Source organism: Falco peregrinus, chromosome 5, assembly GCF_023634155.1.
Source record: "Falco peregrinus isolate bFalPer1 chromosome 5, bFalPer1.pri, whole genome shotgun sequence".
NCBI classification, from domain to species: Eukaryota; Metazoa; Chordata; class Aves; order Falconiformes; family Falconidae; genus Falco; species Falco peregrinus.
The window spans coordinates 61076445-61147307 of record NC_073725.1 but is presented as its reverse complement, the minus strand read 5'-3'; the positions used below and the strand labels follow the sequence as shown (position 1 = coordinate 61147307).

General features: G+C 44.3%; 1 protein-coding gene and 2 long non-coding RNA genes across 10 annotated transcripts; 2 read left to right on the top strand and 1 right to left on the bottom strand.

The window, feature by feature from the left end:
• Window positions 1-3392: 3392 nt before the first annotated feature.
• LOC129784550 (uncharacterized) lies at window positions 3393-4181 on the bottom strand. Its single transcript, XR_008747407.1, has 2 exons — window positions 4046-4181; window positions 3393-3639 (listed from the first exon to the last, which is right to left on the bottom strand). It is a non-coding gene; the product is annotated as an uncharacterized LOC129784550 (long non-coding RNA).
• Window positions 4182-4215: 34 nt separating this feature from the next.
• On the top strand, window positions 4216-26578 carry SEC22C (SEC22 homolog C, vesicle trafficking protein). 8 transcript variants are annotated; one of them, XM_055805646.1, is made up of 9 exons: window positions 4216-4288; window positions 7386-7405; window positions 9496-9549; window positions 10160-10369; window positions 12535-12698; window positions 14453-14656; window positions 20318-20436; window positions 21068-21133; window positions 22848-26578. In XM_055805646.1, exons 4-9 carry the CDS (start codon window positions 10188-10190, stop codon window positions 23046-23048), a joined length of 936 nt encoding a protein of 311 aa, XP_055661621.1. In that variant the 5' UTR covers window positions 4216-4288; window positions 7386-7405; window positions 9496-9549; window positions 10160-10187; the 3' UTR covers window positions 23049-26578. The 8 variants fall into 8 exon arrangements, with proteins under 8 accessions (XP_055661621.1, XP_055661625.1, XP_055661619.1 ...); XM_055805645.1 differs by lacking the exons at window positions 4216-4288; window positions 7386-7405 and adding exons at window positions 5606-6537; window positions 9252-9349; XM_055805650.1 differs by lacking the exon at window positions 7386-7405 and having other exon boundaries at window positions 4223-4288; window positions 14453-14635.
• Window positions 26579-37474: 10896 nt separating this feature from the next.
• LOC114012118 (uncharacterized) lies at window positions 37475-43908 on the top strand. The gene is made up of 5 exons (XR_003554395.2): window positions 37475-37615; window positions 38577-38736; window positions 39186-39723; window positions 41691-41882; window positions 43518-43908. It is a non-coding gene; the product is annotated as an uncharacterized LOC114012118 (long non-coding RNA).
• The last annotated feature ends 26955 nt before the right edge of the window (window positions 43909-70863 follow it).

The window sequence follows — 70863 nt, the reverse complement described above, 5'->3', positions numbered from 1 at the left end:
TGTAGTTACCTGTTCCCACCTGCAACATTCTTTTCCCACCGCAATCTTCCTGTTATATTTTTGCTTTACTTCAGATAAGCTGAGAGCGATGTGCATTTTTGTCCAGCCAGCTGGACTATGTCTATGAGACCTTTTTCAGCTAGCCAGTTATCCACAAATCTCCTCAAACATATTTTCACTGCGGCTGTGATTATGGACATGTGTAAAATTGAGCATGCCGGGAAGTTTTTAATCTTACACATACTTTCCCATTTTGCAAATAGTTCGGATTCACTATTTGCACATCCAAGATATAAAACAGTAGTTTAGCTCCACTATTCATACGCACACAAGGTGTATCCACATACCATAAATAAGTGGTTGTGAAAGGCATTAAGACTGTAATTGCCTTCAGGTTAGGTATACCTTTCTTTTTAAGCAGAGCTGTGTGCTATCAGTTGAGTAATTCACAATTGTTTACCTTGGAACCAGTATTGTGGCCTTGTAAAACCAGGATTTGTGTCCAGCACTCTTGCTCACTCAGGAAGTATTGGTGAAGCTCTAACAAGCAATTATATCTATTTTGTTTCTAACAGCACTGTCAAATGCCAACTTGTATTCATCCAGAAAACTGTCAAGGGTTTTGCATGTCAGTGTGTTTTCTATTTTAATTTAAAACTCTTAGTGAACGTTTTAGTATTTGCTGTACTCTGTTCTTTCCCAGTCATGGCTATAATCATTAAATCCTAAGAAAATCCCCAAGGCAAGGAATCTAATAAAGCAGCCCTTTTTATTGTGGCTGGCCTGATAATTCAAACAGAAGGTCACTCAAAAAACCACGCTTTTCTGAATGCTGTGGGGAAATGAGTGGATGGGTACCCTGCCTCTAACTACCACACCACAGCAATAAGAAGTGAATTTGCGTTTAATGCAAGAGATGAAAGTGTAAAAACTCACTCAGTGAAATAACAGCAAGTTATTTTCACAGCAAGGCACTGCTCATGTTGGCTGGTACTTCAACAGCTTCCTGGGGATTTAGGGACTACTGCACGATTTTGATAATCCACTTGGCTGGGCTGCCTGACCCTGAATGTGGCATGTCTAGTGCATGCTAACCCCACTCCATATTACCTTGTGGAAGGAAACCTTAAAGTATATTCAATTTACCTGTTTTGTCACCTCTTATGAATGTGACCATCCTCATCACCTTGCATTCAGCATCAGTAAACTGGACTAGTCATACAGCAAATTAGGAGCTGCTCTGATTTCAGACTGTGCCCTGGGTTTAGTTGTTTTGTTTGGTTTGGGGTTTTTAATATTTTATTTAAATGTCTAAAAAATATCTTTGTTACTTCAAGCATGAAGTAGAAAAAACTGAATAGTCTCAGTAGTGGTAAGTAGTCTTCTGTCTGGTTTGGTTTTGCTGACCATTGCTATCCCCACCTCTCAGCCAGTAGGTAAACCAGCTCTTCAACAACTGAGGTTTTCGTGCATTGTCAGTGTAGTGGTTAACATAGGAAGATTCTTCAAATACTTTAGTATTCAGTGGTGGATGGTTAATTTTGCTTTCTTTTGCCCCAAATACTGAGTCAATGCTTTACTCCACAGTTTTGTCATTGACATGAGGATGTGCTGCTTTAAAATGGAAACAAAGATTGGCTTCAAATTCCCTGGCAAAGCTTCTCATGCAGGATACAGATCATCTCAGCTTATCTGGTTCAAGCCTGTCTGCATGTAACACTGTTTTCTTTAGAAGTTCAGTATTGTTCCTGTGTGCTTCATTGTTCTCATTTCTTACAGTCAGACTTGTGACAAAAGAAAAATAATTTCTTTTCTCTTCAGCACCAGTGGGTAGATCACTGCTGATGTAGATGGAAATGTTTTTTTTCTTACAATTGTTTGGACTCAACCTTCAAGCTTCTTGTCCCTGATCCACTGTTTACTGCAAAGAGGAACAATATTGGGTGACTGGTAGCAGACTGGTGGAGCAACTGGGAAGATATGGAGCATTTGGTGATATGTGCAGCCTTAGTGACAGAGTGGCACTACTTCAGCATTTTTACTCGTTGGGCTCCTCGTTTTCTCTGACAGCAAGTGCTGGGAAAGAACCACAGTGGCTCTGCTGACAAGAAATTGCAAGGCGTTGCCTGGAGGAACCCTTACCTCCCAATCTTCTGGCCACTCCTGCACTACAGCTCGGTGTAATCAGTAGGATGGAGCCCTGCAGAGCACTGGCTGTCACTCATTGGGATGCTGCTAAGCTACAAGGGCATAAGGAGTTCACTTCTGAACATACAATGAATTTGTAGATCAACCCTCCAGTCTCCATAAAGGACAGGAACCTTCCATTTTGTACTGCAATGGGAGAAGTGGGTAGCAGGAAGGTTTTTGTCACAAGGGGCATAATCAAACATAACCTCTGCTGTGCAGTGCTAACCATGTGACACAACTGCTATCTGCTTATCCCTCCCGGGCCAGCAGCAGTTTAGTCACTGCCTGAGTCATATCCCTGCACAGTCTTCTGGCCACACGTGTATCTTGAATATTGAAGAGCTGGAAAAGCAGGGAGCGGCGGCTGTAGCATCCCCTGCTTTCAAAGGATGGCTCTTTTGGGCTAACAAATCCTTACACAGTTATACTTCAGCAAGTTCCTCAAAAGAACTCACTAAACAAGCAAACAGATTGTGACACCCTAAGATCCCGAACTTGGCTGGTCTCTGCCTACAAATTAAATGCAGCTGCTGTTAACAGAGGATAACAGCGATGTTTCAGAATTTTTGTCAGTCACAGGGAGAAGAATGCTGGCTTTGGCAGCAGGGCTTCCTCTAACACACCTGGCAGTAGGGTTGCAGCCCTACTGGGTAGTTGGTGCTACCCACTGCACTGCAGACTCGCTTGGTCATCAGCTTCCCAACAAAGGTTTAAAAACTGGAGGCAAAACCCTACAGAACTACACACCTGTTTCTTTTAGTGGTGCTAGTAAATAGAGAGATGATCCCTTTAATGGCAGAGTGAATGAGATAAAGATCCACCATGCTACAGGAAGTGGGCAAGCAATGCTCTGCATGGAGGAAAGGAAAGGAAATAAATGTGTGTTTGAAATTAAGCTGATCTATTCCTGTTCCCCCAAAACCCAAACACATTTATCTTTTCCCCCTAAAGCAGGGTATTTTATTTTACCAACAGGAAGGATCCAAAGCAGCAATCCTCAGCAGGGATGAAATCAGATTGTGAAACCAGCTAGACCTGCACCAGCATGATGAAATGTTTTGATGAGGAGTGGAAGCTGTTACAGTAACAGCAGCACATTGATGGTTATTCACTGCACATGGTGCCAAGCAGTGCTGCTATTGCTTAGAAATAGCAACAACTTGATTACATGCAGATAATGTCCCCACATCAAGTCCTGTGAATTCAGAGGTCCCATGTTCAGTAACTGATTAATTAAAAAAAGTAATGGTTTTCTTCGGCTGTTTTTTCACATGAACGTCCCGTGAGAAGGCAGTTTGTGGTGTGTTACTGCCACAACGCCCACAATGAGGTGAGGCACAGGTATCACTCCAGATGCAAAGCTTCCTGTTTTTTTTCTATGCCTGGCAGCACCAGAAGGAAGGATGAAGGTAATCTACTTTGAATCCCAGTTCATCCTCTGCAGCAGCCCTTAATTAAAAAGAAAAATCCATCTGTCACCTAGGCTGCACAGCGGTAGGGTTCCTCTAGAAGCACCAGCATGAGAGCTGAGCTACAGGGCTCAGTTTTGTTTCAAGCGACGCCCCCGGCAGAGCCTGGTAAGCCTGCTTCGTGTTCGACCGGGGGTCCGGCCTGTCACTGCACCCCTGGGAACCCCCGCCGCCCCCCACCCCGCCGGCCGCGGCACAGGCCCGGGGCGGCTCCCGCGGCCCCGGCTGGACACGGCCCTGGGGGCTCCTGCGGGCCCTGCCACGGCCCCGACCGCGGGGGCTGCGGGCCGCGGCGCCCAGGGACCCCCAGCGCGGCACCGCAGCCCCGCGGCCTACTCTACCCGCCACCGGCAGCCAAGGCCCAAGCAAGCCTGGCCCGCCGCTACCTGGCGGCGCCGGCGGCTCCCGGAGCCTCGGCCCCCGCCGTGCCGCGCCGCTCGCCCCGGCGGTGTAACGGGTCTCGGGCTCCCGGCCGGCCGCGGAACCAGCCTCCCGCGTCCCGGCGTGCCCCGCGCCGCGGACACTCTACCCGCCGTCTCTGTGGGCGGAAGGGGGCGGGCTGGGGGGGTGTTGTGGTGCCGCCGCCGTTCGGTGGGAGAGGTCCGGAGCCGCGGCGAGGGGCGGGGAAGGTGAGTGGTGCAGGGGGCCTGGGGGCGGCTCCCCCCTTCTTCCTCCTCCGTCCTCTTCTGGGTCCCCGCGGGCGGGGCGGGGCTGAGCTGCGCCGCTCCGCGGTGCGTGTGTTGTGCTTGAGGGGGTGTGAGGGAAGGGGTGGGCCCTGAGGGGGGGAGCAGGGGTAATGTGGGCCCTGCGGGGGTGAGGGGGGAGGGGTGGGCCCCGAGGGTGTGGGGACCTCTGGCAGGGAAGTAAGGTTTGGGGTGCTGGAGGGGCGTGTGGGGAGGTGGTGAAGGGGAGTTAAGGGCTTTGGGTGTGTGTGGGGATGGGGTGGGGGTGAGCCGAGGTGGGCTCAAGATCTTGCCCTGTGTAGGATTTGGGGGTTCCTTGGAGCGCTTGAGGGGTGTAGGGGGAGGAGGACTTGGGACTGTGACGAGGGTTTGTGTTATGCCGGGGATGTCTGGAGGTGGGCTGGGATAATGTGAGGGTTTGGGACCTGTGGGATGGGAGTAAGATTTGGGAGTGTCTGGATGCTTGAGAGGTGTATGGGGAGACTTTTCAGTGGGAACGAGTGCCCTGATGAGGGGGGCAGCTTTCAAGGTGTCTGAGTTTATTGAAGAGTGTGGGAAGGGGGTACTTTTTGGGGGTTTTGGGAATCTTAATGTGGGGGAGAAGAGCAGTGAATAGAGTTTAGTTATGTATAAGGGGGTGAGTGGAACAGGATGGATGTGGGAAGGGTCCTTAATTTTGTGGGCTGGTCAAGGTACAGAGATGAGCTGCTGGGTGTTAGGAGACTTAAGGATACAGGTTGGGGGGGGGTGTGTGTATTTGGGAGCAGATAGGATTGCTGATATTTCTGAGAGGTTAATGTAGGGGGAGAGCTTCAGAACCTTACAGAGTTTTTATGGTGCAGTGTGGGCAAGGATGAGGACAACTGTCCTTTGAGCCAGTGCAGTTCATGGGGGACCTGGGTGTTGGAGTTTGAGTTTTGTGTAACACGTGTTATTTCTGGTAATTCATAGGGGTGTGTGTAAACAGGAGATTTGTGATGGTAAGAGTTTTCTACATGCTTCCCTTTGGGGACAAGAATAAAACCTGTAGGATTTGTAGCAACTTACAGGCTCTTGATATCCACAAATACTGTTTTAAAAGTTGAGATAGCATCATGCTTTCAAATTGCTTTTATTCACTGCTGTATCTGGAGAGTGGCTCCTGTTGCCCTGGAGGTCTGTGATATCTGTAGCTCGGGTAGTGCTGCTGTGAGCATCGAGGGAGAGCAATTGGGAAGAAGCAGATGGATGCTGTTACCTTAGAAGGTGGGAAGTTTAACAGCATTTCAGCTCTCCTTTTTTTATAAATGTGAGAAGAGCATAAAATCCACTTCGTGATCCTGCAGAGAAGTAGTAATTCTCCCTTATGAACCATGTCTCAGTTCCTTTGCTTGTTGGTTGAGACTGATACCAGCACGTGAACTGCAGCTCTGTTAAATGTATTGTGTTTGATGGAGTCAATCGGAATCTCTTTTGTGTTCTGGCATCCCACCTGTAGCTGTCTGTGACTCCCTCTGAAGCTTACCCACTAGAGGAAAGGTGCATTGGATGCAGTGGTTATGATCATGTGTCAAGCTGTCACGTGTCCAAAGAAACTTCACAGATTGCTTCAAGAGCTTCCTGGACTATGGTAACATTCACTAAAGCTTTTGCCCTTCCTTCAGCAGGAAGATTAGAAATTGAGAAAATAGTTAAGTTGTTGGGTTAGAAGCTGGCCTGTATGCCACCTGTAGAAAGAAGGGAAATGTGACTCTGAACAGGGAGAGAAGATGAATACTTGAGAGAGATCCTGGTAACAAGACATTCCTTGTTAGTGTTATGCCATTCTTAGATGGAAACTTTCTGCTTTTGATGGTTAGATAAAATAATTTCTTAAACAACAGTATTTCTGAAATAATTCCCCTCATGAACTATGTACTGGTTGGCATTTTCATAGTCTTTTGAGTAGATTGTTTTCATAGTACAGATAATGAAGTAGGAGTTTGCCTAGCATTCAGAGAGGTGTGGCGCTTGAGACTTGGGTGTGATCTTATATGGAGGAGCTTGTGTAAGTATAGTAAAGCATAAGATTAAGGCTGCTTTAATAATTCCTGCGTAGTTGCTGGAGGGTGTTGGCCGCTACTTAGGAAGCGAGGGATGGAGGAACTGCGCTTTGGGTAGCTTCTTAGAGGCCTACTGTGGGAATACCGTGAAGACTCTTGTTTGTTGTAAGACTTGTGAATATGTCCTGTTCATGAGAGTGTTACACTAAACAGTTTTCTGAAGTGTTGTTGGTTGTACAGGTGATTCAAATAATGAAAAAAGCAGGTTTTGTTTACTTCAGTCATAAATTATAACATGTTTTTCTGAAACAGTTACACAAAACATTCCTCAAGGTTTTGCCTGCTTTGTGCCAGTAAAATAGCTGGCCTGACATGATGTTATTAATTCTGAATACAGTAAGATTTGATATCTGCTTAATCAAAAGGCAAGTACATTGTCAAAGTTCGGGACCAGGTTCAAAGGCCTGCCACGTAAAGTCAGTTGCAGATACTTTGGGCTGCTAATCATGTACAGATAGAGACTGGAGGAGGAAAGGGTAGGTCAGTCAAATAGTAAGATCATAGATTTACTTGGTTATGTGCACACCTTGATCAGTCCAGTAAGTTGTGATAGTAAGTGTTTACTTAACATGTGGCATGGCAAAACTGGCTTGCAAGTAATTAAAGTTTCAAGGGAAGTGACAGTAGTAACTGTTATTTGCCATGGGCACAAAACACCTTCTGATATGCAAGTAAGAAGAGGCTTGGGGAAAAGTAAAAAGAAAACCTCATTGAGGTACAGTGCCAGAGTAGGCGTGCGGGGGGAATGTGGAAAAGGAAAGGAGAAAGCTGGGTGAATCTGAGTGGTAGGTGGTTGGTGACAGGAGTTCCATAGGGGACAGGTGAACCAGCTGCATGAATTTACTTTTAGGCTTTGCCCTCTTCCATGGGGTGATGTTGGCTCTCACCTCTTTTAGCTAAACCTGTGCTACATTGCAAATAAACCCCCAAATTATGAAAAGCTTGTGTATTTTTTTTTTCAGCTCCTCAGAAGTCTTTACAGGTACTGTTCTGAAATCTCATACTTTTTTCCTGTGTTGGGGGGTAGGGTGTTACCTATGCAAACAGTCCTTTAGACCATGTCAATGGGAGCTCTATAAGAAGCAGAACCAGTGCATGTATTTCTGGTTGTTTTGCCCTGTGGTTGTGCTCATTTGCTCTCTGTTAAGATTTGAGCCACTGCATCAGCCTTTCCCTCTGTTGGGGATGTAACTTTCTTTTATACACGCTTGCCTTTTTTTCACAAAACCAAAAGGCATGTAAGATACCTATTCCACTAGCACTTGCAGCTTGTCTGGGTAAGCCTCATTTCATTTCCGTAGGCAGCAAACCTAGAAATTCGCAGGCAGGTAGATTTGAAAAAAAATAAATCAAGCCTTTTGGATGAATACAGCAGTGATAGTCTGGTAGTACGTTACAGCAGGTGTATTCTCCAAAGAAGGAGCATTGACTCATTTCTGCAGTCAAGTCTGGCATTCAATTTGGAAGTCTGCCTGATGATGACTGATACCAGATCTTTCACAGGAGAACAGACAATCCCTCTGATGGGCAGGTGGTATTTAGTGAAAGCCTTATACCCTGAAGCGTGAAGGTTTGTATGTCTTGGGAAGTTGTATACCTTTCTATATGCAGCTGGTTAACTATCGGTGATGTTATCCCTAGTGATGACTATATACATATTTGTTTTTTTAATCTTAAGCTCCTGCTATTAATGGCATAGTGAATTGGATAATTTCGTAGGCCAAATACATTTTAGAAAGCATCTTTAGTTTCTAAGTTTAGTGCCTTTCTATTGTCCTGGTCAAATTCTGGCTGTTTCTGAAAGGTAAATGAGAGCTCAATACATATTGCCTCTGTGGTGTTTGTCAAGTTGGATATTTTGGAGTTATGCCAACCATTGACCATAAAACTGTGCTGTTCTGAGCAACTGTACTTACCAGTTGACTGTGTTAATGTTTCTGAGTTGGCAGTTTCCTTTTTTTGTTTTCATTTCACTTCTATGTTAAAGTTTAAGCAGCTTTCTGGGCTGTTTCTTTCATGTCTGCTGGCACAACACATGGAAGATTGATATGATGTCTCAAGTAGACATGTAGTAATCTTGATTATTGTTGAAATGCTTTTTGATGCATGCGAAAATGAAGTTAGCTTAGTTTGATTTTGCCACTCAAATGACTGCTGGACAAGAAATGCGAGGTATAGTGGAAGAAAACCCTAACATCTAATTCTTCTTTAATCTCCATTTAAAAAGTTCAAAATAGCATTTTTCAAGTGATGTGTAATCTTCTGTGGTTTTAATTTGCTTTTCTAGGGAAACAAATTATGTAGAATTATGCTTTCTGTGAATTCCTCTGACAATTGTTAGTTGCTTTAACATGCTGGCAAATTGCAGCCACCTTTCATAGAGGGATAGTTCCTATAGCTAAGTGGAAATGATTCCTGTGGAGCAGAAATGAGACCCTGTTAGTGCTGCTTCTGTGTAAGAACTCAACCTTTATCAGACATTAAAACAGCTCTACTGGCAGGAGAGTTTATGAATGCCTGAATTAGAAAAGGCTTTGCTCTTTTACTTTCTTAGACAGGAAAAACACTTGATGATGAGACACGTTTCAAAGAAACTTTGAGCATCATAATGAATTCTTTGATACAGGGCTGTTTAAAGCAGTCATTCCCTCTATCAAAAGTTTGGATTCACAGTGTGATTTCATTTTTTGTTTGTTTGTTTTTCTAATGCTTCACTTTTATAGTTTGCCTGAAGCAGAGTAAATGCCTGTTTTTCTTTTTTCTTTTTCCCCTTGACTTGTTTATAATAATCACTTAAAGTCTGCTGATGTAGAGCTGTTCTTTTACAGGAAGCTAGGATAACTTAAAAACAATGATCGGGGCATCAGAAATATTTTGGGTATCATTTCATAGTGTCTTTGGATGCATCTAGGAATTGATACATTGGGTAAGCAAATGAGTTGGTTTTTTCCTTGAGGCAAAATACTTTCTAGGATATGTTTACCCACTGCATGGGAGATGTGACATTGTAAATATGTGTGTGTATATATATGTCATTAGTTTTCTAAAATGTTTATTGTGGTTGTCTTTCAGAGAATATGTGAGCTGCTGCATTAGTCTTCTAACATCTTGCTCTGGATACTCATGGTATGTCTGAGGGACAGATCTCTTGTGTGTTTTGAATGTACTGGGTAAATCCCAGTAATAACTTTTCACAGGAGGTTGTGACCTGTTAAAGAGTAAGAAGTCAAGTGAGGGCAACTTTTGTTCTGTATTTAGTCCTAGTTGATTCTGTATAAAGAGCCTGACAGGCTGTAGCCTAAAATTTATTTTTGTATTTGTGTGTTATGCTAGCAAATCAGGTAACTGCAACACTAATGCAGCTATTTGTAACACTAGTGAAGATGTGTTGTGTCAGTGGGAGTTAGCCAGTTTCCATAAATACCTTTAAGACCTTTACTCAGCACTTCTGATGCTTGAGGTAGAGAAGAAGGAGGGAAAATAGGGATATTTGTAGGTAGATAATTCCTCTGTCAAATCCCCTGCCTCCCCTTTTTGTCTGAGAGGGACAAAAAATGGACGCAGCCATGACCTTTGAGAACAGTTTGATTGCATTCGATGACTGCGGAGTTACAAGAGGTACTTGTTCAACAGCAGTGGTGAATAAACTCTACCCTTGATATATTTCTGGCTAGCGTATTGGATTGTAACTAACTGATATCACATCCATTAACCTAACTTAATATTCCATTTTCAGGTTGTCCTCATGTGTGCTCCAGTGGAGAATGTCCATGATCTTCTTTGCCTGTGTGGTGCGGGTGAGGGATGGACTTCCCCTCTCAGCCTCCACAGATTTTCATTTCAACCAAGGCTTTCTGGAATGCAGAAAGAGATTAAAGGCGTTATCCTCAATTCTGGCGCAGTATCCAAGTCGAGGCACAGCAAAAGGACGTGACCTTAGCATACAGTAAGTCCCTGCTTTTCTTTGGTTGATTTTTTTTACTTTAGTTCTTGAAATTATTGTCCTGGGTTGAATTTCAGGAATATTATGTAGTGCCTAACTGCAATCTGAAATCCCACTGTGCATGTCTAGATTGTAACATCCAAGTATTTTGAAACCTTATTTCTCTGTATCGCAGCCATGCAGCTCCTACTTGGTTTGGTAAGCATATGTTAAAACCTACTTATTTTAGTTTTCATTTTTTGTAGTGAATGTTTTCTGCTCGATGGGCAGTATGTGTTACTATTAGCAGTTGGGTTATCTTGGACTTCTACAAATACCTTCTAAGACAACATCTTAGTGCTTAGGAATTAGTTTAGTCTAAACCCCAAACCCTTTTCTTCAGAGATGGTCAAGTGTTGCTGATACCTTCGCTCAGGCCCCTACAGTTCTGATTCCAGCTTGCAGAGAACTGCCCTGACTCTGTCCTACGTGCTGCCCACTCCGTTTTCTGAATACCAGCCGGGTTCAAGTCTCTAGAAGCTCTCTGGCTGCTGGGTGTATCTTGAGGCAGCCTGAAGCATACTGACAATAGCCAGTATGGAGAAATAGTAAATCTTTGCTTTTCTTTATTGGAGAAGGATTTGCTAGTCTTTATTTTAAGAAATTAAGGTTTCTTTCAGAGATGAGAATTTTAATTTACTATTAATTTTTAATTTAGTTCTAAAAACGAATTTTAGCTCGTGATTGTGTTTCTGGTTAGTGAATTTAAGAAAACATAAAGTGACTCTGAGGTAAAACTAAGCATCCCTTTTTTTGGGACTGGTTGGAGAAAGAAGGTACATGAACTTACACTGTATGGGTTGGAAAATCAGAGATCATTTTAATTCCTTTTCTTTCAAAGCGAACTTGTGCCCTTGAATGCTAATATGTTCTGCTGCTTTTAATCTTCTGTAGTGTCTCCAGCAGTAGCTATGCATCTGGCTCTGAAATGAGAAGAGTGCGAACAGATACATGGCAAAAGGGCTATAAATTATTGACAACTGGGAAGAGGTAGTTTTACGCAGGCATGGTGTTGATTCTTAGCTGTGAGCTGGGGACAAAAGGAATTCAGGGAATCTACCCAGTGTGACTAAGCTGTCGTAGAGCTAATCAAAATAATACATCCCGAGTACATAGCACAATGAGTAAATGAAATGCGATAAAGTAGAAACCGTAAGTCTTTCTGTGTGAAAGGGGTGAAATATGTAAACAGTAAAAAAGGGAGAAAAGACAGAGAGGTAGTAATTGTTCAGCTTCAAAACTGATTTTATACTGAATTATTGTTAACAGATGTCTAAACTGTAAATGAAGGTTTCCTCGGTCTTCTTTGAGATATAGCTAAACTTCCACAATCCTCACCATAATTAGAGATGTGTAACTATCTACATTATGAGTGCTGCCACCTGAACGGGGTGCCCTGACTGCCATGTTATTTAATGAAGCCTAGATGAGAGTCATTTCTCTCAACCTTAAGCACACGCTGACATTTTGGTCAGGTGAATCCCCTGTTAAGTTTCCTGGAAGATTTTTGGCCATCTGTAAGTGGAAACTTCTGCGTAAATATGGCTTCAGTGTTAGAGGGACTGCTTTTGGAGTAGGGTTTTTATTGTGCTGTTTGATACAAGCTCACCTTTGTTACAGATGACTTAGCAGTAACAGTGTTTGAATATCTTGGTTTGTGCAAGTTAGTTACTATATCTTCCTGTTAATATGAAGTTGTCATATTCAAGGGGAGCAAAGGAATACATCTGCTTGCTTCATGTGAACAAGCTTGCTTGTTTTCACTTGTGTTTGTGGAAGGCCACAATGTTTTCTTTGAAAATCTTGCCTGTGATGTTTTCAGTCCATCTCATTTGTTATTGACATGATTTAAAGCCAGCCTGGGAAATTGGTGTCCTCAAGTTTTACTGATGTAGCAATTTAAAATCTGTATTACGATCTTTAGTATGCTAAGGTGTACTGAATAAGTTAAGAATAAGCGGTAGATCTACAAGAGCTACAGCACTATTACAGCAGTGTGAACAATGTATTTTTTGCAGTCTGTACATTATGTTTTGACAGAAAGTACAGTTTACCTCTGGTGTCCACATGCCTCTTACCTTTTAATGTTGATGTTTGGTTTGCTTTTTTTCTTTTTTTTTCTTTTTCAGTTTCCTTTCTTCGGGGGATATTGCCTGCATGGCAATCTGTTCCAGCAATTTCTCAACCATCATGGCATTTTGCTTTCTGGAAGAGCTTCAGTGGGAATTTGCTGCTTCCTATGATACAACAAGCATCAGTTTAGCTTCCAGACCATATGCTTTTCTTGAATTCGGTTTGTAACTGTTCTCTAATAGTAAGAATTCTGTGTCTGCTGCTGTTAGGACGTTAAACAGTGTCTCCTGGCCTGGTCATAACAATGAATCTGTGTGTGTGCCTTTGTATGCATGTGTAGGAGGAGGGGGAGATCTTGTAAGCGCCTTAAACTATTAGACTGTTGGTTTTGCAGTTCCTGAGTGCCCCTCTAATAGATGAACAAAATGTGGTGATTAATAAACAAGCACAGAAGAAAAAGAAATCCACATCTCAGACACTTTCTAACTTAATTACAAAAATCTGACAAGTGGAGACAGATGGGTACAGGAAAAAAGGGAGACAGAATAGATTGTTATGGACAGCTTTACTTCTGGAATGACTTAAATTCACATAATACTTCATAATCATGCCTAGTGTTTCTTTTTTAACCTGATATAAATGGTTTTCTTGCAAAGTAGCAGCTGCTCTGCTGAACCTCACAACGCTGAAAACAACAATTCCCTTGCAGTGAGAAACTTTTCTGGGGAAGGATAAGATATTGCAGTGGGTTAGCACACTTCTATTCAGATTTTGGTAATAGTGTTAAGTTTGTGCTTAAAAGATTGAGAATCCACAAGGAAAGCATACTCTACAGCCATTTGTATTTTGGGTGGATTCCTTGCAGGGCACATTCCAGGCACGATGTAATTTTATACTGAGATCCAAACTACCCCTTTTTATTAAACTATTTTGGTTTTGGTTGATTGATTTTTTTTTTTTTAATTATTTTTTATTCTTTCCTGTGTTTGGATCCAAGATGCACTTTATCCTTAAGATCTTAGCCTTTTGTGTGGTAGTTACAGGTAATTATAGCAGGCTGACTTAAGGTAAAATAGAGGATTTTTCACTAAGGAATACTTATGATGCTGTATGTTCTAGCACAGCGTACAGTCCTTCTCTGTGGTCTCAAAACTCATGCTTGAGCTATTACATATGTATCATATCCAGTAGTAGCTGTAGTCAACCTATGCAAGGCTTCTGACATATCTTAAAGATATGGATTTTACTTACAGGATATCTTAGCAAAATAAATGCTTCTGCATTTTATGTCCCTAAGCGTTTGAAATGGCTTGACTTTGCCAATATCTTCGCACAATTAAATAGGAATTATCAGTATCCATGGTGAGGTACTTCAGCTCTGGAGGTGTGAGCAATACGTAGTCAGCCAAATTCTCTCCTTAGTCTCAGTGCAACTCCTGTCAAACCAGCAGCCACATTTGTGGAAAGGCATTTGCTTGCCAATAGTATTAAATTTAAAGTGTGAGAGATGAAGCAGGGTGATCTGTATGTAGGTCTGCGGCTTGGACATTGGTGGAATCACTGTGGAATTGCCTCTGCCAGTCAGAGTTGCTTCATGACTCAACTATAGGTTGAATTAATTTATCTCTGTGCTGGAAAAAATGTAATCCTTGACATTGTTAAAACACAATGTGGAATTGCTTCTTGTGGTAGTTCATAGGAAGTGCCCTGGAATGTGAAAGCTCATGTTCAGTCCACTGGCAGGCAGGATGTTGAGATTTAAAGTATCCAGAAGGGAGTGGGTATGTTTATAAAATACCTAGGAGAGGTATTTTTGTTCCCTAACCAGTGGTGGAATTTTATATGTGTAACTAATAAGAAAAGAAGGAAGAAATGAAAAACAATCAAAAAAAGAATGCCATGACTGGATTAATAATTACTTGAAGCACTTAACTTTTGCAGAGCTAATTGAATCATGTTTTTATATTGTTTTAGATAATGTTATTCAGAAAGTGAAATGCCATTTTAACTGTGCAAGTGGCTCTCAAATGAAGGCCAACTGGGAGAAGATTGAGGAGGAGCTGAAGTTCCAGCCCCCGGTTCAGCTGAAACTGGAGGATACAGAATTGATGAATGGGATAACTAATGGTGGGCATGCAGGCGTTCATGTGGAGGTTGGTAAGTTACTACTATGCACAGGTGACAGTACTTCCTGAACCTAACTTTGCAAACAACAGAAAAATGTGTAATAGCAATGGTTCACTTTGTACTGAGGAATATATATATGTCTATCTATATCTCGTGTATGAAACCCAAGGAAGAAAAGTCTGCCTTTTGATCATAGTAAACAGCATATGATCTTTACGTGGTAGCAGGTGTGCATCAGGGCCTTTAAGGACTTGTGGTAGTGTCTTTTTTTTCCCAGCTGTAAATCAGTTCTCAATATGGACAATTGGTTGTAACTGGCCTTGGCATTTCCCATGTTCAATTCTCCTGCTCTTAAAGTAGTTGTTTGCTAAATTTTCTATGACTGAAGAAGCTCAACTAATTGCTTGTTGTGAATAGAAGATACGTAATTGCAGTCTGAATGGATTGCTTTGGCCTTGAGGCAAGAAAAGATAAGAATATAACCAGAGGGTAAAATTCTTATTCCCAGACTGTCTGTCTTGAGTTGTTCTCCCCTCTTTGCTTTCTTCTTTTACCTTATTCTTTGTAACTTAATGCATTTGACTAAAATTCCTGAAAAGAATATGTATATCTGTATAAACAATACATAGAGGCTTGACAAGGGACCTTTTGTGATGAATACCAACATTTTACCTGCTTTTAGAATTACTAACCTCTACTTATTTATGGTAAAATTGGTATCTTCGTATTTGTGTTTCAGTTGCATAGTCAAAGTCCTGCCTACTTCCTCTACAAAAAGGAATCGTAGAATCATAGAATCATTTAGGTTGAAAAAGACTTTTAAGTTCATCAAGTTTAACCGCAAACCTAACACTGCCAAGTCCATCACTAAACCATGTCCTTATTTTAATCCTATTAGCATGGTGGTTTAAATGCAGCTGGAGCGCCATGAGCTTGTATTTCCTCTTTTCTTTGTTGTTTTTAACTTATGAAACACTAATAAAATTAACTTCTAGTTGCTCAGTCTTATTGTTTCTGATCGATGAGCTGGAATCTAGTTTGACATAGGTATTTTAAGTTAAAATATAGAAGGGCAGTGGCCAGGAGGAAGGAAAAATAGAATTGAAAACATTCTGTTTGCCAGTCAAATTTGTGAGGGCTCATCAGAACTGTGCTTGAAGGTTAAATATTTTCATGATATGACAGGGCTTAGAAATTCTTCGCACTAGTGTGAACAGTTTCAGTGCCAGTAAACATTTGCAAGCTAGTTTGTGTCCACAGATCAGAAATACATTTTCAGTTCGCCTATATTCTTAATTGCTTTCTTTTACTTTCCATCTGGCTTTGTATTTTTGGCTGTTCTTTCTGGTCTAACCCAAATTCTCTTACAGATTGTTCTGCTTTTATTTTAAGGATCATGTTTATGATCATCTGTTTCCCTCAGCTGGAGTCAGCTTTCCTGGCTTATGTCTCTCTCCTCTCATTGTTACCTACCAGCTGAATCCCGCTTTGCTGCTTTAAGTTTAGCTGTGTGGACAGTGTTTGTTTGCATAATAATGTTATTTATATTATGGCTTTGCTATACAGGAGACTTTCTGAGCATAAATTAAAGTGTTGTGGTTGGAGGAGAGCAGAATTTAATTGTGTCCCTGTTCTATAGTAAAGATAGATCAATCAATGGATTGATCAAAACATCAGCCTCCTTACATGATTGTAGCTGGTTCCTGTCGTCTTGAGCTGTGTGATCACATCCCCTGGCTCTTCGTTTTAGTGTGAAAGGAGTCTGAAAAGTCAGAGCAGTTTTGTCCTTGTTAGTATATACGGGGACAAGAGCTTTTTTTTTCTTTGCGTTTTTTTTTATTCTTCTCTTTGTTCCTTCCTTTTGTTAACTAAACCTAGCTCAATTCTTGCTAGAAAGACACTAGCATTGTATCCTTGATCAACATCTATACAACCTCAGCTGTTGTTGCAAAAGGCTCACCTTGTGTGTCGATAGGGGCACAGCTTATAGAGCTCTGGAGGACGGTGGGCTATGTATACAAAAAAAATGTGAAGTGTAAGTAGCTTTCTGTGAAGAGAGAGAGTTTTCACTTCAAAAGTGGCTCTGTGAAGTAGAACGACTTGTGCTATTCGTCTAGTGACCATGCTGTTAAATTATGCAGCTTTGTGCTCCCCTTGATGAACATTCTTAGTCTTTTGTCGGGACACGGGGAGTCCTTTTTAAGGTGTTTTTTGAAGATGTCTCACATCTGTCTTTTGTGTGCTTTATTTTATTTTAAAATGTTTGAGTTTGGCTTCAGTTTTCACTCCTGGTGCTGTCTTTATCTGGAGCTTTGAGTATGTGACTCATTGTCAAACTCTTGTTGTGCTATGCCTTGAAGAGACAGAATGGAGTGTGGTACAGGCATTCATGTCAGTCTCCGGTTAAATAGCCAGAGGCCTCTGCTCAGAAAATCATCGGCAAAAGTTTAATTTCCTTCATTCTGTGAGGGTGTTTTCACAGAATTGTTCTGTACATGTTGAAACCTGCAGATGCATTTTTCCTGGGTGCTAGGTAATCGACAGTCCCCGGCACATCTTCTGTATGGTTCTTGTACTCTGAAGAGCCCAACTTTTCTACTTGAAGTGTCAAATCAATTTGAACCCAATTAGTATTTAATTGTGCCTGTGCAAAATTGTGCTTTCTTGGAATACAAGTGCTTGTACTGTGTTGTTCCCTTATTTATTGTAATATGTAATTCCAGTATAAAATTCTGTTTATAAAAATATGATTGAATTCACACAAGGAAGTATAATAATTTTTCCCTAGCAACAACTATCTTGCTTGTTCTATGAAATTTCAGTTTGTAAATTAAACCTCAGAATGATATAGCAGAAATGAAGCTCCACAGTAATTTAAAGATGTGTTTTCACAGAATCTGATCCCTGAGCAACTGGATATTGTAATCTCCCCTGCATCTGTGACAGCAATTCTTTTTATCCGACTGGACAAAAAATAAGTAGCTTTTACATAATATTCTATGCTGCAGAAACTGTATTTTGAGACTTACATTGTTCTTCCCTGGGCATTGGGAACTCTCAACATGTATAGTTTGCAGGATCCTGTACAGTGAGTGACACTTGGGCTTCATAATTGTTTGAGAGAGACTGTGCCTCTGAAGTAAACCTTAGAAACTGAGGAAGGAGAAGCAGTAGTTTTCATTAGGAAATTTCCGTGAGAGCGATGTAGCTGCAATATTATTTAATTTATCAAAAATAATAGGAAACTGAAGACTCGGGTCAGTGAATGAACAAACATCCTGGTACAGCTTCTGTTCAGTGCGCTCTTTGGACCTGAAATGTCTCTGTATAGCAAAAAAGCAAAATTGCCTTTGAATGATAGGGTTACTTTGCACCATTTATTTATGTGAGCATGTTTATGACGATAATATATAGTAATGGTATATAATGTGACATATATCAAATGGAATTAGTATGGTTCCTTTTTGTAGTGCTTTGGAGATGAAATTATGGATGTCTGAATGCATGCCAGACTAATTAATTGCATAGACACTTACAAAAGATGCTTTATATTCCTATATTAATTTGGCACAAAACTTTTTTACGTCCATCTATCAAAGTCTCTCTTGAAGGAGAAGACACCAGTGTTTTCCTACTCTAAACCATGCAGTACTGCAATATTTAAGCTGTTATTGTTTCATCTGTCACTGAAACGAAGGCAGAGATTATGTCTGCTATGTTGCATAGTTTATCTACAGTAGTCAGGAGCTGACTACATCTGGACAGGGAGACTTCTTGAGGGCTCTTTCATTCTCTCCTCTATCTTATGGATGTTGGTGCAGGAGAGGACCTGAATTTTGTATCTGAGCTGCAAATTACCTTTCTTACTGTTCTACTGACAAGTAATGCACAGGCAAGGATGAAATGTAGGTGAGTATCTAGGTGTGGTATCTGTTGTTGGGCTAGCTAGGGGAAAAAAAATTAGGTGAACTTTTTAGACAACCAAAACCCTGAATTAGAAGCAGCAGATTCCAAAGTTAAATACATATTTATAATAATTACTTTGACCTTAATTACGTATGGATCAATTAGATCATCCTGGAGAAACGGTGTTTGGAGGTGTGGGTGTTAAGTAGTAGTAGTAGTAGTGAAGAAGGTGGGAAAGGAAGGAGACAGGTAATTCACTACCTGTGAAACATGGTGACTGGATACCAAGCAAAAATGAATTCCAAATCAAATATAAGAATAAATGCAGATCATTATGTTACAATATAATAAAGGAAAATAGCATGCAATACAATAAAAGGAAACAATGCTAGTTATTATGCACAGTATGATAAAAGAGCAATAGGAGCGAAGCATCAGATCATTACTGCAAAATATAACAGAGACTAAGAAAAGGAGATGTAACTAATTACCACCTTAACATCACCCAGCCCCACGTTGTGGCTGGGAAGCCCCACTGCAGCCAGTGCCAGGAGTCTCTCTAACTGGGAAAATTCCCACACAGTGCGTCCACCTGTAGGTGAGGCTTCTGGCCCAGTCCTGGAGCTTGCCTGCCTTTATACTCAGATACACACCTTGTGTGTGTAAGCCTTTAAGTTTGGGCTAACTGCAGTCGTGCACTATCTCATGATTTGTAAGGTTTCACACACACACCAGGGACCTTGGCCAATAACCCAGGCACAGTGGAGTTACTGTTGTGACACAGCTGCACACAGTGTTTATTGTCTGGATGGCCCTGCTCACATCTTGCATGTTTGGGGGCTCAGGACAAACACCACCTGCTCATTAAAGTTGTCCTTGAGCTCCCTGAACTCCCTGTCCAAGTTAAAGGATCCCTAATTAGAGACAAAGACTTTTTCATAAGCAGTAGTCAACTGAATACATTTTCACCACACATGGGCAGGGTGAGAGAAAGGGAATTGCAATGCACTGTAAAATGTGGCTCAAAGGCCAAAACCTACAGCATCCAGTCTATTTCCTAGGCCCTGGTTTTGACCATGTTTTGTCAGTATGAGGTGCAGAGGTAAGATGAGCAGTGCTGTGACAGACGTTTCCCTGCTGTGACTGGGTACTATCGTCCTGACAGCTCCTAGAACAACTATTCTAGCAGCAGAGCATCAAAGACCTTGACTCCTACAGCTGTATTCTGGCAGCTGCTTGATTAGGGCACCAAATGCTGTGTGGAAACTATGCAGGTGAAAATCGCTGTATACCAGACTGAGCCCTCAAACTGTCAGTGGGAAAAAAACCCATAATTACCCGTTGAGGAAGAGATGAATTGCTGTCTTGCTTTTATGGGTGTCAGAAATCTAAGCTCTTTCCCAGACCTTTGGGTGCTTAAAGCCTCTGGCTTTTCTACTGACCTGTGACGAGTGCTAAGTACGCTAATCTGCTGTAATAAACAGTTGAGAAATATCTGCGTGCACCATAATAAAGACATTAAGGTCAGATAGCTTAAGAACAAATTTGGTTGCTTAATCTGTTTAAAAAATACTCCAGAGCTCTTGCTGATCTATAGATGTCTGAAGAACTGAACAGTGTAATGCAGCAACAAAGTTTTTTTCTATTCGTAACTGGTCTTCTCTGGAGCAAGCATGAAAGTTTTGAAAATGTTTAAAACCTGCACAAGCTAATTTGAGTTCTTTTAGTATAAAAAGATTCAAAATAATAGTACAAACTTTGACTGATGCCTTTTTTTTTTTCTCTCTCTTTTTTTTTTTTTAAAAGTCCCTACTTACAGAATGCAGCGTGTGACTCCCCTGGGGATTCTGTCGCTTGTTCTGAACATCATGTGTGGAGCTTTGAATCTCATTCGAGGAGTTCACCTAGCAGAGTATTCATTTCAGGTAACCTTGATTGAATTGAAACCTGTAAATGGGTCAAAGGGAGAGAGTTATTTGGGTAAACAGATTAAGGGTGGCTATTCTGCTTCTTAGTAGAGCATACATCTTTCCACAAGAAGTGTTTTGTTTGTCCAGGGAACATACAATTGATTGCTTACCTGCTAGATCTCATGTGGTTTGTTGTATATTGCAGCACATTGCATTTTATTCTTTTCTAGGGAGATTAAAGCTTGGAGAAATATTTGACTCTTGCCAGGCTGGCTGTTTTTTTGTTTGGGGTTGTTTTTTTTTTCATTCTTGTAATTTGTTCTAGCTGCTTATTTTTTTTAAACAAATGTAAAACTGTAAACAACTTTTAAAAAGGGAAGATTGGGGGGGGGGGGGGGGGGGGGGGGGCGGGAAGTGTCCTGATTCTATGGTGGCATGGTTTTATTTAGTGGGAATTGTCACATAAGTCTCAGTTCTTGGTATCTTATTCAATGATACTGATCTTGCTGCTTAACACTGTTACAGTCAATCGACATAAACTAGGATGAGAGGTACTTGATGAACTATAGTGTTCTAAAATATCAAGCAGCGCTTGCCAAAAACTGTAGCTGATTTAGTTGTCTGTCACTTCTTTTAATCCAAACAGGAGGACCATGAAGGAATTGGAAATGTGATAGCTTTTTTTCTACCTTTTCTAGCCTGTGTTTTTCAGGTATGTTAACTGTAAATAAAATGCTTTCTGATTATTTTTAAATTATAGTATACAAGACAAAATAATTTTTAGCTAAGCAGAGGAAGACTTTAGTTTTTAATGTCCTGCCTAGGCGATTTCACTAAGGTATTCCAGTGCAGTGGCACAAATACAGTTAAAGGCAGAATTTGACCCTTGGCAAATTGCAGTTGTGAGCTTTTCAATGTTTTCATGTTTTGACATGCCAAGTGGGCCTGAGTTGATTAAAAATGTGGTATCCCAAAGATGGTTTGTTTCCCTAAGGGATAGATACGATGTGTTTCTGACAGTGGTAGACTTAGTGGTGGGCTTTTGCAGCGTAACCACCTTGAAAGCCTAAGCAAATATAGGATAGCAATATTATTGAAAATGTTCAAATGTACATTAAAAATTACTTTTAATTCTTAAGACAAATGTGGTTTGTGGCCTCTGTAGATTTTTTTTTTCTAATGGATTATTTTTTCTGATTCTTGAAAGGTTCTTTAAATGCCTTAAACGGTGGTCCACAACCTTCAACTTGAGGGCAATATATTGTTTGCAAAATCTTCAGGTTTTAGCCTGTTATTGCAGGAAGCTGCTGTAGTTGGGTTACAAATTGACAGAAGGACAATGTGTATCTGTTGCAGATACACAAGGGCACAAAGGATGATTGACAGTAGCTGTGGCTTAATATTGCTGCATTTGGCTAAGGGTTTGGGGACGACTATCTGAAGACTTCTGTTTATCTATGGTATTTAAAACTTGCAGAGAGGCTATTTATTGTACTGTAATAGATACAATTTAGTATCTTTCAGCCTTCTTACACCTCTGTGCATGGCAGAGCTTTAAGATGGAGATACTAATTTGGATCTAAATATTTGATGCAAGTCATTCTTCAGAAGGAAATGCTCTGTCCTGCTTTTTTCCAGTTAGTACCTGAAGCTAGGAAAGCTAGATAAAGAAGAGTTCTCTCTTATCCTTTTGATCTATAGCAGTCATCTTCACAAAATGCTTATGCATAAATTGAGCTCAAATGTAGAAGTGCTTTCTACATGCTGATCTCTACTTGTGTCATCAGCACAGTTGGAAACTGTGACCTTAAGTGAGAAAGCATGATCTGTTAATGCCTGAGTTACTTTTTTAACTCTTCTGCCAGCACTTTGAGGTTTTTAGTTTTCTCCTGTAAGGGTTGTTGCTCTTCGCACATGCTTAGTGAATGGGTTCCACCTGTTCTTGAATTTAAAAAGAAAAGGAGCCCGAAACCCCAGCTAAACCTGTTAACAGAAATGATGGTCTTTCTATCAGGTTAAGTCTAGAGATTTAAGTCCTTTGTTTATCCCAACACGAATATGGCAGAAGCAGGTTTGGGTTTGCAGTTTTCCTGCTTCTGAGCCTTTGTCTTGCAAAAAACATAGGTAGTTTCTGAAGGCTGGCTCAGCTTTCGTACTCCTTTTAGTTCAGGCTGAGATGGGCAGGAGGGACACCAGTTGTGCTGACAGACTTCTTTTGATATCTGTGCTTACCCCGTAGGGTCTGGGTTGAGGCCACCACTCTGGCTGTTCTTGGAGAACCTTTCCACGAAGCTTTGAGCTTCTTAGTGATCACTGCATTGTCAGGCACATCTAAGCAGGATGGATTTGCCAGCAGTTCCCAGCTATGTTTCTTGTCCTTATGTACATAGTTTAATGCTAACACTGTCTCTCTGGTCCTTTTGTAGTGTTACTTGTACCTCTTCTACAGCTCGGCAAGGAAGGTGAAGACGTTTGTACTCTTTTTCTCTGTTTGTTTATGCAACATATACTTGTACGGATTACGGAACTTCTGGCAAATAACCTTTCACGTAGGAGTGGCAACTCTTTCTTCTTATCAGATACTGACAAGGCAACTTATGGAGAAACAGCCTGACTGCGGAGTATGAAAAAGACTTTGGGTTTGCTACTCTATTTTTAAAATTTCTTTTGTATTAAACTGGCCAAAAATAGCTTGGAGTATTTTTAAAGGTGCGTGGCAATGGTTATTGCAAGGATGATATTTCAAAGCAACTTGAAATAAAGTAGGATACTGTAATCATGTCAAACGTACAGTGAGGAATGTAGCTGTATTTAACATGGCATGTGTTAATTGTGCATGGTAGATCTTGGCAGGTGTCATCAACAGATGGAGGTTCTTCTTACCATAAACAGGCTTTTGCTCCTTGACTAATAACACCTAGACAGCATTTTGCCATTTCTCTTACTGGCTTTGTGAACAGTTTGGCAGGTCAATGTCTTGCCCTGCCAGTGCTTCTGAAAATACTAAAATTGTGTAGTAAAATGAAGATAAAGTGGTGGGTAACATTTTTGTCTATAGAACTTGTTAAGCATTAAGATTCTTGGTAAATGTAAGTAAAGGAGTTATTTGCCATAATTAGATGAGTTCAATATCAGTGGGGAAAAATTGTTAGGATGAGTTTCAGGGTAATTTTTCTAGGGTTTGAAGAAAAGGAAAAGGCTGTGGCTCTTTTAAAAACCATAAAGACTATAAGTATCTCCTGGCTAAACAGAGCATTGTAGTTAAGTATATGCTTATTGGTTAATTGCAAATATGCTTGGGGCAGCATAAAATAAACCAAGTGAATGTAAGCGATCTTTCAGCTCAAGTGGCCTTTATTTCCTTTAAGGTCACTCTTAGTATAAGGGTAATTCCATGTTTGCTTGGTCTGTACAGATGATAAATCTTCCAAGCCTGGTTATGACAGGCCACTGACTCCTTCACCTTTTTTAAAAAAATGTATAGCTCGTGAGTAGAAAGCCATTTCCAGTAATGGAAAGTAAGAGCAGGTTCTCTTTATTTCATAAAACACCTTTAGTTAATGGTGTTCAGTTCTTACACTAAGATGAATTTATGAGTGTGCACTTTTGAATATAGTACTTAAGAGCTGAAATTCTTAACCTCTGCTGCACTGGGTATTCTTGTATGTAATGTATTGAGATGCATATGGGCATTTTAGAACATATATGAATAATTTAGGCTGTGTAAAAAAGGTAAAAAAAAAAAAAAAAGCATAGCATTTTGATGCAGCTGTCCTTGAAGGGTTGTAGAGATTCAAATTGAGAAGATGTAGAGAACTGTAGGTGTGTTATTGTGGAAGTATGGTCCTAGATTTTCTTTTATTTTTTCTTAGGAATCTGTTTTCTGGTTACCCCATTTTTTCCACCAGACATTTCTTACCAAAGATTTGTTTTCCTCTCACATAGTCTTTACCTCTGGTGGTTGCAAAGAGATTAATGTGATGCAGAGTTGTCTTCCTGAGTTTGCAGAAACACTTAACAAAATTACTTTCTTGCATCTCAGTGAATTTTCTTGAAATCTCATGATGCCAAACGCGACTATCAGTGGACTACTAGAGCAGAAACCTGTGGTGCTGCACCTTGGAAGCACCTGTGTAATGCAGCTGACTGCAACAATGGCATTGATAGGCAGCCTGTTACAGCCTGAACCGTTTCTGGGACATCAAGAGACTTGGTGCCAGAGCTTTTTCCAGTAGTAAAATGTAGGTATTTCTTTTCCATCACATATTAGCACATTTACTATAACAGTAACATAATGAAATCTCTTAAACTGTGAGGGATAATTTAGTAGGAATGATGGAAGAATATTGTAGCCAGCCAGTTAAGAGAACAGCTGGAGCCGTGTGCCATAAGGGAATACTCTTCTGTTATAAGGGAGTGGATTAAAGCTGTTTGTCTGTCATCACCACGGTTTTCTGCCAGAGTGTATGTGGAGAAATGAAGCCAGAATTCAACCACTGTCCTTAAGACACCCAGATGATCCCACAGACATGGGGTTTTAGTACTCACAAGCTTTAAGCTTTCATGCTGTTCAGTCCCAGTTTTACTTGGTAAGATACTCTTGGAGACTGCAGGGAACTAAGCCACAAGTTTGGATTACAAGTTTAAAAAAATAAATCTGAAAAAAGGATACCCCCAAATATCTGATACTAGATACTTAACGCAACTTAGCACTTCATTGAGGATACTGGATTTGATGACAGATTGTGTTTTCCAGGAGCATAAGCCTGCTGGGTTTCTGTGGGGAATCATCCTTTGGGGAAAGGATGAAGCATTTTGTACTACAGATAGACAAAACTTTGTGAAAAGGACCTCAGTGATAAGACCCAACTCCCTGCTCCTACCTTTTTAGCCTCAATGTGGCTAAAGAATCCAAAAGAGCTGTACTGTTGCCCTGTAGTCTTGGATAAAGCTAGCCTGCTATAGCTTAAGGCACGCAGGGCATTTACAACTTGGGGCATAGGGCCAGTGAGCCATTATCTGCTTTCTATTCCTTATCCTTGGACTGAGCTGACTGGAAGCAACTCTAATGTTTCTGATGCTTCCTGAGCATCTGAGTGTTTGCTTTATCATAAAACAAATACATCCCCGTGCCAGGTGATATTAGCAACAGCTTTGCAATAAGAGTGGTAGAACAAAGTGTTTTGATAGCTTGTGTAATTAACATGGAGTGGATAAAGATGAAATTCAGCTTTTGTTTAATATTTTCTTTTTCCTGAAGATGTTGCAGTAAAATCAAATGAAACCAGTTGGTTCAGTTCTGCCTTCATGTAAGTGTTGTTTTGCTTTGTGGGTTAGATGGAGGATGCAACTAGATCTTTTCTACTAAACAAATGAAGCTCTGGTTTGCTGTTAGTCTTAATCCCTTTGCAGCCTTTTTTTTCCTTTTTCCCCCCTGTAATATGTATTAACCGTATTAAGGAATCTATGTGGATTAATATGCGCGTGTTAGTATCAGTGCACTTTGTAGGTTTGGATTATGATTCCAGGATGAGGCAGAGCACGCATAGTTTGATATATTTTTATTTTTTAATGTTAGTATTTAGAATGGCTCCTATATCTGTATGATATTTATAAAGGTAAACATTTTCTTCTGCTGAAACAGCAAGAGGAATAGAATAGTTTACATTTATCTCAGTGCTTTAAGATTTAATAAAAAAGAATGACTTGCAGTTTGAGTACATGAAATCTGACTCATAATGTGGGATTATGCCTGTATCGAATCAAATCCCCAAACAGGAATCCATCCCTTTTTGTTCGACTTTAAACTGTTTAATGTAGTTTGAATTGCATCTTCTTAATTCTGTCAGTTTTCAAGATAATTCTTTTGGAAACTCTTTCCCTCACTCAGCAGCTCAGTGCAAGAAAATTGGCAAAGAATAGATTTCATTAATTTAAAGATTTGTGGTGCTTAGTCACTTTATGAAGCTGATAATTTCCGTGGATTTTCTTTTTTTCATTCTCCCAAAGACCTGTTAAGTCTGTAGAAGGTGGGCTGGTACCTTTTTAGACATTTTTGCACTGTATTAATAATTGAACCTGTGTAAATGTGTATAAAATCATTTTGCATGTATAGATATATATGTACATATATCTAATAAATGGCTTTTTTTTTAAATGCTTGTCTTCATTTATAGTTTGGGAATAGCTGATTATATTAGAAAAAAGGTTGATCAGCCATTTCATTTTTGTGTGCATCTTTAGTATTTCATGTGGCAGTGTTAAAAATATTTTTAAAATAAGCTCATCTCTTCCACAAAGAATTTCAAAATCAGAGTGATTTCAAATGCTGTTGTACTGCATCCTGGATTGTATGTGGTCTTTTACAGAGAGAAATAGCTGTATGAACTCGGGGTGGCTTTCTTTGAGAGTGTGCGCTTTCTGATACCCAATCCACCTGAGTGCACACTGCCTTTTTTTGTTCAGGGGGAATTAGGTAGGATTTTTATTCTGTCATCTACACACTGAAAAGCGACTGATTCCCTAATTGAACCATATAATTACAGTTATACATATGTATATAGAAACTTGCTTATCCAAACAACAGATTGCAGTAGGCTGTGATATAATATCTATAGCTTTAACAGTCTTCCTCTTTACTTTCAGAAACCCAGTAATAGAGGCTTTTCCTGCAAAATTTGCATTTTGAAGTGTTGGAAGTATGTGAAATAAGATGTAACACTGTCCTGTAGGTCCTTTTCCAGCTGCCTGGCAGTCAGTAATGGGGATTTTGCAGGTTGCTGTTAGATTTTTATCCTAGTCTCTTAATAGAACTAGGCCTACTAGTTAGTCCTACTGGTCAGTTCCTACTGAGCTTGTGGAATTTTTTTTGGCCAGTTTCAGCCACCTTTGATAAAAGGCTCTGAAGACACTGATTCATTAAGCTTTATAGAAGTGAATGGCTTGATGTGACAGAAGATTCAGGTTTCTCACTGTCTGGATGTGATGGGCTCAGGTATCAGCAAATGTGCTTCAGGAGAGTGATGCTTTGAATAGCAGGACTCAGAGGACCCTGCGTAATCAGGAACCAAAGAGTTGGGTAAAAATCAAAAAGCTGGAGAAAGTCAGACTTGTGGAACTACTGGTTTCATCCCATTTTTCTGCTCCCTGGTCCTCCACAAGAATGGTAACTAGATACCTGTAACATAAGCAAAACATGGTGGGTAAAGGGCTGGATTCTTCCACTGGTTTCCAACGTGTAAAAAGTGATATCTTTTCTAATCTCTGAGGCTTATTCGATATCAAGAAGGCAGTTGTGGGTAAAGCGGATCTGGGAGAAATGCAAATTCTTTAGCACTATTCTATTTTAAATATATATCTCACTCTTTGCCTTGACTTGGCGTTTTAGCCTTGGAGCTTGCTCAGCTGCTGGCTTGTGACACGGAAATGTCAGCAGTAGGTTTGAGATAGTTACAGTGCTGCAGCACTCATTGCCATGCTGAAAAGAGAAAGAGAGAAGCCTCGGTGTGCTCCTGTAATGAGGAAAGAGGCAGAACAGTAGGTTGTGCAGTCAGTAAGTGGTAATAAGCAAAAGCTGATAGCAGGGGAGGGAGGAGAGAGCCTTATTCCTCTGAACTGCTCTGCCCTTTGAAATCTAGGTGCTATTTTTGTTCTGTAAATAAATGATTGCTCAAAGTGTGTTTCTTCTCAAGATGCCGATAGAGAAGAACAGCAGCCTTTCCTGTTTTTTTCTGAGGTGAGGGGAGAAAGCAATTATAACTCCCTTTCTCTTTTGAAGATGCTGATAAAAGGAGGTAGGAGGATCAGAGGGTCCCTGTGCCAAAAAAACAACTCCTAAGGTGATAGCAATACATGTTTTTATTTTAAAAACAAAGTAACTCAAGTTCTGCTGTGTGCTGACTTTCAAATGTGACCTAATTGCATGTAAAAACTGGTTGGGGGGGGGGGGGGGGGGAAGGAAACAGTGGCCACAAGAAAGAGCAGCTCTGTCTTCAAATGTGTTACCTCCTTGTGATGCTGGCTAGCTCAGCTCTCTGTTCAAGTGTGTGCAAGCCACTTTTGGAGCAAGCTCAAAAACGGGTAGGCAGGAGGTGGGGACCAGCTGAACAGTCTCTTTCAAGCAGTGTTTGCTTTTAAAAGGGGTCAACTGCCTGCTTTTGCCTCAGTTGTGAGGTGCCTCTGCTGAGGATGCAGGCTGAAGGGGTCAGAGGCTTTATTTCACACCTGTTGGCTTTTACAGATACCTTCTGGTTGTCTGCAAATAAATCTCTACTTCAGGTCTGACCTTTTGGAGAACATTTTGGAAAGAAGCAATACCATGTCAGCAGAAAACAAAGGTGTGTTTGAGCTCCCCAGGGTGTGGACGTGTGGAGATTAATCCTCTTCCCCTTGGACTTTCTTTTCCAAAAGGCTTAACAAAGTGATATTTTTAAATTTGACCAATTGCTGTGCACTGTTTTCCATCTAAAGTGTTGTTCTGGCAAAACCTAAGACCTTGAAGAGGAAGTGAATAGTATCTACATTTCCCCATGCTGCAAATGTGTGTAGTATCATGCAATTGTATTCATGACGGCCTTCAGGAAGGGCTGTTGAGAACCTGTTAACATCGGTGCGTGGGCAGGCAGATAAAATCGGTGCTATTCCTTCCTTTGGGCCTAGCCACCACCAGATATGGTAGCAGCTTTTTTGCCAAATTATGGCAGTGAATAAGAGCATGAGCTCAAGCTCATGCATGTCATAGATGGGCTTAAGCTAATTTTTAATCAGGCAGATGCAGCTAAAAGCAGAGGTGTCTCCCCATTCCTGATGCTGCAGGTCTTTCCCTTGAGTCATTTTTACTAGCCCTTGGAAGGCTGAATCAGGCTGCTTGGAAGAACTATTTAAAAAATAATTAAATGGTAACAAAGAACAAAGAGCCCTTAAAAGTCTCTGCTTTCTGTTCCCACTTAAAGTGCATGATGAGCAAAACACAGAAGCTTATAAAATTCCCTTTGGTTGAATAAATAAATGTTGTTCAATATAAGAACGATAAGAAAGGCTTGAAATAATGACCATTAAAATGTAAAGCACCAGTCAGTATAGCATGACATATGGCTGCAGAGGGCTGAGATTTACTCTTTCATTATGCAAGGAAAGACATTAACATACAAAATCCCTTATTTCATGGGCTCTTTTAGGGAAACACTAAAAAGCAATTATGTGGAAAGTTCAGCTCTGAAATACATTAGTGCCCATCGGTATGCACCACACAAAACAAACGAGGCTGTCTCTTGTGAGGTGCAACCTCCTCTTACCTGCTGTGGCCTTGAGTGAGAGCTAAGGGCACGGACCTTCTGGCATGATTGGCCCTGAACTATTTAAATTTCCCTGCTGCATGAGGCCAAAAGCCCCAAGTCAAGCTGCAGCGAAGGTGCCAAGCATGCTAAATAAGCCTGGGCCTGACACGTCAGGCGTTCAGCAGCAGAACACCCTGGTTTAATGGGACACAGTTTGCCCTCGCCAAAGGGGAATAAATGCTCTGCTCAGATGTGGCAGCACAACTACAGCTTCTGAGCGTGGGTCTGGGTGGCAGGGATTGTGCTGGCGCTGCCTCACCCTGGGTTTTGCTGTCTTTGTGTATTAGGTGTGACCTGAATATACGTACAGCGTCAGGTTTCCCTGCAGGACAAGACAGAAGTTGGGCATCTGCTGCGAGCGTAGCCAGGGACTGGGACATCCTTCCAGCAGATGGGTCTCCTCTCAAGGTAGTTTCTTTAACCTGCACACAGTTTTCATTTAAGGCTCGAGAAACGTTCAGGTGACACAAAGCAGGGGTGCTTGATGCATCTCAAGAACTGGCAATGTAGTCAAGCTGGGTTGCTGGTTTGGACTCCCAAGCTAAAACCCCCGTGATGTGTCCCCATGTTGATACCAAAGCTTCTGCTTTGTGTCTAGCCCATACGTACCTAAGTCATAGTGTCACTTGCCTCCTCTTTCTCTGAAGTTTCTCACTGAGGCTAGTTGTCTGTGGATCTGGGGTTGGAAGGAGCAGGCGAGAAGCAGCAGTGCTTTGTGGTCTGGTGGTTAACAGACTAGACTGAGTAGGGAGAGGCCTTGCTGCTTCTGTGCCCAGGACTCATGTGTCCTTGGCTGTTGCCTACGCTCGTGCAGAATTTCCCAGTTCCCCCAAGCACGAGCAGGTAAATAGCAAGGACGATTTGTTTCAAACTTTTTTGTTTTAAATCCAGTATTCAGTGTTACTTCTTGAGCTCTCTGCTTCTCACTCTTGCAAGCACTGGGAGGCACCAGCGTACAAGGTAACGCTGTGTGCCGGGCTGGGACGAAAGCCAAGCAGCTGACTCGGGGAACCTGCCAGTTTTCTTACCTGCTTGTGTGAATGCTACGGTTCTCCCAGTAGATTTTGCTGTCGGATTCATGAAACGGAGATAAAATACCCTGGAGACAGTAGGAGGATCACTTCAGGGCTGCAAATCCACTTAGCTGGCTAGGCTGGAACCAATTTGTCAAAAGCAAAGTCACCACAGCTGCTTTTTTTGCCTTGCTAGTCTTTAAGGAACAAAGCATCATTCTTTGTGCTAAATATTGGTGCTCCTGGTCTGAGCATCGGGGCTTTGTTCTCGGCCTGAGGGATTCAGGAAGGGACTGGAGGGTTTCTAAGAGAAGAAACCAGCAGCTTAATTAGCAAGGAGTCTGGAGGCATACCTGCATACATTTCTGGTACTTAATGCATCTGCAGGAGCTGCTTGGAAAGTTAAGTTAGATGGAAAGGGATTTTGAGGCAAAATCTTGTTTCCGAGACTCTGCTAATAAGCAGGCAAAGGATGCTGCCGCCCTTTACGGTGAAGAAGAGTGGGAAGGTGGGGTACCTGGAGAGCAGTGGGCAGCTTGAGGGGTGGTAGGGTAGAGGATGCATAGGGTCACTTCCAGGCAGGACCTCAAACCTTGCTGACTGTGCAGGGGTGTATCCCGTGAGCCAGCACTGGGCAGAGAGGCCTGAGCTGGAGCTGACTGAGGTCACCAGGCTGCTTCCAGTGACCAAACTGGGTTTAAGAGATGCTTTGCTGGTGCTGAAAGGGACCTTGCAGGATCTCATTAGTCCTTCCTCCTGCCCAGAAGCCTGTGCTCTGTGATTACATGTTTTTATAACAACCACATCTTCCTCCTGCCTTTTCTGCTGGCAGTAGTGCCGATTTCTGCATCCACTCCTCCAAGGTGGCAGGAGAAGTTGCACAGGCATGAAGAAGAAAATGGACCTACCTCACTGCAAGCTTACGTGTACCAGCACACTGGAGAGGGCAGCATGGAGACAGAAAGGATAAATGGAGGAAAAGGTGGCAGGGAAGAGCAGGAAGTGGGACACTTGGGACTGCTGCACTGAACCCTGGTTATGTCTGCTCCAGCGTCATCCTAATCTTCGAGATGCCTGAGCTCCCCAGGGCACATAGAGGGAGAGGTGACACTGGGTGCTGCTTCCTGGAGAAACCTGTGCATTGGCTAGAGGAGGTGACAGTTCTGTGCCGAGGCTGGGCCAGGTAAACATGATGGACTTTGCCTGGCTTAATCCCACAGTAAATCTGCTGCCCTTGTGGGGTGAAGAGGGGCTGCCTGGCTGAGGAGGAGAGTCATGCTGGTATCTTCCAGAAGTTAGCTACTTCTGCTATCACTGTGTGGTCAGGAATAAAATTCTTTCCCAGCCAAAAAGACTAGGCTTTTTCAGCAATTTCTTCCTTCGTAGTTTTATTAAAAAAAAAATCTCTTTCTGATCACTGCATGAAGAGTGACTGGCTGTCATGCACCATGGCAAAGAGAGGGGCAATTCTCAGATTCCAGCTGGTACCAGGTACCATCCTCCTGTAAAGGGGACAGCTGTGGTTTTAGCGCTTCTTAAAAAAATCCCAAACTCCCAAGTGTGCTCATGCACAGTGTGGGTCATAGAGGTTTACGTGCTAGCACCTTGCTGGGACACCACTGGCCAGCTTGCTTTGAAAGGATCTTGGCTGTAACTGGGGGTTGCTGGCTGGCAAGTCAGGCAATAGCAGAGACTTTGCTCCTGCCTGGATGAGGAGCAATGAAGGCGCCAGAGTTCCCTATGGAATTACTCCCTTTGGGAACAGCTGTGGGAGGCTCTCTGTGAGCCAGAAATACCAGCTGTACCACCTGACACCCTTTGCAGTGGCTCAGACACAAGCAGAACCAAACTCCTGGGTCACTAACTGAACAACACCATTTTCCATCGTTATGCAGCTCAGGCAGCTCCCAGCTGTTTGCTCACTGTGTTTAACCAGGAACAATAAAAACTGTAATTGCCAGTTGATGTCTAAAGAACTCATCTGTGGGAGGGAATTCTTTACAAACTGGAATGACTGCCATGCACACTGCCACATCCCAAAGGTTTTTCAGAGGGATGCTTTCTATTCGCCTGCATAGGCACTTCTGTCCTTCCTTTGGAGCAGTAAGTTAGCTGGAGGGCTGCCAAGCAAACCTCCCCCTTTGCCACTGTTTGGAAACTGGATTTTCAACCATTAGAGGCTGATTTTAACCTCTCCTGCGTTGGTAGATGCTGCTCTGGACCCCTACTTGCTGCTGGTGAGATTGCACCTAAAATAGTGAGTCCAGCTTGGGCTCTGTAATCCAAAAGGAATGTGAGGAAACAGGAGAGGATCTGGTGAAAGGACATCATCATGGCTAGGGGCAAAAGCCTGTGATCTACAAAGAGGTCAGGGAGCTGAGTTTGTTTAGTCTTGAGAAGAGGCTAAGGGACCATCTGATGGTAGCCTACAACTACCTTTGGGGGAACTGCAGAGATACGAATCTAAATTCTTAGTAGCAGAAAATATACATTGAGCAACTTGTTGCAGCTTGGGAGGTTCAGGTTGAACACTAGATAAAACTTCCTCACTCTTTCCTCTGATAAATATTTTAGAATGTTTCAGGACAAATCAAGTTTTTGCTGGATATTTTATTCAGGAGAAAAAAACAGAAGCAGATTTTATAATATGAACTGAATTTGTTCAGTTGTTTAGTCACAATCAAAAAAAATCCAAACTTGATCTTTAAAAAAAACTTGAAATGCTGAAGTTTTCTTTCAAACTGGTTTTTCACTGTGAGCTACAATCTCAGTAGAAGTCATAGAATCATTTAGGTTGGAAAAGACCTTTGAGATCATCAAGTCCAGCCATTAACCCAGGACTGCCAAGTCCATCACTAAACCATGTCCCTAAGCACCACATCTACATGTTTTTTGAACTCTTCCAGGGATAGTGACCCCACCACCTCCCTGGGCAGCCTGTTCCAGAGCTTGACCATCCTTACAGTGAGGGATTTTTTCCAAATATCAAATCTAAACCTCCCCTGGTGGGACATGAGGCTGTTTCCTCTTGTCCTGTCAATTTGTCACCTGGGAGCAGAGACCAACCCCCCCTCGCTGCACCCCCCTGTCAGGCAGCTGCAGGGAGCGAGAAGGTCCCCCCTGAGCCCCCTTCTCTCCAGGCTGAACCCCCAGCTCCCCCCTGAGCCCCCCCCAGGCTGGTGCCCCAGCCCCTTCCCCAGCCCCCTGCCCGGCTCTGGACACGCTCCAGCCCCTCAGGGTCTGGCTGGTGCTGAGGGGCCCAAACTGAGCCCAGCATCCGAGGGGCGGCCCCCCCAGTGCCCAGCGCAGGGGGATGGGCACTGCCCCGGCCCTGCTGGCCACGCCGTGTCTGACACCAGCCAGGGCGCTGCTGGCCCCCTTGGCCACCTGGGCATGCGGGGGGCTCGTGTTCAGCTGGCCATCAACCAGCACTCCCAGGTCCTTTTCCACCAGGTGGAAGGAGAACATCCTGAAAATGAAATATTTTGTTCAACTCCAGACAGTTTTTGTTCAAGAAGGTCTAGAAACAGCAGCAGTATGCTGTGATCAAAGAGTTTGATCACATAAAGATTTTAAAAACAGGGGCATAACTGGTCTCAGCCCCTGCTTTGACAGTCTCAAGTAGTTAAAACTCAGTGTTCAGTCTTGTTTGGACCCCATTTCCCTGTAAGACCAACTTAAAAATTGAAATAATTAATGTTTGCAACTTAAGTAATCCATTACTGGCTGGTCAGCTGTGTGGTACCCAAATCCATCGAGGTACTGAGCTTCTCTTGGTTACGGGCTTCAGCTGGTTAATTGTGGGACCTACTGCATTTTTAGACACACTTGGGTACATGGGCAGAAATAGAAGAGGGCTTTGAGAATATCTTTGACCCAGGTTAATAAGCAGCTCTTCCCCCCTAGATCATGTCTATCCATCCATCACTGCCTGGGAAGAAAATCAATCCTTTTTATAGCAATGAGCATATTCAATAATGCAAAAGGTCACAGCGTCATACACAATGCAATGGTGTCTTAAATGACAGATGGGTTACGGCTTTGCCTTCTAAAACTTGCATGTTTATATTTCAATTTGTTGTCAGCAGCTAAGGCATCTCTTGGAAACCCAGCTGCCTCATCTTGTTGTGCTGTCCAGGAAACCTCTGGTGTGAGGACCCCCTTCCCATTGGAGTCCACTGTTTATGCATGTTGAGAACAGTCTTGGCCATGATGGATTGATTTTCTGGCTAGCAGAGTGCTTTGGTGTCTGCAGTGGAACAGGCAGTAACCTATGTCATCAGCAGAAGCAGATTCTCAAGGGACACCTTCTCTGAGTATCTTGACACCATGTTGGCCACAAGATAGATGGTCACAGTGTTTGGGAAGCTAAATACATATGGTGGGTTGGTTTTGGTTGGGTTTTTTTTGTGAGGGCTGTAAGGTCTCCAGATTTTGTGGCAATGCAGATCACATTAGTACCAAAGATAACTAGGTGGGGGTGTTGTTTCCTCTTTGGTTCACACAGGCACAGCTGCAGCAGGGTATAACCTAGCTAGCTTAGTTAGTGCTGTCGTGGCATTGAACTGAAGGCTGCTGCAATGATCTTCTTGGATATTTGGGAAGTAAGGTTAAGGCCAACTCTATATTGTGTTCCAAACCTGAGTTCCACACCAGCTGCCTGGGGAGCAGCTCTGTAGAAAAGGACCTGCTTATTTTAGTGGGCAAGTTGAACATGCCTCAGCCATGGGCCCTCACAGTGATGAAGGCCAACAGCATCCTGGGCTGCATCGGTGACAGTGTGGCCAGCAGATGAAGAGAAGGGATGGTTCCCTTCCAGCTGGCATTTGTGGGAATGCATCTGGAGTGCTGTGTTCGGTTTTGGAAACCCCGGTAAAGAAAGCCATCAACATACTGAAGCGAGTCCAGCTGAGGCAAGATATTATGGGGCTAAAGCACATGACATAGAAGGAGAAGCTGAGAGAACTGGGTTTGTTCATCCTAAATACGTGATTGCTAAGGAGAATGCAATTGCTGTATTCAACAACGTAGTGAGTAGTTAGGGAAAAAAACAAAGCCATACTGATCTTGGAGATGCCCAGCAAATGAGAAGCAACAAAAAAAAGTTGCCACAAGAGAAATTCCAACAATATTTAAGGAGACATTTTTCACTATGAGAGTGGTTAAACACTGCAACAGGGGACTGGAGAGGTTGTGTCATCTCCATCCTTGCAGACAGTCAAAACTGGACTGGACAAGACTGGGAATTCTGGTAAATATTGAAGCTGGCCCTGCTTGGGTGGGGAGCTTGGTCAAGAAATGTTCTGAGATCCATTCAAATTAGTTGTTTTTATATTTTAGTGACTAATTACTTTACAGTAGCAGAAACATAAGCCTACTTTATGACAGAATCAAGACTGATTATGGGGGGAATAGAGGCAAAAATGGGATCGGTGGTGTGATGGGTGCAGAGGTTTATGCACAACTAAAAGACCAATGAGCTGTCTAGAGTCTGTAAGAGCAACTGCTGAGATGGCTACGAATGGCTCAATAAAAAGGATCTCAGCTGTAAAATTGTGACATTACACAAAGCTACAAACAAAGGGAAATGGCCAAGCCAGGCAAAGCCCAAAGATTTCAATTGGCCTGTGGGTGCTGAATGCAACAGACTGGATTTAGAAGCAGCAGTAACTTTGAAGAACCAACCATTTATGCCAAGGATCAATGAACACTGTTCATGACAGCATTTGAGAGCTCGCTAAAGGGTCACAGGGGTAAGGGAAATGGTCAGGTCCCGTGTGGCCTTTGACTGGTGGGACTGTTGGTCACCATTTGCAACACTATAAGATAACTGAGGATTCAAGTGTAGCAAAGATGGAAGGAAAGCTGAGGCCTGAGGAACACAAAAAGAGGCCCTGAAGCCAGGTTATGAAATGCATATTGAGGAACCTGAGCAGCAGGACTAATTTCAGAGCACCTTTGAGAATTCAACCCCTTTCTTTAGGTATGTGGGTTGAGTTTGGGGACAGATTTCTAAGACTCGTCTTACTGAACCCATTTTATGACGTTACTCAATTTGATAATGTTTTTCCAGTTTGAAGACTTAAGAGGTTCCAGTTTTGAAGCGACCAACCTAGGTCTCAGCAGAGAGCCCCATAAGCTAAAGAGATGGACAGGCTTTGACACCGTTGTGGAGCTGAAAGGACCTGTGTTCAATTCCTGCTCTCTAAGGTTTCTGTGTGACTCCGGGCAGATCACTTAGAGCTGTGCTCAGGCTCAGTCAGACGAGCACAGAAATCAGCGGTGTGTCTGAGCTCGGGAGAGTGAATTAGAGCATCTGCTCGCCAGGCTCAAGTCCCCTGAGACCCGTAGATCCAACACCAACATGAGGCTCTTGTGGTCCACATGCAGGATACGGGAATTTCTCACTTTCTCTGTGTCTTGCTTTCTCCTACATAAAACAGCTGCAGAATCTTTTCATTGAATTATTCTCTGTCAAATAAAAGTTCAGTGGGAGCATGCCTATTCTGATGAAATTACACTCAAAAACACCAGACAGAGCATTTTGAAACCTCCAGTTTGGCAATAAAAGAAAAAGGAAATTGAAGTCTTGATACAACATTCCTTTTTATTGCTGTGGGAACATTTGAACGACCCTGAATAGGATTTATTTTTAAAAAATCACAACCAAACCATCTTAGGTTAATTTGCTTCTGTTGTGGAATAGCAATATTTTCACAGGCACATTTAAAAAGAAAGGAATAATCTGATCTCCAAGAAGCTATGCCTTTCTCTTATCCTCCGTTTCTTCTTTACTTATATGCAGGATTTTCAGGAGTGCCTTTGAACTGTATGAACTTAGGTCAGGTAAGTTTTTATTACATATACCATATCTGCCCAGAGAGAGCCCACACTTTATGATTGTGGCTCGCAATCTGTGAGCAAGTGATGACAGAGTGCACTGCCATAGTTTCAGTGCCCAAATGCTTGAGGGCAAAATCCACAGCCGTTGTGTCAGCAGATGTGGTGTGTACAGCACCTTGCACAGCTGCACCCTCTTCTCAGGGGAGCCTCTAGTGGCTGCTGCATTAAAAGGACTAATTTCCACCTGCAACTTACTCCCCTAACGAGAAATCATAGCAACAGCAGAGTGTTTAGATCCACTGGAGGAAATTATCTCCAAGGCTAAAGGAGCCGTTCCCTGATTTCTACCAGGTTAGGACCTGAACACGGTTTCCTTTAGCCCATGAGAAGCAAATTAAGCTGGAATTTCTTGAGAATATCCTCCTTGTTTAATTTCTTCTCTCCCTTGTTATTGTTTCATATAAAATGTTGCTGGGCTGCATTTGCCACAGCCCTCCCCAGCAGAGTAATTATATTTATTGGAAATGCTTCCTGATCACATATTCATTTACCAGTTGCTAAAGTAAAATGAACTGGGCAAAGTGCCACTGGAGAGTTGGATTCATAAGCTGGAGAAAGCAAATGAAACAATTGCTCGATGTGCAGTTGCTTTCCCTCTCCAGCAATTCATTATCTTCCTGTTCAGCTGATTTAGGAAGTTAAAAGTCAGTTGGGATGGCAGCATGTGATACTTTTTAGCATGACCATAGCTTTGGGGTTGCCAAATTTACCTTTGACTGCACTATAAAGGACACAACAAATACCCTAACACTGTATCTTAAATGTGATGTAATAAATAATAACAGTATTGAAACATTTTGGTTTTTTTTATTTCTTGGTTACTCTTGGTCACTGTTGTTAGTATTGAGTTGTGACTGACCCATTTCCATCCTTCCTGTCCTCCTTCTCCCTCCCACTACCCCAGTATTTCTGCACCCCACAATCAGCATGAAGAACAACCAGCTCTGACTCACCCCATGCAGAAAACCCCCATAGCACACGTGGACACCACTGACACCTTCAGACCCACCAACCACCTGTCCTGGTTTCATCTGGGAGAGAGTTAATGTTCTTCTCAGTAGCTGGTACAGTGCTGGGTTTGGGATTTAGTATGGGAATAATGTTGATAACACTGATATTTTTACTTATTGCAAAGTAATGTTTATACTAAGTCAAGGACTTCTTAGTTTCTCTGGCCCTACCAGCGAGAGGGCTGGGGGGGCACAAGGAGCTGGGAGGGGACACAGCCAGAAGAGCTGACCCGAAGTAGCCAAAGGGATATTCTATACCATAGAACATACTGTTCAGTATATAAACTGCGGGAAGAGGGCAGGGAGCTGGCGATCGCTGCCTGGGGGCTGGCTGGGCATCGGTCACTGAGTGGTGACAATTGTGTTGTGCATCATATGGGTTTTTTCCCTTTTGTATTTTATTCCTTTCTCTCTCTCTCTGTCCTTCTCATTACAATTGTTGTTGTTATTGTTGTTATTATATTTTATTTTACTTATTAATCTGTTCTTATCTCAACCCACAGGTTTTATCTTTTTCCTGAATCTCCTCCCCATCCCTCTGGTGAGGGAGGAGCGAGCGAGCGGCTGTGTGGTGCTTGGTTGCTAGCTGGAGTTAAACCACAGAACCACCCAAACCCCCACTGAAGTGCTGTGTAATACTGCTGAGGCCATCTGAGCTGTGGAGGCCACCAGGTTTCATTGTACAGAGACAGCTTGTGGGACCCACCTCTCTGGTCTGCAAAGGAAGCCCACCCAGCTGCTTGTCTGGGGAAAGAGATGTCACCTTCCAAATGAGCTGCCTGAATACCCAGCCAACCTTGGCTGCAGCGCAGAGCAGCAGTGGACTCCTGGATGGTTCTGTGTGTGTCTGTGGTTTAGCATATCAACCTGTGCCAGAGCGGTGGCAGGATAGCATTGAAGAATTAGCCTCACAGAAGAATATAGTCTAAAAGAAGATATCACTGAAAGGTCAGCTACAAGTCTCCAGATGCCTCCTCCATCCTTCCTTGCACAATTTAGAGATGTCACATGGACCAGTGCAGGCTCAGGAGCCCAATGGAGGTAAGGAAGCAAATGCAAAGCTTACCTGTACGTAACCATGAGTACAGGACTAGCAAAATGTACCAGGTCCTGTACAAACACACACCAGAAAGGAAGAGAGTTCGTTCAGAGCACCAAGTGCTGCCAGAGACCCTGTCAAGATGAAAAAACCAGCCAGAATGAACCAGATAGGCAAAATAGTACAGGCAGAAACCCTCTGGTGCCTGCGAGAGAATATTTTTCAAGGCATGACCCTTTTGTCTCTGAACACTCAATCTTCGTCCCTGGGGAAGACCTATACAATCTGTTGAAACATAAGCCTATCAAGTGAAATATATAAATCTACCAGATGTGGAAAATCAATAAGCATTTATTGTATGGTGTATTACACCACCCCCACCCCCCGTATCTCATTCCCTCTGGCAGTGGTAGGCAGTAAATTAATAATTAATTATATTCCTGCTCTCTCCCTTCCCATCCCATCATTTTGTATCTCAATCATGATGGCTAATAAGCCTACAGCCTTACCTGAGGTCTGCTGGTGCTAACTACTTGCTTCTTTCAGCTTGCCTAAATGTCCAATGTAATTAGATTTGGAGCATTTCCTCTTATCTTAAATTTAGCTTCCATATTTATGTTTTGGTTTGGGTCTGAAGGAGGAACTGTATGTTCAGAAATTTTTCTTCTTTCTTCCCCCAGATATGACGGTTGCTCTAATAAAAGGTATAAGCTCGCCCTCTTTGGCCCTGTTTAACACATGAAGGGAAGGAACTGGGTGGCTCTAAAGACTAAGGGAGACTTCTCTGATTTTAAATTTAAAAGGTGCTTGATAGTCTTTCTATCACTTAGCATCTTGGGTGGTCTTTGACGACGTGGATGCATTGCTTTCTGTCCAGAAACTTAGTCAATACCTGTCAGTTTGAAGATTGCTTATTAGACTCATAAAATTCAAACAAAGTGGGACAGTACACGTCCTAGACAAGCAGACACTGGAACTGGGCTGATAAAGGCTTGAATTACTTGAAGAGAGCTTAACATAATTGCTGGTTTTCTTCTATAAAGAGATTTCTACAAAGCATATAAAAGCAGCGCTTAAAAAGAAATGATTTGTGGCATAAGTGGTGTGATAAACATCTGAATGTTAATGTGGTTCTGGTAAAGAGCCAAGTGAATTTGTGTCTTGAGCATTTGTTTTCCCTAACTTAGGCACACTGAGATTCGGTCGTCTGTATATCAGTGTCTAATGCCATTTGAGGGTTTCCTCGCTGGTCCCATGCTGCCAGCCCAGGAGGGTTTGGGTCCCCTGTAGGTTATGTTCCAGCCCTGTGTTGACATGTCAGATGTGCCAGCATTGCTCAGATGTCATTAGATATCTGCGTTTAGGTGCATGAGTTGAGCCTCATACACCAGAATCTAAATTGTCTCGGTTTTAAAGTTTGAAAAACGTCACCAAGAGAAAATTTATACTGAAATCCCAGATCTTCTGTTCTGGGACAGTGGATGGGGAAAGGAGCCATCTCAGCTGGGGTAGGGGGAACCACCGCTCCTTTTCTAACAGGACAGAGGAGACATTTCAAACTCCAGGCGGTCGCTGTGCCCTCAGAGCCCCCTGCGACGCTCGTGTGGGGTGCTCTGTGCCTGGTGGCATTCTGAACATTCCAGAGGTGCAGTCATTTGGTCCACACTTGGAGGCCACAGCAGGAATAAGTTGGCTATGGTGGCCATTTCTGTAGGAAAACCAGAATCTAATCCCGTGTTGTTGGTATTTTACCTAGACCAATTTAAGTCACTGGAGGGGATGTTTAAACTGCATTCTTTGGCCACTGAGTTTGAGAATTCCCTGCTGTGTGGCAGTTGTGGTCTGCGTGTTGCATGTAAGTCCAGGACATCAGTGATGGTAGCAGCTTAAACAATGAAATACTTTCTACTTGTCCTTGCAGATGCTCACTCTGTTTTTTTTTTAAGTTACCTTTTTTTTCATATTGAAGTCTTTTTATATAGATTCCTGTGGCCGTCCACATCAGCACTTTGAAGGTACATGTTCCTCTTCCCTGCTTGGATGGCTGCACTATTACAAGATGATCTGTAGCTGGACTGCATTTAGCAGACCTCTGTGAGGGATGGAGGGAGCCATGGGTGACAGAAAGGCACGCATGCACAGACATATATGCATTGTGTAGGTATGTAAAGAGTTACATATCCATGAGAGGCTGTGTTTGTGTGCATGTGTGGACGAAGAGGTTGTTTGTTTCCATATTTCACAGGTCCATCATCTTGCAGACCTGACATGGCCAAGCATAAACTTGCTCTTTCTACCCAAGAAAATAGCACCAGTCTCATTCACATCTTGGCACTAGCTGGGCATGTGATTTTGTTGGGGGGAGTTAATTCATCTCCGTCTTTTCTGTAAAGCTGGAGCCAACCTGAAATTATTTTTATTTGAAAAACCTTTCTCTTGAAGTCTGTTTTTTCCAGCACCCTCTGTTAACCTTTCACTTGTCTATGACTATTGTAGCACAGGTAGCTGGACAAGCCTTTTCTCACTCCATCCACTCTAGTTATTCATGCTTATCTAAGAAAACCCAGCTGTGGCTCTGTTTGAAGCTAACCTCTATGTTGTGAAACTTTGATCTGCTTTTTTAGTGAGTCTACTGCCCTGTGTTTCCTTCTTCCTTGAGGACCACAGCCAAAACACGTGTGGATTTCCCAGAATAACTCTTGCTTTTATCCCCATGATCTCCTGGAACATTTCCTCTAAGCAAAGCCAAGCTCACTGTCCTCATGCCAAGCTGAGCATGCAAAGCCAACTGTGACAGGCTCCCAGCTGTGGCTGGCTCCCAACTGTGGCAGGCTCTCGTGTGTGAGGATGCTCTCTTTCCCCACAGCCTCTGCTTATAGCAGGTGTGGATGGAAGGACAGGCTACTATGCTGGGCCAGACCCAGCTGCATTATCAGGTGGAGATAACAGTGATAATATTAACCAGCTAAGTCTGCTCTGTGCTAGTAGCTATGCTTATTTTCTTGCAGGTATATGGCATGGTCTTGTAGAACTTTGGTTTCCTCCAAAGTTTCCTATAGTAACATTAAAAGGGATTTGCTACTTTGTTGTGGCCTCAAAGCTCTGGAGAGTGTCTCTGCTGCTCAAACGTCTTCACCACCACAGTTACAGTGTGAAAAATCCCACATCCTTCAGGGCCTTGTGTCGGCCTCATCTTCATATGCTGTTTCTCTGCATGACTTGGCAATGTTTGGCTTCTGCTGAGAAATTCAGAAAATCAACATTAAAGCTGAGAGGCTGCCACTGATGAGGGAATCCATTAGTCAACAAATAAAACCCCTCAAACAGGTATTTTAAAAGGAAACATCAACAACTTGCAAAGTGATACACTCTTTTTCTGGCTTGTGTATGTACATCAATCCCAGCTGATGGCTAGTGTTGAAGCTGGCAGTTTGCATTGCTCTGCAGGATGTGGAGAACACCAGGAGTTCAATCAGTGATTCACTCTCTTTTCTCAGATCATTATGAGCAAAAATGCATCTCCTTCAAAATACAGAGCTGTCTCGCATGCCAAAGTCATCAGTAAGCACCCACACACCTGGTGGGGTTAATGCTGCTCAGTTCCTCTGGAATCTGCTGAAACGGGGTGTTTCATTCAACTGGTTTCCTATTTTATATGGAGGTTTATAGTCTAGTCTGTCACCACAGTCTAAAGCCAGTCCAGGCCAGTTGTGGCTTATCCTCTGTAAATGAAGTTCTCTCTTTAGCTATTTCTTATTGCTATTGTTGGGCCTTACCTTTGGATTTATTTTTCCAGGATCAATTTACCATTTCATAAGTCGAGCAGCTGCAGCCTGGTTTGAATGGGAGGATGAGGTGACAGTGGGACCATTCCTTACATCATCAGTTATCCCAAGCAGAAATCACAAGAAGGGATAAAGCTTCAATGGCTTTGGCCTGCTGAGTCTGCATCTACTTACATTCTTGCGCAGTTTCAAGATCTGAAGCTTTAGAAAAACTACAAGTACTGCAAGACTGACGCATATTCATGAGCTGACAGCAGTGTGAAGATGCATCTTATGATATGGTAATTCTTTGCTTCTCTGGGTTTGTACTGGGAGGTGTCACAGATGGTTGAGGTTGACCTCTGGAGGTCACCTCATCCAACATCTCCTGCTCGAGCAGGGCCACCTAGAGCAGGTAGCCCAGGACCAGGTCCCCCTTAAATTGAATTTTCTTTCAAAATGCAACTTTTGCCTCTAGAACTTGGATTAATCCTTTAAAAATACTGATGAAATCCATTTATCTTTCCAAAGGGAGGTTTGCCAAGAGCACTATTGCATTATCTTTCACATGGGATATTTGCTTTCTTTTGATTTAAATTATATCTATTATCATTTTAAAAGACTGCAAATTGGCTGTAGGAAACCGAGCAGACAGTCATGTTGTAATGAAGTATCTTCCATTCTGGAGAAATTGTATTCAGTCTCAAGTATCCCTCTCATTTATTACATATTGATTTGAAGGGAGAACATTTAACGAAACTGCCAACTGGTTCCGATCTGTTTGACCTGCTTAGATCCAGAGCGACTCCTTAGAAATCGGTGAAATGACATTGATTCAGAAATGCTGCAATTAAATGAGATAATGGATGAGGACTCAGCGGAGAAAGCTAAATGAGAGTGATCTGATCAAATTGGGAAGCTAGCAAAAAAGGTGAACTCAGCAATTTCACGTTTCTTGGGTGGACCATGAGAGTGCTTGGGTGCATACTTGTTTGGGTGTGTTTGCCTGTTGCTTACGGGAGCTGGTGTGTGAGAAATGCATGTCCGAGTATGTGTGTACTGTGGGTGTGGGTGGGAACCCAGGAGCGAGGTTGCTACATAAAAAGGAAACGGTGAGGTGAGTTGATCTGTAAAACCATCGTGGTAAACAAAATGGTTCTTCTAGTTTGCAGAATCAAAGGGCCAGGGGTTGCGTTCAGGTGCTAGAGGCTGGAGAACTCATGGGCTGTGCTTTGGACACCTCCAGCGACACCTTTCCAAGACCAAAGGATGGTTTGAGGACTAATTTACTAGAGGCACTATTTCCCACCATAGTGTCTCTCTCCTTGCACCCTCTTCCATTGCTACCTGAGCAGATTTACACCCTCCAACACCCATTTGTGTCCTTACATGCCACCCCCGGGCATGCACCCCAACCCCTCGCCTTCTTGCCATGCAAACTCCTCCCTGCTGGGCTGCAGCTCAGCCCACTGCTTTACTTCATATGAATCAAACTGAAGAAACAAACAAAATAATAACCACACCTTGGGGCCATACTTTTGATTTGTTTAGTTTAGTTAAGTAGAGTGTCAGTGGGGCACTGAGCTGTTCTTAAGCCAGCACCTGCCTTATGCTTTATGTGTCTGAGTCTGGCCTCTTTCTTCATCAGAAATGATGTCAGGTAGAGTTGGGAGACTTTGGACACTTCCCTGAGATCTCTGGCCATGCCCTAGGAATGGCCAGGATGCGCAGAGTCATAGGATAGCTGGGCTGGGAAGAATCTCTGGAGGGCTCCAGTTCCCCTGGGGAAGCCAGGCTCAGTGAGAGCAGGATGTGCACTGTCAGGTTTTGAACGTCTCCAGGGATGGAAAATCTGCTGCCTTGCTGGGCAGCCTGCTCCAGGGTTTGAACACGCTCACAGTGGAAAGGTTTTTCCTTATGTTTAAATTGTGCCTGTTGCCTCTTGTCCTGTCAATGGGCACCACCGAGGAGAGTCTGGCTCCGTTTTCTTCACACATATCGCTCCCCCGCGCCCCCCCCCCCCCCCCCCCCGCCCCCAGCCCTCAGGTATCTGTATACATTAACAAGGTCCCCCCAGAGCTTTCTCTTGTTGAGGCTTAACAGCCCAGCATTCTCAGCAGATGATTAATCTTACCTAACATGTAAAAAATTAATTTCAAGTCTAAACCAGCCACCCTGGACTCCTTCGACTGCAGAGAAACAGACACTGGTGGCACATATTTCAGCTCCCTTACCCTGCAGATCTCGTGTGTGATTCCACTGCCTGTACAGAGCTGCCAAACACCATTTGGGATGCTATCTAATACATTTGCATGGGAATGGCAGGTGTGACACAGGGTTCACAAGAGACCAGCATCCATCTGCAGAGGCAGCTGGAGGCCAGGAGGAATATCTTGGAAGCCCAAACCATGGAAGTTTACATTTGCATGAAAGCAACTGACTCTACTTTAAAGGTGGGAGGCGCTTGGCAGATTGAGACAGCTTCATTTGGATGTGCAAATGAAGGAGTCTGCGTGTGAGCTAGAGGCAGGATTTAGCTGCTCAATATTTGCAGCTGGAGCAGTTTGAGAGAGATGCCATTGGAAGGAAATCCTAGGGAAGAGTGTGGCAGGTCATGATCAAGCCAGGGTTGAAGCTGACCTCTGAATCCAATCCTGGGTGTCAGGAGGGCTGGGCGAGTGTATGAAGGCAGAGACAACAGAGATAGGGAAAGTGAAAATGCAGGTTACAAAACCTGAACTTCTGCATAGGAAAAATATTCCCCAGTTTTATTACTTGGGACCAGGGATCTTGTGTTAAAGATGTGTTCTGGAAAGGGCTTTATCTCTAGAGGTTATCTGGAATAGCTATAAACAGCGACAATAAAACCAGTCCCTTTGACCCCTCAGAAATGAATGAGAAAGAAGAGCAAGGAAACTTGCCTGGGACACCCTCTGTGTGCCTCCTGATGTTGGATTTAGGAAACCACAGCCCGCCCCAGGGTCGAGGTTCAGAAGGTTACATTGAGGGAGGGGATAGCAGTGTGCGCTCAGCTGGATTTTATGTGTAAGGCTGGCTTAGCCACGGCTGGACAAGGACTCTCAAAGCTGGTGTGAGGATCCCAATGTCACTGGGGAGAACTGGAGCTGCCAGATAAAATCCTGACCTCATTCATCACAACATCTGTTTCTCATCCCCAAACCTGGCTGTTAGGGCTATGGTGGACTCCAGCATCCTCCCAGCTCCAGCCCCAGCAGCCCCTTGGGGAGCTTTGCAGGCAGCTAAACCCCAAACCAGGCTGTAAACTACCTTCAGTTCTGCCAGGGGCTCCACCAGCCCCGTGCAGCTTTTGGCAATGGGAGTATAAATTTACACTTTAACACTGCAGAGCTGAGCTCAAGTGTAATGGGTCCTGAGGTGACAGAAATACGTATGCCATTAGCAAACAGCAGGTGATGGATTGCCCTTCTATTTTCACTATCAGTTACGTCTGTACAAAGCGAATATAAAAGGTACCAGGGTGCTGGTGCTTTCCCTTCTCTTTGCTCTGTAGCAGCAGGGGAGGACTGGGCTAGTTTTTATTTGACCAAGGTAAATGTGTTCCTTGTTTTCCTTCTGCATTCCTAACAAGCGAGGAACAAACACCCATGTTAGACATGACCGAACAGGGAAAACCTGCTCTTTCCTTGCCTGTGAAGCACAGCAACTTGTAACTCAAAGTCCTGATGAAAAACTAGAACTGTGAAATTGTTGTTAGGAGAAAGCAAAGTTAACCTTGTTTGTGGGTGGTGGAATAGACCCCTCTGCCTTAGCAAGAATGATGCAAAGTGCCATAAGTAGTTTTAACAAATAAACAAGGTATGCTTTCTCTTGCTGGAAACATAGAAAGGATGGAGGAAAAGCAAGTGCCTTCCTTTGAGGGAGTGTGGAATTGAAGCCACACGTGTCTCCTAACATTGCTAGTTTCTTCCTCCTGTAGCATCATCACTAGTTGGGGATCCTGAACAGAACAGAATTGTGATGGGAGGGTATTGACCCCAGTGCTGACAGCACTCATCACCATGTTTCACTTTCATCAGGTCATGATCAACACCACGAGTTTCAAACAGGGGAAACCGAGGCATGGGTGAGAGCCACAGTCATAGGGTTGTGCTGTAGCGAAGGCGGAAAGAGAACCAGCAGCTTTGTTAGGCTGGTCGTTGAGCTACCGAGCAGTAGACCAGATGTCCCTGGTCTGCCTTTTCTCCCCTTTACCCAGGGTGATGGCATTGCCAACACCCTGAGCAACGTGGGCAGCAGCAAAGAGGTGGCTCAAGTCACACCTGAGTTCAGGATGCTACCCCTATGCCCCCAGTTCCTTTACCCCACCGCTGTGCCTCAAACTAAGAGCCCTGATTCCTTCTCACAACTCTTTCCTTCCTTTCCTCTTCTGGCTTCTCTGAGATTGTGATAACTGGGACTGGAGGGCAGTGGAACAGGTCTTGGAGTTTCCATTGCCCACGTGTAATGGAGCTGGGCTCTTGAGGATGGATAATTTCCCTCTTTGGAGGCCTGGGATGAGGCTTAGCTGTAGCAAAGCAAGCTCTCTCCCTGTATTTCACCCTTCAAGGGACAGGACATCCTTGAGATGCCTCGTATCCTGGCATTTTCCTTACGCTGCCAGTGGCTTTCAGCTCTGGCAGACCTGTCACTGTCCCTTCATTGTGCCTGTCAGTGCCAAGTGTTGTTTTTGTTTTTAATCCAGGGAAATGTTTAAGCCTGGGTGATCCCTGGAGGGAAGATGTTCTAATTAGCTGCTGTGCATGGTGGGGAGGAAAATAGTATTTTGTTACCTCCCAAAAGAGCAAATCTGAGCTGCCCATCAGCCAGGCACAGCTCTTCTTGTGCCTGCCAGAGGATGGTTTCTGTTTGGTGATGCCAAGGAGCACCCCAGCAAAGTGGTATTGTCTGGACAGCTGGTGACAGGTCTGGCACGGCTGACACCCAAACCAGGGAGCCAAATGTCCACTTTTCTGGGCAAGGTGTGTGATTGTGTTGGGTGAGAAGGAGTCAGTGGTCAAGGGTGCCCGGACACAGCTTTGGCTGCCTGCAGCTTTGTTTTTTTGGTAAGAGAGATAGGTCACTCCTGAGTTAGGTTTAACTTCCTTTGCTAAAAAAATGCAATCTTATGCTGTTTATGGGGAGAAAGAGCCAAGACAGAAAACTTCTGGCTTTCTATTTCTCCATGACACAAGTACTGTCCCCTCTGGAGATAGATCTCTCAGTGTATGTTCTTGATTAGGGTTCCATTGCTAACTAAGTCAGGCTTCTTGGTGTTAAATATTCACTTAAGCTTATCATTACATAATTGTCTTAGGGCAGTAAATACCTCCTGGCACCAAAAATCTGCTGAACCAAGGTGCAGGATTTACAGACACGTTGCATGTTGGAGACCACATAAACCATATAGCATCATCACATCTGTCTGCAGGAACATGTCAGGAAAATTATGTTTTCGGTGTTCTTTGAGTGGCACATTTAGAGCATGGCTGGAAGCAGTGCAAAAGGGAAGAAGATTTTTTGGGGAAAAAAAGAAAAAGGTCAAGCAGCTCAAGCTTAGCTGCCTTGCTCGTGGGCAGGTGAGGCAGATAGGGTAACTCCTTGTGATCAAGGTGAGGATCTGTATAAGAACTGGACCTTGTGACTGGTGGCTTTGCCTTGGTGTAAGGGGGAGGCAGAAGGTCCTTGCCCAGCGCCATTTAATGCCTGTACAGATGAATTCAGAAGGGCCTGGCTGTACTCAGCAGTCCCGGAGTGGCTCCGCACATCAGCAAGCAGGCACACGGGGAGGGAGCTCTCCCGCTTCGGCAGCACTGAAAGGCCCAAGCTAATTCCTCCCAGCGCTGCATTGCCTCTGTCCTTTGACCATTTTGCCCTTCTGGGTCTCTGTTCCCTAAAGTAAAATGGAAATAATGATTTTTAATGTCTGGTTGGTGTCCCTGGGGAAGTCTGCTCTGTCGGTGGGTTGGTGCGTCAGGACCAGTTTGGGCTGTTCTGGCAGGGGCTGTGCACGGGCACTGGTCTCTCGAGCAAATGCAGGGTGACAGAGCTGCACACAAAGTCCCCTGTGGGAACCTGCTCCCCTAACACTGGGTATACAGAATTCAGCGGGATCCAAATGCTGTTTTCTCGCGTGCCATTAGGTGGTGATGGAGAAAGCAGGACAGACACAGTCTGCAGAGTTTCAAGTCAGAAAAATTAGGAATTTCCTTAAACTTCTCACAAAGGAAAGAATCCTTTGATGGCTGCTCAAAGAAAGGAAAAATGGGTTAGGGGAGGGTGATCCCACGTGTGTGGGGAAGGGGGACTGCTGGGGAAGGGGGGGGCAGAACAGCAAAGTGGGTCACTGCCCCCCTGCTCTTGAAATGGGCAGTGAGCATCCGATGGGGAGGACAGAGACCTCAGGTTTTTGGTAGGGGAATTACCGGGGGAGGAGAGGAAGAGGAGTAGAGATGAAGCTCTGCAGATTTTCCCCCGGCACTGCTGACACAGGCAGGGAGGGAGGGTGGGAAGGGGTGGGATGCACCGCTGGAGCGAGATGAAAGGAGGTGTGTGAACCAAGCAGGGCCATGGTGGCTTGATCTTGGGATCAAAACCTTCCTCACTTGAGCCCTCTTAGGGGTTAATGTGTGAAAACTCAGAGTCTGAGAGGAACAGGAAGGGAAAAAAATCAGCCTACTCAGAATAAGCAAACAACCACACGCAAACGTCTCAGCGCTGCTTTGCTCTCCATGGCTTTCATTGACTGTGACGAGCTGGTTTGAAAAATGATAAGTCTGGTCTTCAGCAGCCTCATGGTGTCACATCGCCAGCCCAGGAGAGCTGGTGGGAGCTGGAAACACCCCTATAACATTTGTGTCCTCCTTGGTGTCAGCAGTGAGGGACTAGACCCCGAACACCCTCTTTTTTGCCACTAATCCTACTCCAATGCAGCAACTAATATGCGTGTTGCTTTTCACCTCTTTTTTTCCATCTCATATCTGTGCTGTACACCCAGCAGGGTTAGAGCTCTCTCTCTTGCTAAATGAAGTACATGGAGGGGGGCTGCAGAGACTTGCAAGGACTAGAAGCTCCGAATCGATGGCATTTGGCATATTTTTCTGCAAAACCCCAACCTCCAATAGTGCTTCCTGAGCTACGCTGGTGATGGGTGGGATCAGCAGTGGGATCAAACCAGTGTTATGCCAGTGCAGGAGCTCTGTGCTTCCTAGAAGAAGCCTCCAAGAAAAGCCAGCACCAGCACTGTAGCACGTCCTGCATCCTTGCCTGAGCTTTGAACAATGAGAAATTGAATTAAAGCCTGAAAAGTTCAAATGCTTTAATATGAAACTCTTCTGGTCCTTTGGAGGAGAATTTCCTACTGGATGCTCTTCTTAGCCTCCAGAAGGAAATACTCAGTGGTATATCTCTTGTGTCTTGGGTGCCAGCACACTGTCTTTTCACCTTTCTTCCCCTGCTTACAGGTTTTATTTCTTGGAGAGGGAATAACAGTCCTTCTCGTCTGGAGGAGCCTGTCTGGTTTCAAGCCTGCACTGTGATTTTTGAAGCTGCTTTGTATAAAAGTGAAGTGCCCTTAGAGCTAGATGATGATACTTAAATCCCAAGACCAAACTGAGCCAGTGAATGGGGCAGAGAAGAATTGGAAGGTATAAAAGATGTTGTCTGAAGATGAGGTGTTGAAAACTCGGGGCACTTGAACTGGAGACAGTACTGATTTTGGTTAGTTTGAACCCAGGAATTGCCCATATTCCGTTTAAATTGATTCTTTCAGAGCACTGTACAATTGTGTGGCCTCTTGTATCAAACCTGGTTCTTGCTTTTTAGAGACGTAGACATTTCTTCTTGGGACAGGCTGGATCTTTCTCCCATAGTGTTGTAAAAGCCATTCGGAGAGCAGCACGATCAACAGAGGTCACACCAAATTACACCAGGCACTCAGGAGACCTTGAGTCCACTGTTGTTTCATTTTTGACACAGTTTTCTTGGATTTCCCCAAAGAAACGACAGATGGATGCTTTTGAGAGATTTACCGTAGGCAGAGTTGGAGGTGCATGGGTACGTGTGTGAGTGTGCATATTTGTGTGCAGTGCAGCCTTTGAGAGGTAAATATTAGTCTCAGCAGGGATTTAGCAGCGCCTGTATTAGCCGACCTTGAAGCTAACACCAAGCTGTGGCCATCACCCCATTTTCCTGATCGCTTCTGGAAGTCTTCACGGCTGCGTGAGCAGGAATGGGGCTGCCAGCACATGTCAGTGATAAATACAGCCCTTGTGCTGCTCTGGTGGCCAGGGAAAGCCCAGGCACCACAGATTTTACCGGTTGCCACTGGGTTAATCGAGATTTGTTCACATCTGCATCGCCAGGGCCAGTTTATAGTGCTTCTTCCCAGAGAAAGGACGTAAAGAAACCATGCAGGCAGGTGCAGCACTGCTGCGGTAAGTATGTTCACCACCAGGTTTATTTTTTTTTCTTTTTTATTTTTTTTTCCTCTGTTTTGTAGGCAATCTCTGCAGCATGAAACACAATTGACCTGGTTTCTCTTGAAAGGCATAAAATAGGAATGCAGGCTACCTGGAGTCGTTAAAAAGCCAGTTTTATGTTGTTACAGCACGAGCAACGCTGCTTTAGCCCAGTCTGCATCCTGCTGTAGATGTTCTTAATGACCAGGAACAATGCTGCTTCACCTAAGGGGAGGTTGTTTAAAGAAAAGTAAATGTTCAGATACTCCAGTGATGACACCCACGTAAATATTTGGATAGGCAGAAGCCTCCCCTGGCAGGGGACTATGCAAAGAATGCCAAATACTCAGTGAAGGGTATAAATGGATGGCAGAGCAGTTCACCAGGTTATTCCTGATGTAAACACAGAAATGTGTTCATAACCCAGCAGCCATGAAAAGATTCGTAGCATTTCAGAAGAGTTTGATCCCCGTGCTTTGGTGCCTCTTCCATGAGCTGAAGGCAGGTCTGGCAGAGTGGAGGTGCTGGTGCAACATGTGGACAGTACGAAGCAGGTCGCTGCTTTTTGCCTTCTTACTCCTGCTGAAATTGTGCTTGGCAACCCCCAACCTGTGCGTATTTGTTTAGTAGCCGCCTGTCTGCACCTGCAGCTGTCGGAAAGGAAGAACCTGCCATTTCCCTAAGTCCAGCTCCATTCCCCTTATGTGTTTCTGATTTCCAGATTAAATTCATAAAGGTTTAGTTTTCACTCTTGAATTTTTGCCCTGCTAATGAGCCCACCAGTACCCAGGGTTATCTCCCTGGGTAGGTTCTCACACACCTTGGTCAAGTCTCCTTTAACTTTTCCTTCTGTTAATAGATTCAGGTTTTAAGTTTTGCAAGGACTTTTCTCACGCCTATGAATCATCCTTGTGGTTATCTCCTGTATCTTCTCCACTTTCTGTTTTTCCCTAGGAGTCTTTTAAAAATAGCTGCATCACTGTCCTCTGGCTGCAAATGGTGTCTTTTGGGTAAATGACTTTTTAGAGAGATCAGTGTGTCCATTTGCATCTGCTTGTCCTATTTTTTCCTCTTTCAAATGAAACAGAAAGTGGCCCCGATTGCAATGTGTCCCTGTGATTACTGACATGGTCCTGACTGAGGCAGGACCTCTTAAACATGCAGGCTGTGACACACAGGTTGGAAAAGCCAGGGCGCTCTGGAGGTGCTGGGGAGCCAAAACAAGCTCGTTTTCCCTCTGCATCAGCTGGGATACAGCTCCCAGGATGGACGTTCAGCTCTGCAGATCTGATCCACCCCTCTTGAGGATGTGCAAGAGCTGGTCTTGACTTTCCAGGGGACTGCGCCGAGTTGTGCCCGTCGGTGTGACTGTGGTAGCAGGTGGAGCGTTTTCACTTAGGAGGAAACTCAGAAGCTCCCTTGCTCTGTCTGTTGCTCTCTTTATCACAACCAGCCCAACAGAAGAAATCTAGTGGTTTCACAGATCTGAAGTGCATTGAAAATGTTCAGTTATTTATACTCTAAATGAAGAACAACCGTCATTTTTCTTAGCTCTGTTACCACGGTCTGCAAAAGCCCATCTGATAGGTACTGGGAGATCAAAACAGTTTATTAATGATACAGGTGAAGGAAGGGAACAGCATCAAACCCCAGCCTGACTACGAGCTGCATGTGCCTCGCTAGTTAGTGTGTGTGTGGGCTCGTTCCCTTCTACACCCTCAGCAAACCCAAAGCTGTCACTTCTACACAGCGCACGAGGGGAAAAAAAGGGAGAATGAGCTCTTTAAAACCTCATGGTGATTGACTTATGTCCAGGGTACCATGGCTCAGAGGCACTTATTGCTGGTAGGGAAAAAGCAATTGTCCTCAGCATTCCTGGGTCTGGAAATGATTTAGCCTGTCAGACTTTGCTGGAGGCTGGGCGGACTGCTCTTCACTGAGGAGGGTTTGCCTAGCTTTGTAGCTCTGGAGCGGAGCCTGGATTTAGGCTTTCATGACTGGGAATGCCAAAGAAAGGCAAATGGCTGACGAACTGCTCTCTGCAGGACTCCTCTAATGATATTAAATGGCCATGGCCAAAAGATAAATCTTCATTTCTTCGCTTTCTGGAAAGCCCTGCGACCTACATCACAACCAGGAGCAGCACAAAGGCTTGATGCCAAGTTTCTGCTCTGGGATGAAGAGATGAAGTGGCGCAGAGCCAGTACCAGAAATTTTATCTGTTGTGCCCTCAGCGATGCAGTGTATCTCTGCCCTGTGGTTTTGGGTGATATCCTTTATACCTGCACTGTGCACAGAGCTGTGACAAAGGGCGGATTGTGGTGGTGCTGGGTGACGGCAAGATGTTCTCCTACCGCACCCATGGCTTTGACCTCTGACCACCGGTATCTTTGGGGCATGCTTCCTTCTGAGCCGTGCTCTATATAGAAGTAAATCCGTAATAACAGCCACAGCTCATTTAATTTGGGATATTGCTAGTTATCCTCATGTTAGACTGCATTTACCAGGGATTAGAGGTGGTCTGAGAGGACTGGTGGTGCCTTTTCTGAATTGTCCACTAATCCCTAGGAAGTGTTGTTACCTGGATCCAAGCCACATGTGGTGTGGTGGTACGGAGAGAGATGCTCAGTGTTCCTCCAGCCCTTTGTGTGCAGGACAAGGACCAGCCTGGCTCCATGAGGGTATCTTGGCCAAAATGTGTGCTGGATTTTGGGTCAAGCGTTCTCTGGAATTTTGCCACATACAAGCCAAAGTCAGGCTGCTTCCACCATGGCACAAGGGAGAAGAGGAGCAGGCTGTGGCACAGAGCTGCTTGTTCCTTCTGCTCCCATAGCCAGCCCTCACTCGGGCATTAGCAATGTCTCTGTTGAAATGCTCAGGAGGACTGGGTGCTGTTGAGGTTCCTGAAGCAGGGAGGGGCGATGGTGAGGAGAGTTTGCCCTGGCCCCAGAACTCAGGACATGTTGATTCCTGTTCCTGTGGTACCATGGTTTTCAGAAGCAGCGCGTATCTCTTCCAGCTAAAAGTGTATGCCAAGGAGGGGTGGATAAGTGCTGCAGGCAACTGAAAGCCCTGATGCTGAACTCAGCTCCTGCACTCGCAGGCTGTGGGGTCAGGCAAGGGACACCCTTCCAGGAGACTGCTGGAGAGGTGTCATTTCGGAACTCAGAGCTTTCCAGCCTCAGCCTCCCTCAAGGAAAGGGGAAGGCTCATTTCTCTGGGGTTTCTCTCAGTCTTAGGAGCAATGAGACAAGCGGGAGCTTTTTCAGCATGGTCAGCATTTACAAGCTGCTTCATATCTCAGGCAGCATCAGTTCTGGTTAGCTGCCTTTTCCTTTTTAAGTGGGCTATTTCTTTCTCCCCCTTCTCCCCAGTCTTCAAAGTTACAGTCTCTTTTCGTGATCGCAAGAGGATGTCTGCTTTCTATTTTAAAGTTGCGGTCAGAAAACACAGCTGGAGGAAATGGCTCCAAGACTGCTGTGAAATGGTGCGGTTATGCCATCTGATGGCTGTGCTTCAGCCTTGGTCACATCTTTACATCCGCGGTTGTAAAGATGCAGTCCTCCCCAGAGCACTGCAGCCTGCATGACCAGGGTGCTGCCTGTTGCACAGTGCTAGCAGCTGACCCACCAAGAACATCAACAAGGCATTTGGGGACATACTGCTTACCTCAGAGCGAGGAACAGAAACATTTAGATAAACAGATAAGTGTGGGGGTGTTTCAAGCTTTTCTTGCAGTCATGCACGTGTGCTTACAAACGACAATCCTGAAACATGTAACACATCCTCGCAGTGAGCTCACTCAGTGCTTGCAGAGGGACGGTACGCATGCATCAGGCTGATGTCTCTGGGAAGGACCAGGACTGTCCTTCACTCATGGAAGCTCTCTTCTCCTCTCTTTCCACTCTGTTTTCCAGCACTGTAGTGAATGCCTTCTTTGATGTTCCCCTTAATTTAGGTTAAGCCCAGATCTGCCCCTGCAGATGCCCACATGTCATCAAATGGTCTCTGAAAACCCCTCTACTGAGCAGCAGACCACAGTGACAATGTGGGTGATCACTGGAATGTGCTCATGCCTTGACTTACTAGTATAGAAACATCCCGTTTCATTGTAGAGGTCACATAACCTCAGTTTTTGATCGGTCAGGTGAGTACCATACTGCTTTTAGAGAGGGGTGTGTGAAAATAAAGGTTTGAAGTTGGTGAAGGCCTCAGTTACGAGGACTGTAAGGACCTTAAGTGCATCTTACTGCTATTTGCCAGCTTTGGTCAGGTTTTTGAGATCACTGTATTCCAAACACCTCCTCCACGATGGGCTCTGTTACTCCTGCTACACTGCAGCCTGGGGCACAGGAGCAGTGAGAGGTTTCTTGACTGAATTTTCTTGAATACTGTGAAATAACTAAGATGTACACAGGAAATACAACAAAGACTGTGACCATAACACATCGGTGAGAATTTCCTCCTCAAGACTGGTCTTCAGTAAGAAAAGATGTTTTCAGAGAGGGGAAAAATACTTCATACTGGTGAAAGTAGGTTTGGGAAGGAAAATCCAACCCACACAGGAAACCCAACCCGTGCAGGTTGCACACGGTTCTCTTAAAGGTTAGATTTGATTTTGCAGCAAACACACATTGACTCAGACCACGAAACTGACCCTTCTGTGAGAGGAGATGATGGATGGACATTTCCCCCAGGCCTCCCAAGGCAAGGCAATAGTCACCTTCTTACCGGCCTCATTCCATCTTGACGGAGAGTTGAGGCTGCTCCAGCTTAGCAGTGCGCTTTCCTTAAACTCCCTACTAAACCACCGTAGCTGAGCTAATTCCCTCTGATGTTGCCTGCAGCGCTTTGGGAGGCCCCACACAAGCAGCCACTAGTGGAGTCACCCAAAGCACTGGAGGAAACACGGTGGGGTGGTTTGTGTCGTCTCTCACCAGCACAGCTGGATCTGGAAGGCTTTTTCTTGCATATACTTTTCTGTTTGTCGTTTGCCTATAGCCTGAGGTCTTACGTTTCATCACCAGAGCGTGATGCACACAGCAGAAATCATCTAATTACACCACTGTAATTGCACCATTACAATTACAAAAATTGTAATTTGCAACCCAAATTGCAATTACACCCAATGGTAATTGCAGCAATGCTGGTGTCTTGCAAGCATACTGCATGACCGAAATGGGTATAACCAGCAGCTCAAACAGCTTCTTGTAGGTGTACCACGCTGGCCCTTCTTAATGCACCAAACTATCCGTGCTGGTCAAACTGGTACCATACTGGCCCTTTTCACAACACAGGGGCTGTGTAGGACAAGGTTTCATAGAAGACACATCCACTTCCATCACTGGTTACACTGGTACAAACACTGCATTGCCCAGGCCTTATAATACATTCCAATAATTTTTTTCTTTTCTTTTCTTAGCCCCATTTGAAAAAGAAAAGACTTTCAGTATTTTTTCTTTGGCAGGTTCCACAAACTGAATTGATGTAATTACTCCCCTTGGTACCCTTTGAACCTCTTTCCTTACTCTGCGCACCCCATCATTTGTTTCAGTGTGCAGTGATACAGGGAAAGGGGTGAGGGATGAAGTCAAAAAGCCACTGAAAGCCCTAATTATTGCTTCATCCATATCTATAAAGAATCCTGGTGATATTCAATTTATATAGCACCTTTTATCCTGAATTGTATTACAAATTCCATAAATAAATGCAATATCGTGCTAATGACATCTTAGATCTGTCAAGGATGCAGCCTGAGGCTATGTGACTGCAGGTTTCTCATCAAAATCACTTTGGTCTTTCTCTAAACTTCATCCTGTAACACAGTGCTTCCGAGGCTGTCTTGAGCAAAGGTGGACCTCTGGCTAGCATCAACAGGAGGAATGCTGGCTGGGGCACGAGGCCAGAGGAAAAGGGCTTGGTTACACTGAAGGATTGAGAAAAGATGTTGCAGTGAGAAAGAAATGCCCCAATCAGCCCTTGGGATTAAGCCTGTGCCTCTCAGAGCTGGTGGAAGCAGAAGGGACCTATGAGTCAGGGCTGGCCTGCATCAACAGGGAGGCAATGAGAAGCTGGGGTGTCTGAGAAGCTGGTGGCTGTGAGTGGAGGGCCATGAGAGTGATTATGTGAAGGGTGGGCGGAAACATTAACGTTTTCTGTTTGGATTTAAACCTACCAGCCCCAGAGCTGGAGAACAGGACCTAGCAAGCAACTACAGACGTGCCATCATCTGGGAAGCGAGCGTTGCCCTCACCCGCCAGGTGGCCATAGCACTCACTGCACAGCAGCCGAGGGGCTGTCACATACCCCAGTGATGGGACCACCTGCAAATTGCCGTAAAGGACAATGTGACAAAGAAATGAGAGAGGCTGAGCTCTAGCTGTGAGAGTTTCTCATTTGAAATGACGGTAGATTAGAAATCAAAATGTTATTGCTGCCGTAAAGTCAGCTGAGGTGATATGGCTCCCTTGCAGTTTACTCCCTTCATTTAGAGGTGCTCGGACTAACATTCACAGAGGCTGCAGTGATAATAGCAGGAGCTTCTCGGTTATTAGGAGCTCTCGGAAGGATCTTTGTGTGCCAAGCAACTGTGTTAGCATTGCTGGTATGTGTCGGTGGTTGGCCTCTGTTTATGCTGGCATTAACAAGCATTGGGAAGAAAACTGTGTTGTCAAGCACAAGTCAAGCAGAAATAATGGTACTTGCGTTCTTTCATTGCACTCATGAAGTGACAGCATTTCTGGTCTTTAGCATCTATTTTATGTTTATGTGTGACAGCAAAACTCTTGCCTTACAATATCCCAGTCTCCCTGGTAAGAAATTAATTTTGTCTCCTATAAAATTTTTCTTGTTTCTGGGGTTAAGAGCTCATGGTCTGCAGCCTTCACCTCCCCTCTGAATGCAGTCTCTTTTCCAACACGTAAAATCTGCCTTCCAAGCCACATCTGGAGTGCAGAGCTCCAGCGCAAGCTTTGCTACCCTGCTCTTTCAGGGAAGCCCCGTGATGTTAAGAGAAACTCAGCTGATGTGAAGCTGAGTTTTCAAAGCATGGGTGCCTACCTGTGCTTCATGTCTGTACGGTGTCTTGAAAGAAAGATACGTCCAAGGTTTCGGCAGTTCAGTACATTGCAGGAGACCTGGATTTACTCCCATGTTCTGCTGCTGACTCCCTAAGTGACCTTGGGGGAATCCTGCACTCCCCCTGCACGTCACTTTCCTGTCTATGAAAGCAGAACATGCTCCTCTCAATTTTTCTATCTTATATTTGGGTTAGGAGACTTTTGCAGCAGGAGTTGTCTGTTCCTGTGTCCAGTTCGTGCCTGGATCAGTGAGGCCTTGACCTATGCTGGCATTTGCAGGCAAGTGTCAGTGCATCAGTACCCTCTCTAGGTGACCACAGCAGTGCTGGCTTTCAGCAAGGAGTTTGTGGCTTCGAGGCACAGTCCTGACAGAAGCACACACATCCCTGCAGCTGGCAATGCTGTGGTGACTTACAGGAAAGCATCTTTCAGGTTGAAATTGCTTTGGCCACAGTTGGCTTCTTGCCCTAATCAATAACCCCAAGAAGCACATAATTTTCTATTCCTTTAATTTGTGTTGGCTCCTTATTTCACCTGAAAAATCAAGATGTGTGCACGGCTCTCCTCAGCTATTCATTCCACACTGATATTCTCTGGAGAGTGAACACTAGTATAGCCCTCATTTTGCTTCTGAATATATGTTTGAAATCCATCATGAGCAAGCTCTGCAACCCCTTTTTCTTTTCTCTTCAGCTCCCTGCCTGTGCATATGCCCACACAGCATATACCTCTTAATGCATTTGCTTGATAAGTTTAAAAGACCTCAGTGTAATTGAGTTTTCCCTGCCAGGATTAGTCCAGGAAATCAGAGCTCCCATCCATCCTGCCAAACGAGAAGCATTTATCACGGAGGTAGAAGCTGTGCTGCCTGGTGTCAGGTCATTCCTGACTTTGGTGGCTTATTCCGCGGCGATGTCAGCACGCTCCATTTCTTTGCCAGACGTGAACGTGTTGAGGTGTCCTCCTGGGTGACTTCGGGGTGACAGGGAGAGGCATTTGACCTTGATGTGTGCTGAACCCAGCGGGGAGGGGGGGCAGGGGCTTCTGCATGGTGTGGTCCTCCTCAGGGGGCAGAAAGAACGTGTGTGTCCTTCACAGGAGGCTCTGTGCCCAGGGCTGGCCCCTGCGCAGCGGGTGATGTCCTGCCTGCTCAGCGTCTGGTTAGGCTCCCTGCCCGACCTTCCCCCGGCGCTATATGCGGGGCACTCTCCTCCTCCATCCAGGAGCAGAGGGGCACATGAACTTTAAGCCAGGTCCTCACATAATATTTTGAACTTGTAAAGCCGCTTGGGTTAGTAGGTAATGTTTTCTGAAATCTGACAGCTTTATAAGCCCTGAATCAAAGGCTGATGTGCTGGCAGGAAGGTAACTCCCCCCTTTTCTCTCTCCCGCTCTGTTAGTGGTGGCAGCCTTTCCAAACCATCGGTTACACACCTATGGCCTGGTATTTAGCATCAGCTCCTCCTTTGGCATCCAGGGGCCAGTGATCTTCAAGATGCCTCACCAGGCTTGGTGCTGCGCCAAGGCAGGCCAGCTCCTAGGGGCATCCAGCCTCTAGGTAAGCAGAGGATGGCCAGGGCAGAACATCACAGCAATGTGGTCTGTTCTGTTTGCTCTACAGAAATAGGTCTAAAGCCTGTCCCAGTCCCAGGTGCCAGCTTGGTTAAGACAGGAATGCTTCTGTAACCAGCGTCGTCCAGTGGCATCGTGTGTCTAGAATGACTTTTGAGTCTTTCCCACCTGATGGGTCAAATATTCACTCACACCTCAGTCAGCAGTCTAGGACGTAGGAGTGGAGTGACATTCACGTTTGCACTTCTGGATTTAAAATGTTTCATCTCAGTCATGTTACCATCATTAAGGCTTATAAGAATGAGGTATTTTGACATGCTCATTCCTGCATTCCTATGCCTGAACCAGCCCTAAGAGCATTTAATAGTTTTAATTACGTGATCTGAACAGCGCAACCTTTGTGCTGGGCTCAAGGACAAGCTGCCATCTATCAGCTGAGCACCGGTGACTTGTCACAGGTGAGCTTTCAGCATGGAGCAAATGTGAAGCGCCTGAAGAGATTAAGACAACTCACATTGGCACAAGCCAAGAATGCGATTAACTGGGGACTGATGGCTTGTTCCATAACTTGTCACCCATTAAAATATTGTATTTATATTCATGCTGATCTACTGCCAGTTGCATTAAAAATAGACCAAGCACTTTGCTTTTAGTCTGCTAGAAAAATATTTTTCATACATTTCAAAAACTTCACTGTGATTCCTTGCTTGGCTTTTAAGTGTACCCAGGCAGCATGTTTTGCCAGAGGTGTCCAGTGCACCCTGAAAGTATCCTCTACACAATGAAACAGAAGTGAGAGGCACTGTTCATCAAAGCCCCCTGATATGCAGACCCCCTCCAGTCAAATGAGTCCCAGTGCAGGGAAGGCAGGTTGTGAAGATACTGGCAGCCTGATGTGGGTGCTGGGGAGCTGGGGGTCAGCCAGCCCACCACAGGCTGCCCCCTTGGCTCTGCATGGGGGGCACAGGCTGGGGCGCAGGAGGCAGGTGCAAAAAGGTTTGCACGGAGCCTCCTCCCGTGCAATTGCCAGCTTGAGCAGCTGGAGTGGACGTGGTGGCTTCTGTGGAGGGTTAGGCTGGGCAACAGATCATTTTCAGCCTCCTTTGGGTCCCGTTGATGGGGAAGCTCTTGGCAAAGAAGGGAAGTAGAGGCTTGCTGAAATGCATCTGCTTCAAAGAGTGGTTTCATCAGTCCTTCTGCAAGCAGCCAGGAGAGGGAAGAGCCGTCTGATAAGGGAAGACTTCACTGAGCGTAGATTCTGAAGCTAAGTCCTCACTGTTTCATTAAATCAAAAATAAACACAAAATGTCAGTTAGAAAATCAGTACGGTACCCACAGTCAGGCAGTCCAAGTAGGTGGTGTATCAGGGCCATCTTACTCTCTGCGCGTCCAACCTTTCCTGCCGACACAATAGGGGAAGAACACATTCCATCTAACATCAGATGTTTAAAAGATAGTGGCTAATTTTAAGTTAGTCATTCAGGCTCTTTCTATATCAGTCAAGAGAAGCAGATAGTTCCAGAGGCTAGTTAATTCTCTGATGATATTTGTAGGCAGTTGGGTGGGATTCATACATATATTAGTAGGTTTATGACCTTTAGATAAAATTTAGAGGTTGGGCCCATGAACTGCATGTTTTACAGATGTCTGGCTGGGTACACTACGGTCCTCGTCTTTTAATTTTATCTTTTTCTTTTCTCTGGGGTGTGTGGGGGTTTTTTTTTGGTTGGTTTTTGGTTCATTTTTTTTCCCCCCAGAGCAGCAGTAGCTGCTTGCACTTCTGCTCCTGAGACTGCTGGTTCAGTGTCCTCTTTCATCAGTCATGAGGACATTTGTCACCTGTGCCCTGCTAAAATGTGGTCTGATGTGTTACATGAGCTAATTCCCTTGACTCTGCCTCACAAATCTCTGTTTGTCTTGTTCATTAACATAATTACTTCCCTGCGTTAGCTGACACCTGTAATAAAAGTCTCTGTTCCTCCTGTTGAAAGCTGTAGAGGTCAATAGCATGGTAATAAAAGTCAACAATATGGGTGACTTAACAAATTACTTTCCCTTCAAGTATTTGGCTGGTTTAGCAGAGCTCCCTTTCCCCAGTGCCCTTGACATCCAGGGAACTCAGGAGTTCCTGTGATAACAGTTTTACTCCGTGTAGAAGGCACTAGAAACTCCTTTGGAGAGCTCACCTGGGTTGTTTGCCTCGTGACAGCTGAGAGCAGATGTGAGGTCAGAGGACACGCTTTTCATTGCATGGGAAAAGATCCATCCCTGAACACAAGAATGACATTCAGTGCTAGAAATGATGCTATGAAGAAAGATAAATTTATTTTTAAGAAGACTTTCTTGTACACTTGCAACTCTGAGTCTTGTAAATTAGTGTATTGACGGGGAATTAATTCTCTTTAAGAAGCAGTTTCCATTCAGAGAATATTTCTGCCCTACTTTGCCTGTTTCTTCCACCCATGGAAATTATTTCAGAACTGGGAAATAGATCTTACAGTAAGACCTCACAAACTCTACCTACCCTGCTGCAGTCAATAGGGGGATTGATTGCTGTCTTTAAAAGTACATCACTGAGAGGAAAATAGTGGGTACTAATGGGCTCTTTAATCTAGACAAGTACACAACACAGCAAGGGGAAATATATTAACAGTGAAGGTGATTCACTTACTAGAGCAAACTCCTAAGGGAATTATTGTTTTCTCTCTCTCTTGAAGTTTGTGATCAGCTCCATTCAGTTGACTGAACAGATGTGTTTAGTGCCTTTTTACATGGTCTGGGGTATGTTAGACATCTGCATGGGGCTGGCAGGACCTAGGAGGTACTCAAGGTCTTCTGAAGTGGCAGCTGGACACTTGGTGGGAGAGCCCCATGGGTCTCAAATGGCACTAGAAACTGCTTTTAGGCAACTAGATTATATCCCCAGGCTCTGATCACAGGTTTAGGTGAGACACTGGTACTTTTAGGGAGCAATATGTTTCACCTATTTATATGTCCTTCTTAGGATGAGGTGAATTGCCCCCTTGGCTGGTTTTGTACGGTGTGAGGAGCGCAGACAGAGGCATCTATGACTACTGAGATGGGTGCCACCCAGAAAGCCTAAGGGAAGAGTTGGGATTGAACCCTGACTCTCACATCCATCTCCTTTGCCATCACAAAAGCAGCCTTTACAGAATTGCATGCTGCTTTTATCCTGGCTGGGAAACCGTGGGTGCCTGCCTGCCTCCACTCTGACTCCCAGGCCACTTGATACCTCCTGCACTAAACAGGCAAATTTCCCTGACTCTGCAATTAGAGCAATTAGGGAAAGCGATGTTTTGAGCTACTGGCAACTCTAAGAATAAAACATTTATTTTGAATCAAAGTGCTCTGATCAAAGTTTGAGAATTAAGATAACAATGGAGCAATTAAGAACATTTTTAAAATTAAAAGCTTGTGTGGGTGGAAATAGCTTCTTTTAAAAATGTCATCAAAACATCTGAACTCCTTAAGAATGGTCCCTTTCCTTTTGTTTTGAAATTGCTCATTTAGGAGAACAACACAGTAAGATGGGTGTGTCATAGGTTGGTACCACCTGCTCCTCTCCACCTTTCTTCTCTGTTCCCAAGAACAAATGTTCCAAATCCCAGTATGGGGTGGGCAGGTCTGTTTCCCAGGCATGGTGGAACTGAGATCAATCCCTGACTGCTGAAATCTCCACCAGCCTACACACAGAAGGGCTTAGAGCACATCTAGGGATGAATGCAAGCAAGAAGTTGTCCGGCAAAGGTTATTCTTTTAGGCTCTCCTTTCATTCTGAAGATTAAAAAAAAATATTAAACAATGGAACACTTACAGGAGCTGAGAACTTACCTAATGGGCTCCAACAGAGTGTGAGTCGTCCCAGTGTGCAGTGCTGCTTTGTGAAAGAAAGAACCTGAGGGTGGAAAACAAAGTTAAATCAAGCCTGGAAAATAGCGCAGATGGCACCTTGCTGCAGGCAGCGAGGTATTTACCACGAGACATCCTGTCTCAGGTTGATCAAAAAGGCTGTGTGTCACTGACAAGCGAAGTGATTTTCCTGGTACTGGGAAAAGCAATGAACTTTCAGTGAATGCCTCCGAGCATAAGTGCATGCGGAGCGCAGGAGCTGCTCTGACTGCGTAATGAGTCCAGCTGAGGCTGAACCCACCCCGCTGCCCGGCGAGGGGTGCAGGTGTGCCGCCGGTGTCGTCGTGCAGGAGGAAGCGGCTCTTCCTTGATGGGGTGCGATTCAGTCCAGATCAGCTTCTCATGTGATCAAGATGATCTTATAAACCTGTTCCCAAGGTAAAGTAGAAAAAAACCCAAACCAGCCAAGCTCTCTAGGAAACAGTGGATTTCATCGTGCCTTCTGTGAGCGAGGGCTCTGGAGGTAAACCTCAGTGTGGCCTTAGCTCGTGAAGTGCCAGTCGCTTCAGTCATGGATTCGGTGGGATAATCAGGCTCAGATTTGCCAGGAAGGTCATTTGCTTCTCATTAACCTTCAGTTTGTGCTTCTCTTGCTGTAGCCAAACACCCACCCTGGGCACATAGACACGGGTTGCTTCCTTAGCCCCAAGTACAGGGAGTGGGGAAGTTTGATGTTCCCTTCAGAGATGAAGAAGGGTGGTACCTTTCCACTCATCCCAGCCCTGTGGTGCGGGGACACAGCCACGTGGAAGAGGAGGGTCTGGTCCTTTTGTGAGATGCGGTGGGAATGGATAGGGATGTGACTCAGAGCAAGAATTGTATCTTTTAATTTTAGGCATCTAAAAGTCAGCTGACTGCACCTGAGTTGGGGGTCTCCCTATAACCAATAGCCATGAGTAAGCCCTTCCAAAGGGTCCCGTTCAGACTGACCTTTGGCTCTTATTTTAGGGTGAGGCAAATTGCCCTCTGCATGTGCCCATTTCTCTCTATTGGCTATAGAAAGAGACTGGGGTGAGAAGCTCAAGCTTAAGTATCTGCATTTTAGATGTGTCAGACCCAGAAGGAGGTTCCTACCTTCACCTTCCCCACTGCCATCAGAGCTGCACCTACCCCGGGTCTTCAGGAGAGCGGTAGTTGCTGAGAATCTGGCCCATAGCACATCACGGGATCCAAAATAGCCACTGTATCTTTAATCCTTGGGATCACATAAGCTTGCACATGTCTAGAGAAATCAGCTTATGATAGGGGAGAGCTATGGTGCTGAAAAGGTGCTGACTACCAGCTTTGCCCAGCTGGAGGTGTCCACACTAGAGATGGAATCATAGAATCAAGTTGTAAAAGACCCTTAAAATAATCAAGCTGTGCTGTAAATCTAACACTGCTGAGTCCACCAATGTTGGGTGAACTGAACCCCACCTGGTATAACCTATGGAGCTCTTCCAGGCAGGCCACACCTAGGAAAATAGGGCAGATGGTCTCAAACTCTAACATCATGATGCTGGGCTTTGTACTGCTAAAATGACATCAAACGGGTATCAGCTGCTGTCTTTTCCCCTTGTCTTGCCTGGGAACTCTGAATTTTCATGGTCACATCTGTGGTGCACTGGGTTTCCTTCCTGTGCCTATTTCCGAGAAAACATATCTGTAGCACCCCCGCTAATATGCACTGTTGTTTACCGGTCAAGAAGGGCATGTTGCCTCTAGACCCATAAAGTATTTATTTGAATTCATTTTACATCTCAGCTGTCATCACACAAGTAAATTCCTTTTAGAACTTGCACTGGCTATTGCCAAAGGTCATTTAATTGCACTGATTTATACCAGCAAAACTACAAAAAAATTATCTGTATATATGAGGCATTTTGGAGCACAATTTTGGACAAAGAAGGATCTAGTTCTTATTGGGTCTGCTTAAATGTGTCACTTTGCTCAGGCTGGATTATTTTCCAGGCACAGGAAAAGGGTAACTTTTTGAACTTTCACATTGAGCTTGATAAAAGCAAGATACAGTCTTCCACGAATGATGATAGTGGTTCCTGTGAAAGACAGAGTCTGTCTTGCTTGCTCACTCGCTTTTCTTTATCATTAATTGTGCACATACACATTCAGTCCCCAAAACATAAAAGTCAAGTGATCAAAACATGATGAATGCAATGACAAAGGTTGCCTACCCATCCTGGGGTGGACATTAAAGGTTCACATTCTTTCTGCCCTGTCCTCCTTTTTTCCTTATTTTTCCCATTAGCAGAGATAAAATTGGGAAAGGGGAAAGAGAATGACAGAGAGAGGAAACCAAACATCCAAAATGCTGAATAAGCAGCAACCAGTTCCCTCCTGAGACCTGTAATCAGAAAAGGGTTTAAATTGCCTCCAACCAATCCTCTCCTGCCTGCTGCTTAAAGTGCGTTTGGCCACATGGTGGAAATTGTGATTATACCACTGGAGGCACATCTAACAGTGATGCATATCAACCCAAAATTGCCTTTTTCTGCTGGGAATATGAGATGGGCTTATCCGTCTTAATCAAAATAAATCAAGAGCCTTTGTAAAAAAGATTTCCAGCCATAGGTCACCAAGTCGCCTTGAAGCTGTAATTTGGGAAGAAAAACGTGATTAAACTTCTCGCAGTTTCTGATCTGGGGGTATGAGGAAGGGTGTTTAAGCCTGTGGAGTTACACATGGCCTCAATAGGCCTTGAGGCATTTTTATATGTCCCCAGTGGAGACACAATAAAGCTGATTCAGTTACTCCCCTGTTAATTGCATTAGAATTTGGGCCTTGCTGAACCAACGTTATTAACAGTGATCAGAGACTTTGCAGCAGTGGTACCCAGGAGCTAGGAAAGCATCCTGTGCTATCTCTTTGATTGCATCAGGCCGAGATGACAGGGAACTCGGGGCGAATAGGGAGCTGAAGGGATGCTGCACATCACAGCTCTGATACATTATTCAGATATTATGGTATTGGAGCTGAAATTGCACAAAGAAAATGAGACTTCCTTCTAGTAGGGCATCTGTTTAGAGCAGCTGTTCGAGCTGTATTAAGAGAAAAATAACAAGCCTCTGTGGGCCACCGTGGAGACTGAGGCCAAGCAGGGGAAAGCCTCGTGATGTGCTTGCTGGTAAAAAAAGTGCGAGTCTGCCTATCAGCTCTTCACCAAGAAAGCCTCTGGTATGATACCGATCTAGCGGATTCTGAAAGACACACAGTGATGGAGAGATACTGACAAATTGGCTATCCACTGGTTCTGGGAGGGAGCAGGTCGGGAGGTTTTGGGGACTGAAGCTGGAAAGCGTGAAGGACCAGAGGGCAGATGGGGAAAGTCAGGCGCATCAGTGTTCAGCCTGATGATGGAAGAAAAGGATGAGAAGTCAGCCTCTTCACTGAGTGTGGGTGTATCTGGGAGGGGAAACCATGACAGCAGGGCCTGGAGTCACATGGGAACTGTTTCAAAAGCCGTTCAAAGTCCAGGGGTCCCAGTGCTGGTGACCCTGGATGGGAACTCCAGGGCACCCTTTAGGAAGAGGTTCATGCCTCCCACTCTTGGTGGCTGGAGATCTCTGCTGGAGGCCTGTCTTAAAACTGCATTTGACCAGACTCTAAAACTTGCACTGGCTGTTGCCAAAGGTCAATAAATTGCACTGATTTATACCAACAAAACTGCAAAAATTTGTTGGTATATACGAGGCTTGAGTGTCATACGTATATTGGCAGTCTTGGCTCAAGCTGGCTGTGCCAGCGGTACTCTTCCTTCCAGCTCATCCCTGGGCAATGAGATGGGGCTGAATTCTCCTCAGCTTGCTCAGGGTGTAAAACAAACCTCAAATACCCCCTTCTCCCCTACCCTAGTGTCGACCGGGCTTGATCCAGGCTCTTTCCTGTAGATGCTCTCTCCCTCACAGCTAGAGAGGGAGAAGTTTCCCCATAAACGGATGGAGCTGCCTGCTCCTGTCTCCCCTGGTAAGGGCAGGGGAGATGGGGTCATGGGTGGGAAGGACCCTGTTCAACCTCTGTGAGGACATTATGGGATCCCATAGTGCAGGATTCACATATCCAGACTCCTCCAGTTGTCCCAGTGTGGAAGTGGCCATGGATTAGATGAGTACCTGGTCATGAACACTGGGAGGGGTCCATACAGGATAATTTGGGGTGGGTTCAACACATTTAATTGCTGGCTAATGGATGAGCACACTATTGCTGTGGCAGGCGCATGGGGAGTCCCTGCAGCCCAGCAGTTACGTGGTGGCTTTTGCAGGTGCCATGTCTCTGTCACTGTCTCCAGGGGTGAACTCCTTGCTGTGAGTGTAGGCTGGTGGGCATCACTAGGGAGAGCATGAAGGCCCCTGAAGAGCATCCCACCATGGGGGAGAGAGCAGTGCCGCCTTTCAGCACATCACTCCTCCCTCCTTGTGGGTCCGGTAACATGAATGGTGGAGATGGCTGATCTTCACCCTCTTAGCCCAATGCATTTGCATGTATTTTAATCCCAGGGCTGATTCACTGTTTGAATAGCTGTTTTCTTCCTCCCTTACTGCCCAGCACTCCAGCTCCCTCTGAACCGTGCATTTATCTCTGTTTCGCACAGAGGGGGTTGAGGATGATGTGTAGATACCAGGCGGAGAAGTGTACTGCAGATTCTGGGGACAGTTACTATGATAAACGCATAAAGCTTCCTCAGATGAAAAGTGCTGTCTGTACAGATACTGTCACGGTGATGGATGAGTGCCTTGGCTTGTTCTCCTTCCCATTTGTTGCTGAGGGCCAGGCCCAGAAGGCATTCCCAGCACGGACCAGATAAGCTTCCAAGCTCGTGTCTTTGGCTTTGTTAATATTTTTCTGTATCATCCCCTCTTTTTGTCTGGGCTAGCAACCCTGGTGTCCTTCTAAGTTTACACACATTCCCAGTAGTCATTAAAAATCAAAACCTAAATGCCATTTCACCTGTGATGTTGGCAGTTGCTGAATTACGAAAGTAGTCATGAAAACTGAATGTGTCGAGTGATACCAGAGACTCAGCCTGGTGTCCTGTCCACTTTTCTGGGAGCTGGCTGTTCCAGAAAATAAATTTTAGCTGTTTTATCATTAAGTGCTAGGAAAAGCCCACAGCTGGAGGAGGATGGGCTTTTTGCAACGGCAAGGGTAGGTCATGCTGGGCCAGAGGACAGTCGCCAGCTACCTGAGGTGAAGGAGAAAACCATGAGCAGCAGATCTGAGAGCTCACCTCCCTCTTCTGGGCAATGCACACACAACCACTTTGCATTGCATTGGCACATTTATAGTTTTCTTCATTTCCACTGGCTTCCAGCATGTTGGAGCAACAGAGCTGTGTTTGGCACAGCTGACCACAGTACTTCTGGTTCTCCAGACTCCACCATGAGATAGTCTAAGGTGGCAGCTCCTCTACTGCTCTGAATGGATCCAAGTGCTGATTACAGCCTATAGAGTGCTTGAAAAGACAGAGAATCTTCAGCCGGGCTCCAACCATCGCTGCTGAAAACACCAGGGAAGCAGCAGATGCAGTGGTGGGTTTTCAAGCTTTCTGGATCTTGCTGCACCCCCAGCCGTGATACAGCAACACGGAGAGTTCAAGCAGCTCCCCAGAGAAAAGAGTCACTCAAGCAAATAGGAAAGAAAGAATGTTTGCTTAAAATGTTAAACATATCCTAATTAGTAAATAAAGTGTAATTGAAATAAGGGCACAAAGAATTCTTACATGGCAGTATTATGCCGCTTATGAATTTTCTATGTGTAATAGGAGAGAAGGCAAAACCCCATCAAATAGATGCAAATAGATGCCAAAGGAAATAAAGCTTCAGATTAAAAATGGCAATTTAGATTAAAATCTTTCTTTGAAGATCATTTAAAAACAGCAGAGGTGAAATCTTCCTGAACTTACTCAGATTCAGAGACTAAGTTCCCAATGAGCTGGGGTGTTTGCAGGTAGGAACTCGGGCAGGGCCACGGGCTCCTGGCCACAGCAGTAGCGCTGCCGTGGTTGTTGCAAGTACAAAGCGACATTAATCGGTTGGAGACAACTGGATGTTACTAACACCAAGTAACCTTCACCTCTGTAAAGTACATCCATATAACTGTTTATAGCACCAGGTTATCTCATTTGGTATGTCAAGCTGTTAATAATTTATTTGATTCCGCTTTCTGATCGACCATCAAGGAAAGTCTGTGCCTCAGTTTCCCCTCCTGAACCTTTTGCCCCTTGCAGACCATTTTCTGCTGACATGATTGGAGTCAAGGAGTGTGTGTGTCTATTAGCTCTGATGTTTATTCATGGTCTCCTAAAGGCGCTGTGTGTGTTGCTATCT

Bases quoted from the DNA above. Each gene is read 5' to 3' on its own strand.
- SEC22C (XM_055805646.1), top strand. From the start codon at position 10,188: ATGTCCATGATCTTCTTTGCCTGTGTGGTGCGGGTGAGGGATGGACTT. The intron at 10,370-12,534 runs GTAAGTCCCTGC...TTTCTTTTTCAG, and splicing joins GGACGTGACCTTAGCATACA to TTTCCTTTCTTCGGGGGATA. The intron at 21,134-22,847 runs GTATGTTAACTG...GTCCTTTTGTAG, and splicing joins TTCTAGCCTGTGTTTTTCAG to TGTTACTTGTACCTCTTCTA.